Source organism: Pteronotus mesoamericanus, unplaced genomic scaffold (genome assembly GCF_021234165.1).
Source record: "Pteronotus mesoamericanus isolate MK-2021 breed Mesoamerican mustached bat unplaced genomic scaffold, CSHL_Meso_final scaffold_167, whole genome shotgun sequence".
Lineage (NCBI taxonomy): Eukaryota > Metazoa > Chordata > Mammalia > Chiroptera > Mormoopidae > Pteronotus > Pteronotus mesoamericanus.
This window is the reverse complement of record NW_026555308.1, coordinates 2,046,624-2,108,908: the sequence shown is the minus strand read 5'-3', so window position 1 is coordinate 2,108,908 and position 62,285 is coordinate 2,046,624. Positions and strand designations below refer to the sequence as shown.

General features: G+C 53.3%; 7 protein-coding genes across 17 annotated transcripts; 3 read left to right on the top strand and 4 right to left on the bottom strand.

Annotated features, from left to right (window-relative positions):
- Positions 1 to 1,154: 1,154 nt before the first annotated feature.
- On the bottom strand, positions 1,155 to 11,314 carry MMP25 (matrix metallopeptidase 25). The gene is made up of 10 exons (XM_054589215.1): positions 11,225 to 11,314; positions 10,703 to 10,835; positions 8,760 to 8,892; positions 8,375 to 8,667; positions 3,365 to 3,541; positions 3,180 to 3,276; positions 2,932 to 3,014; positions 2,194 to 2,346; positions 1,869 to 2,126; positions 1,155 to 1,707 (listed from the first exon to the last, which is right to left on the bottom strand). The coding sequence occupies exons 1-10, from the start codon at positions 11,312 to 11,314 to the stop codon at positions 1,424 to 1,426; spliced, it is 1,701 nt and encodes a 566-aa protein (XP_054445190.1). The 3' UTR covers positions 1,155 to 1,423.
- A 14,724-nt stretch (positions 11,315 to 26,038) lies between these two features.
- Positions 26,039 to 31,896, top strand: BICDL2 (BICD family like cargo adaptor 2). The gene is made up of 9 exons (XM_054589214.1): positions 26,039 to 26,334; positions 28,649 to 28,864; positions 29,012 to 29,128; positions 29,235 to 29,381; positions 30,251 to 30,448; positions 30,551 to 30,694; positions 31,137 to 31,267; positions 31,522 to 31,642; positions 31,735 to 31,896. The coding sequence occupies exons 1-9, from the start codon at positions 26,053 to 26,055 to the stop codon at positions 31,894 to 31,896; spliced, it is 1,518 nt and encodes a 505-aa protein (XP_054445189.1). The 5' UTR covers positions 26,039 to 26,052.
- Positions 31,897 to 32,282: 386 nt separating this feature from the next.
- Positions 32,283 to 35,226, bottom strand: THOC6 (THO complex subunit 6). 6 transcript variants are annotated; one of them, XM_054589479.1, is made up of 13 exons: positions 35,031 to 35,226; positions 34,215 to 34,330; positions 34,045 to 34,109; positions 33,854 to 33,957; positions 33,725 to 33,762; positions 33,593 to 33,641; positions 33,401 to 33,472; positions 33,219 to 33,321; positions 33,085 to 33,134; positions 32,939 to 33,001; positions 32,729 to 32,839; positions 32,510 to 32,644; positions 32,283 to 32,431 (listed from the first exon to the last, which is right to left on the bottom strand). In XM_054589479.1, exons 2-13 carry the CDS (start codon positions 34,328 to 34,330, stop codon positions 32,351 to 32,353), a joined length of 987 nt encoding a protein of 328 aa, XP_054445454.1. In that variant the 5' UTR covers positions 35,031 to 35,226; the 3' UTR covers positions 32,283 to 32,350. The 6 variants fall into 6 exon arrangements, with proteins under 6 accessions (XP_054445454.1, XP_054445450.1, XP_054445451.1 ...); XM_054589475.1 differs by lacking the exon at positions 35,031 to 35,226 and adding an exon at positions 34,915 to 35,006; XM_054589476.1 differs by lacking the exon at positions 35,031 to 35,226 and adding an exon at positions 34,915 to 35,006 and having other exon boundaries at positions 33,219 to 33,318.
- Positions 34,982 to 36,662, top strand: HCFC1R1 (host cell factor C1 regulator 1). Of its 6 annotated transcripts, none has more exons than XM_054589481.1 (4): positions 34,982 to 35,116; positions 35,350 to 35,459; positions 35,874 to 36,065; positions 36,300 to 36,662. In XM_054589481.1, exons 2-4 carry the CDS (start codon positions 35,365 to 35,367, stop codon positions 36,433 to 36,435), a joined length of 423 nt encoding a protein of 140 aa, XP_054445456.1. In that variant the 5' UTR covers positions 34,982 to 35,116; positions 35,350 to 35,364; the 3' UTR covers positions 36,436 to 36,662. The 6 variants fall into 6 exon arrangements, with proteins under 6 accessions (XP_054445456.1, XP_054445455.1, XP_054445457.1 ...); XM_054589480.1 differs by having other exon boundaries at positions 34,999 to 35,116; positions 35,329 to 35,459; XM_054589482.1 differs by lacking the exon at positions 34,982 to 35,116 and adding an exon at positions 35,767 to 35,823 and having other exon boundaries at positions 35,256 to 35,459; positions 35,937 to 36,065.
- A 293-nt stretch (positions 36,663 to 36,955) lies between these two features.
- On the bottom strand, positions 36,956 to 38,857 carry TNFRSF12A (TNF receptor superfamily member 12A). Its single transcript, XM_054589213.1, has 4 exons — positions 38,746 to 38,857; positions 37,936 to 38,040; positions 37,572 to 37,706; positions 36,956 to 37,489 (listed from the first exon to the last, which is right to left on the bottom strand). Exons 1-4 carry the CDS (start codon positions 38,837 to 38,839, stop codon positions 37,434 to 37,436), a joined length of 390 nt encoding a protein of 129 aa, XP_054445188.1. The 5' UTR covers positions 38,840 to 38,857; the 3' UTR covers positions 36,956 to 37,433.
- Positions 38,858 to 41,224: 2,367 nt separating this feature from the next.
- CLDN6 (claudin 6) lies at positions 41,225 to 41,890 on the top strand. The gene has a single exon (XM_054589212.1). The coding sequence runs from the start codon at positions 41,225 to 41,227 to the stop codon at positions 41,888 to 41,890; it is 666 nt and encodes a 221-aa protein (XP_054445187.1).
- A 1,362-nt stretch (positions 41,891 to 43,252) lies between these two features.
- Positions 43,253 to 43,906, bottom strand: CLDN9 (claudin 9). Its single transcript, XM_054589211.1, has one exon. It carries the CDS (start codon positions 43,904 to 43,906, stop codon positions 43,253 to 43,255), a length of 654 nt encoding a protein of 217 aa, XP_054445186.1.
- Positions 43,907 to 62,285: the final 18,379 nt, after the last annotated feature.

Genomic DNA, 62,285 nt, shown 5'->3' with positions numbered 1-62,285 from the left:
GTCATGGACTGGCCAAAGATGCCTGGCTGTTACCTTCATACTGGTCTGCCTGTTGTGACCAACAGCAGGCCCTGTGTCTGCTCACTGGGACTGCAGCCCATACCCTCAGCTCCAGGTAGCACTGTGGGGTCATAAGGCTGAATAGTAACCCGAGAAGAGACCACTAAGTGACTCCCTCCAGGGGGATAACCCCTCTCAACCAAGGCCATCAGCTTGGCTCTGTAAGAGACATGAAGAGACTGACTCCTGAGAGAATACGGCAGAGATACAGAAAAGCCACAAGACAGACAGGGGAACATCTCCCTTGCCCATCAGACCACCCCACCCTCACCCCAGCTTGTTCAACATAGACCCTTGACCCCACCCTGAGTGAAGGTCCAGGGTAAGGGAATGAGGTCTGCTGCTTTTTTGAAGTTCCCTGGGTGATTCTGGTAGGGAATATTGCAGAAACAGTTCCAGAGGCACTGATTTAGATCCTGTATCCAGTGGAGAATGGGGAGTAGACGAGACGGCCCAGGTTTCACGCACTCATCATCCAGGAGTGCTGAGGAATCAGTGACCCCAGATTAAGAGTTCTCTTTGAGGCAACAGCAGACACCCCAGTGTGGAGTCAGAAAGAGGTTTTTAAAAACAAGAGGGTGTCCTAATTGAATGGGAACAGTTCTGGGTCCAGGGTAGTGAACAGCAATGAGGTCCAGGGGCCAAATTGTGGAAGGTCACCCTTATGGCCACCGGTATCACCAGGGGTGGTCTCAGGACTGGGTCCCAGTTCCTCACCCATGTGGTGTGGACTGGGACCTGGTAGAAGCAGAAGAGGGTGAAAAAGGTCTGGAAAAAGAGGGGTGCTGGGGTTGAGTCTCCCAAACAGGCCTGTCCTCTAAAGCAGCGGTCCTCAATCTTTTGGGGACCAGAGACTGGTTTCATGGAGGGGGGGGCAGGAGGCAGAGCTCAGGTGAGGTGGGGAACAGGAGCCCAAGCGCAGGCGAGCTTTGTTTCATCTGCTCACCCCCACTGGGTGTGGGGGTGCCGGATGACAGGAGGTGGAGCTCAGACGGACTTCGCTCACGCCTGTCCTGACAGGTAGCCAGGGGGTTGGGGATCCCTGCTCTAAAGACCCCAACAGACGTGAGCAGCTGTTGCCCAGCAGGGCGAGGGCTATGGGGAGTCAGCCTGCTGCACTCTTGAGAAAAGCCAGTTATTCCAGAAAAAGGACAGACCTGAGTGGGCAATGAGCGGTGGGGCCGACCATTTCCTGTGTTAAGTCCCAGGGCCAGACTTTGTCTCCCTGTCCCCCATCTAAGCCCAGCTGAATCCATGCTGAGCCCACCCCTTGGAACAGAGAATAAGGCTTAGCAGCGATCACAACCCCCCACAGGCCCACTGTGGGAAACCCAGCCCTTTCAGTGTAGCATTCTGTCCCCACTCAGCAGAAGGTGACATCCTCCACAAGCAGGGGCAGAAGAGACAGCAGAAGGGGCGGCAGGAGGGGCACCAATGGCAGCCCCGAGGCGTGGTTGATCTCGCACTGACAATTGCATGTTCCGGGCTTGAGAGTCGCTTTGGGCAGCGTCGGGGAGGGAGGGCCAGCGCTGGGGGCCGGGCAGTCCAGCCACTGGGGGCCCATGGGTTTAGGGGAGTCCGGCTCGGCCTTGACGCTGCCCTTGGGAAAGCGCCAGTAGTAGGTGCCCTTGAAGAAGTAGGTGTCACCTGCAGAGCGGGCAGAAATGCTGCAGAGCTGATCCAGGCTGTCCCAAGCCCCACCCCTCTCAGGGCTCCCTGAAGTCCCCCAGGATGACCTCAAGCCCCAACCCCAAGGGCCAGTAGCGTGCAGTGCCGGCACCTCAGACACTCCCCGCAGGCTCTCCTACCGGTGTTGCTGACAGTGACATCGTCGGGGGAGTGAGGCGCCCCCTCCCAGAGACTCAGGTCGCGCGGGTATCCAGGGTCGGGGCGCTCAGCCGCTTCATCGTATCGCCAGTAGAACTGGCCCCGGACCAGGTAGGTCTTCCCGTTCAGTGGCCAGGAGAACACGGCATCCACCTCCTCCCCCGGGGGCAGCCCCAGCTCCTCCAGTGGCCGCGCGGCACGCTCTAGCTGCCGGTCCTGGAACACCCAGAACTGGGGGCCTGCAGGGAAGTGGCTTGTTGAGCAACTCTCCCGTGCCGCGCCTGTACCCGCCTGGACCTCACTCACCGCTGAAGAGGAGGATTCGGCCATCTCGGTGCCGGGCGTAGGCTGCCTGGATGGCCTTCACCTGGGAAGGCAGCCCCTCCCAGAAGCGGTGGAGCTGGGCAGGTCGGGGGGACACCAGCTGTCCTGAGGGTTGCAGGCGCCAGAACCAGGGGCCTGTGGGAGAAGAAGGGGTGGGTGTGGGTTATGAGAGAGCAAAAGGTCTTGTCCCCCAGACTGTGTTGCTGGGATTTAGTGCTGGGCGAGAAGTCCTTCTGGAAATCAAGGGTCCAGTGGCTCTAGGGTGACCAGCTGGCCCAGGACTTACCTTCTACCACCACCCCCAATCCCCACCCCCATGGGTTTTTTTCCTCCTAAACACAAGCAGAAGTTTATTCAGAAAGTCACACAAGTAGAAGAAGTGAGCCCTGGAAGAAGCGAGCCAGCTGGGCTGCATGAGCTCAGGAAGAAAGTTACAGAGGCAAAAGAAGGGCCATTGGAACTTAGGAAAAAGAAAGCAAGGATATAGGCCTTTGGGGGGAAGGAAAAAGGGGGAAAGCTCCTTGGGGCTTCAGAGGGACAGTGGGCACTGGGGAAAGAAAGGGAGTAGGAAAAGCAGGTGCGGGGTGCTCAGCAGAGAGAGTCACCCCACCCCCTAATTTGAAAGTCCCTCATTCTGGGAAACACCACTGGCCCAGTGAGTCACGCTAAGTGTGTAGGAAGCCAATTCTATGGGGTCAGGGGATATCCGAAGTGACTCGCCTTTAAAGAAGAAGGTTTCTCCACGGATGTTGGCTATGGCATCAAAATTGCCATCACATCGATCTGGGACAGGGAAGGAGGGCCTGAGGAGGAAAGGAAAGATCAGGAGAAAGGGGCCAGGGCTCCTCTCTTTACTTCACCTTAATGACAGTCCTATGGGGCAGGGACTCTTACCATGCCCACCTCACCAAGGAGGGCACCAACCATAGGGAGCTCACACAAGATCACAAAGCTGGAGGGGGACTCACCTGTCCGGGGGCAGGGCAGGGGGCAGGGCAGGGGGCAGGGGAGGAGGAGCCAGGGGTTTCCCTGTGGGCTCATCATTCGGGGTTTGGGACACTTTCCCTGTAAAGAGAGTTAGAGAGGCGTGGGTTGCCTGACCCTGCTGCAGAGCTCACATGGCAAGAACCACTCGTCCCCCAACTCCCTATACCATAGAGCTGCTGCAGGCCTTCACGGTCATCCTGGGACAGGCGGTACTTGGTGGGATGGTCCACAGGGCCCTGGTAAAAGGGCCTCATGATAGAGTTAGGCGCAGAGGAGTGGCCCAGGCCCAGGGCATGGCCAAACTCGTGAACAGCCACAGCAAACAGGTCCGTCCCCTCACTATCTGCAGAGGAAGGGAGAACAGGCCGGAGCTGTGGCAGCCAGGAAAGGGGCAGCAAGGAAGCCCCTGAGAGTGGGTCCTGCTGGCAGACAGCAACAGCCAGGAGACCCTCCAGAGATCGCCACAGCCTTTTCTGCCCAAAAACATCCCTGAGACCCTTCTCCCTCCCTGAATGAATTCACTTATTCAGCAAATATTTTTATTTGGCAGTGCTAGGCACTGGGGTACCAGACTTAAAAGATCTATAGAACAGGTTGGGGAAAGTACAGGAGACAGTTTGAACAGAGGAAGGGCAAGCTTAGAGTGATGTAGGTCATGACCACAGTAAAGGCAGGCTGTGCATAAAAACCATGGGGCAGGGGAAGCCGAAGCCTGAGGATGCATACAGCTCTCTAGAGGAAGCCCCAGCCCTTGGAGTTTCCCGGGTCCCAGCTCCAGCCTATGGTCAGAGGTCCCCACCCTTTCCACTCCCACCCACAAGGAATGTTGCTCCGTCCTCTTGGCCTCTGTTCCCAAGACCTTCAGAACCCCACTCCCACCCCCATGGTCTTTCCTTTCTCCCCCCTCCTTCCATCTGCACCCCTGTAGTGCCCACATCCTTCCTCTCTCTATTTGCCTTCCGCAGCTCTCCCTCTCAAAGCCTCCACCCCTCCCCGCCTCCCTGGGGTCCTGGCCTCTCCTTCCCACCACTGCGGCCTTCATCCATTTCCTCAGAGCCCAAAGCTTCAGCATGCACTCTCTGACCACAGCCTGCTGGCCTGCGGGGCCAGCCTCACTCTCAGCCTCTCTGAACACGGAGACCTCTTCCCTGGGGACCAAGCCCAGGCGCCAGAAGCAAGCCTCTTCACACTCCCCATTGCTGGCCAAATCCCAGCTCCTCATCCACCCATGAGCTGCCTGCTGGCTCCAGTTTAGCAGATGACAGGGCCAAAAGAGACAGAGGCAGCAAGAGGTGGGCCAGCCCCTAGGAAGCACAGATTTCCCTAAATGTTGATCTATTTCATGCAAATCTCTAATTAGGGTCAGCAGTGTTGAAAGTGGGTTTATTGGAAGTGACGTGGTGTACTGAGAAGCAACTCCTTCTTAGCCACTAAAGGCCACTAGATGAATTGAAGAATGAAACGTGTAAGTCATAAGAGGAGTAGCAAACACTTGTCCTCATTTACTTCTCGCAAAACCTCTACCTCCAAATCCACTTTACAGGCCAGGAAACTGAGGTGCAGAAAGATCAAGTTAAATGACAGAGCTGAAACGAAGGCTAAATACTCTGACTGTGCTGTCCTGCTTTCAGCAGTGACTCCAGGTGGTCTTAGTCACTCATATATATTGATGAATTCCCATGTTGACTGTGGGTTTTCTCATTGCTCCGAGTTTTTTTCTGAGAAATGGGAGAAAGTCTGGAGTCTTATTTAATCAGGTAGATCTCTCATCTCTCACCCCCACGCTTTCCCTGCCTTGCTTCCTTTGTGACAACCCTTCCTTGCACCATTCTCATGCAATGCAGCTGGGGGAGATTTTGGGCCTTTGCAGAAAGCTCCTTTGCTCTGTGCACTCAGCCCCTCAAGCTGCTGCCCAGGCCCAGCCCCCAACTATTAGATGACAAATGCTGACAAATGGATTTTCTATTCTATCAAGACAGGCCATCCTATGTAATCTGTAACTTCCTGTACACCCAGAACAGATAGCTTCATCTCCCCCATGCTCACCTCCTGCCTCCTGCCCTGTTCTATTCAAGGCCCTGCCTCACCTTCCCTAGGACAAGAAAAATGCCCCATCCATCTGTCTGTTCACCCATTCATGTGGCTATCCACCCGTCCCCAAACTCTTTCTATTAACTCATCCAGCATTCCTGAATGCTCAAGACTCCCTCATCTTAAGATACTCCCTGGACCAGTCTGCCACCCATCCACACCCCTCTTCTTCCCCAGCAAGTTCTTTGGTCAGTGGTCTAAATTCAGTCCCCTTCCTCAGCCCCTCCCACGCCCAACCCCACTTCGGCCTGGATTCTTCCCCCACTCACCAAACCAACAGGCATTAAGGTTACTTCATCCTCAGCTGACCAAATCCAAGCCTATGTAACTTACTGGACTGGTTTCCCATGTCACCCACTGCTAGCCACTTCTTTTGCTCAAACGTGATCACCTTTCAGATTGTTCTTTCTCTGTTTCTTTGATTCCTCCTCCCCCGACCCTTTCCCCTCTACTGTGGCGCTCTCCACAGCTCTGTACTTGACTTTCACATTCCATACTCTCCTCTTTACCCCAGTACCTCTGACTCTTAAACCTGCCACCAGGTCCAGCTCTGATAGCAGCTGGCAATGAATGGAGCTCTACTCTGTGTCAGGCCCTGTGCAGGGAGCTGGAAGTGAATTACTCATTTAATCTGCAAGTCCACACTTTCCCACAGGTGCTATTATTATCCCAACTTCTCAGGTGCCAAAACTAAGCACACTGAAGTCAAGTAACTTAGACTCATAGCAAGCAGAGGATCCCAGCCTTGAGTTCCACTTCAAGTTTGTGCGTGTGCGTGTTTTTAAAAGATTTTACTTATTTACCTTTAGAGGGGGGCAGGGAGGGAGAAAGAGGAAGAGAAACATCAATGTATGAGAGATACATCAATCTGTTGCCTCTCACACAACCCCAACTAGGGAATAACCCAGGCATGTGCTGACTGAGAATCAAACATGTGACCTTCTGGTTCGCAGGCCCGTGCTCAATCCACTGAGCCACACCAGCCAGGGTTAAGGTCATGCTCTAAAATGCTGTTACAGTCTCACTATTGTGGATGCTAGCTGCAGCTTGCCCAAATCTTCTGACCCTGTGTGCCCACCCCACTGGTTGTTCCCTTCCCCAGAAAATGGCTCTCCCTCCCAGGCCACCTCTGCCCAGCATGTTGCAGCTAATGGCTGATTTGGGACTAGGAGAGCTGGGCACCTCACCTCTGGGGCAGGGCCAACCCTGTAGCACCATTTGTGCTCCAGACCTTCTGGTGGGGTCAGGCACCTCTGGAGCTGAGACCATATCCTTGCTCAGCTTCTTTCCCTAACCTTTTTGTTTCCCTTTCCCTTGAGAACCTGTCCCTGAGAAACTGCTTGCATAAGAATTTCCACCTTGAGCTTCGCTTCTGGGGAAACTGATTTAAGTCAAAGGAGTTCAAGCTCCAGAACGACATACTGAACCACTGATGCACCAGCTGCACTGACTGCCCATAAACACTGTAAACACGCCCTCACCTGAACTCACTTCTGCCTTCCCCCAGCCTGGTCCTCCTCCTCCCACATTTTCCATCTGCATTAACAGGACTGTCCTCTAGGAGCCCACACCCCACCCTCCTGTACCCTTTTCCCCCAGGATCCAATCACACCCCGGTCTTGCCTGTCCTGACTAAACTTCCCTCAGCTACCCAGTGCTCTCTGTCACCACCCCCATCACCCGCCATCTCTCACCTTGACTCTGTAGCAACTTCCTGCCTTCCTGCCTCTATCTTGCACTGCAGTCCCTGGTCTCTCTAGAATGCAAAAGCTTCCACATCTATTGCCTTCAGAATCCTACAATCCAGACTCCTCCCCAAGCTCTCCAAGGCCCTTTGTGGTATACTTTCCATCCATCCTCTATGGTTTCCCTCCCGACACTGTATTTTTTGCCTTCCAGCCCAAATGTCCCAGGCCATTTCCCACCCCAGTGCTCCCGTCCCTGACCACTCCTGACTACTCTGGACTGAGCTAGCTCACTGGCTTGCCCTTTCATATTGTATGCCAGGAGAGTGTGATTTTGTGTGCTAGTCAGGATTCAGAGTGTGTGTGTGTGTAATGAACAAAGTCACTGCTTCCAGGAAGCCTCCTTCAGCTTAAAGCCCAGACCAGCCTTTCCTCTGAGCACCTGCCCACAGGCTTGAGGACTTTCCTGTTGTGATTTCGTAAAGCTGTGTTGTATCATCATCACCTGTAGCAACTGTCAACTACTCTTCTAACTCAGCCGCTACACAGAACTGTAGTTTTGCCTCTTTTTTTCTTCAAGATTTTGTTGATTTATTTTTAGAGAGAGGGGACAGGAGGGAGAAAGAGAAGGAGAGAAATATTGATGTGAGAGAGGAACATCAATCAGTTGCCCCTCATATGCACGCCCAGACCAGGGACAAAACCCGAAACCCAGGCATGTGTCCTAACCAGGAATCAAACTGGTGACCTCTCACTTTGAGAGGATGCCCAACCGAGCCACACTGGTCAGGACTGTTTTTACCTCTTTAGGTCCTCAGCCCCAGCTCAGAGCTGGGTACCTGACAGGCCTCTGTGATGGATAATTTTTTATGTCAATTTGGCCAGATTATGGTGAGAGGTTGCCTGGTCAAACACCAACCTAGATGTTGCTTTGGAGGTTATTTTGTAAATATGATTAACATATACAATCAGTTAATTTTAAGTAAAGCAGATCACTCGCCGTACTGTGGGTGGGCCTTGTCTAATCAGTTGAAGAGCTTAAGAGCCAAAAAGATTTCCTGGAAAAAGAATTCTGCTCCAAGACTGTGACATAGAAATCCTGCCTGGGCTTCCAGCCAGCTGTCTTGCCCTACAGATTTTGGACTCAAGTTTGCAACATCACTTTTCACCTGAACTTCCAACTTGTGGGCCTGCCATACAGATTTTAGACTTGCCAGTCCCACAATTCCGTGAGTCAATTCCTTAAAATAAATTATTTCATACATACACATATCCTATTGGTTCTGTTTCTCTGGAGAATCCCAACTGACACAGCCCCCATCGATAAATGTAATTTAAACCTAATTCTTAAGGACAGGCAGACCTGGGAAGGGGACCTCTCAGAAAAAGGGATATTGTACCTTTTGACCCAAATGTCCAGATTTCCTCATCGTCGAAGTGAGTGTCCCCAGAGATGGAAGCCTCCCCAGGGAAGAAGGCGTGGGCTAGGGTACCCCCCTGCCCATCGAAGGGGTAACTGTCCTTGTGGTAGGCCCGGGCAAAATCGATGAGGATGTCAGGCTCTGTTGGGCTCTGAGAATCCACCTCCTGGAATTTGAGGCCTGACTCAATACCCCAGGCGGTCAAGGCATGATGCATGAGAGTCCTCACAGTCTGCTCACTCAGTGCAGAGCTCTGGGGGAAGGACTGTACCCTGGGGAAAGAGTAAGGGAATAAGGATGGCCAGGGAGACAGAGACCAGGGCCCGGCAGGCAGGCCCAGGGTAGAGTGGGCATCAAGACCTACCTCCATGTCAGAGTTCGCTTCTTCCAAACACTGCCACTCAGAGCATAGCGGCGGCGTCTAACCAGCCCAGCCACCCCCAGCACATCGGGCAGGGAGCAGCGGGGCTTATGCATGGTGGCCATTGTCGCTGGGTCTGTAGGAAAGGTTGGGGGAGCAGGATCAGCAGGATAACCTGCCCTAAGCATGGTACCAGCTAACTTTCTACATGGGGAAACTGAGGTTCAGAGAGGTTAAGAAACTTGCCCCACTTGGATTTGAATTCAGGAAGTCTGATTCCGGAAGCCAACTCATGCGAAATTGTGACACTGTCTTTCTCGGCAGTGTCACCCTCTGCACCCGGCCCTAGAGGAACTGGTTGCCTCCAGGTGGTGCTCTGAACCTCAGGCAGGAATCTTGGGGTCCTGCCTCCCTGAGCCCTGGCAGTTAGACTCAAGAAAGGAGACCTTCAAGAAAGGAGACCTAAACTCCTTTCTTTGAGGCTAGAAACCCCTGGGAGGTTACCCGCACCCTACACCATAGCTCCCAAGACCCCATCACATCTAGGTAAAGTCTAAAGTCCCCATGCCAGCTGGGTCTGTGGCTAGCCACTCCCTCCTTGATTAAAGATGCCTGGAATCCCCTTTTCCAGCTGCGCTCAATTCACAGAAGTCTCTTCATCTTCAAAGAAAGATCAAACCTCACACCTCATGGTTGAGGGTCACAAATCAAAATTGAACACAGGTAGATGCCAAACACTGCTGGTCAGTGGACAGGACAGGGAAAGATGCTGCCTTCCCTCATAGCTAGCCAGGACCCCACCCATTCTCTCTTCTTCCCCATTCAACCCAGCAGATGAGCCTCTCAGCTCTGCCTCCAAAATGTGCACCCCTGAATTCAACCCTTCTCGCCACGCCTCCCACCCCAGACTAGGCCACCCTCACCCCTTGCCTGGACACTGCAACCCCTCCTTCCTGTCCTGTGTTCCCCACCCTCCATTCTCCATCAGCAACCAGAGGAAATGTAAAACTTCAAAACAGACCAAGTTGCCCCCTTCCTTCAAACCCACCCGTTTTTTTACTATGCTTTGGAATCAAACCCAAACACCTTTCAAGACTCCTCCCCACAGTCAGCCATTTGCTTAGCTCCTCACACCTCTCTCATCACAGATGCACAGCCTGTGCCTGCCACAGGGCCTTTGCACTGGCCTGGTGCACTGTTCTTCCACATCTTCCCAAGTCTGGCTCCTCCCCTTCGTGTTCTATGAGTTATTGGTGTTATAGGAGTTCCTATTGACTCATAGGACACCATTCAAAGGACCCTGATCTGACCAGAACAGCCCCTCAATATCCTTGTCATTTTATCTTCTTCCAAACACCACTATCTGCCCAGCAAGGTGGCTCAGTTGGTTGGAGCATCATCTTGTACACTACAAGGTTGCGGGTTCAATCCCTGATCAGGGTACGTACCTAGGTTGTGGTTTGATCCCAGATTGGAGTGCATACGAGAGGCAACAGATCCATATTTCTCTCTCACATCGATGTTTCTCTTCCTCTCCCTCTCTCCCCACCCCTTTCTCGCTCTTAAAAAAATCAATAAACATATCCTTGGGGTGAGGATTTTTTAAAAGAATTTTTTAATCACTATCTGAAATTATCTTGCTTATTTCTGTTCCTGATCTCTAGAATGTATCTCTCTCTCTCTAAAAGGTCAGCTCCATGAGAGCAGGGACCTTATCTTTCTTTGTTCACTGCTGTACCAGTGGAGATTGAAATGGTCTCTCATTTAAGAGATTCTCAACAAATATTTATTGAAAGAGAAATGCTTGAGAACCTCTCGGTTTATCAACTGAGGTCGGCACTTTCATCTCTCCCATGATTCAGGTGCATGCTGAGGTTTAGGAACAGCTGGATAATGCTCAAGCTGGGTGCAGAGGCAGGTCTGGGAAGGGTCTGGGGGCCACCTACCCAGGAGGCCACTCTCAGGCAGCCCTGCAAACCTCTGCATCACCTTGATGGCATCCCGAAGCTTTGCAGGGTTCTGCAGCTGGGCCTGGGCTGGGTGGGGTGGTGGAAGGTAGCCGTAGCGTGTCAGCCAGTCCTGGATCATAGAAGTGAACGGGTGAGTCGGTCAGGCAGAGAGGGATGCGGCGCTGCCTTCCCAAGCTATCCTAGAAGCCTCACCTCTCACTGGTAGGAAACCCAGGGCTTCCAGCCCCAGGTACCTGACGGCTCCCCTCTCAAGGTCCTGGCCCTCCAGCCGTGGGTTTGCCATTCTTCATCTAGTCCCCACGTCCTCACCCAAGTCCCATTCCAGATCTTTAAATCGAGGCCCCAAACCTGACTGATCCAAAAATCCTGGTCCCCTGACACCATCCCCAATCAGTCACTCTTTGGACATTTGAATCAGCGGTCACGTAGGTGTCCGACACTGGCTTCCCTCTCCTCGCCCATCTGCAAATCCCAGGAGCCGGGAGACCCAGCACTCACCACGCCCAGACTCACGTCCTGCGCCTTGGGCTGCGGGGCGAGCACGGGCAGCGGCAGCAGCTGGAGCAGCAGCGCCAAGACCCGGAGCATGGCGCGCTCTAGCCTGGGCAGCCTCGGGGCTCGAGGGGGCCTAACCAGAGCCGCCCTGGGAACCTGGGGGAGGAGCCCGGAGAGGCTAGGGTGGGGACACCGGGTGCAAGGTAGGAGGGGAAGGCAGGACTGGAGCTTGCACTGAGGTCGGAGGCCCTGGGGAGCACGGAGCAGGGGTACGTGGTGTCCAGCAGAGGTCCAGGGACGCTGGGGTCTCGCGAAGGTTGAGAGAACGCGGGAGGAGTGGAAGTCCAGACTCCGGGTCCCCTGCGACAGCCTCTCGGGGTCCTGGGCGGTCCTGTCCCGGAGCATCTTAAGAAAGTGACCGCACCTCTCAGAAATGGCTCTACCTTCGAAGTTCAGCGAGAAGGAGAAGGAGGGCCTGGTGGGGCCCCATCTCCAGTCCGGACACAGTTATCCACCCCCGACCCCGCCCCTGCGGCTTCGAGCTCGGGGCGGGGTCGGGTTGAGGGCGGCGGCAGGGTGCCTCAGTCACAGTCGCAAGTTTCTCTTCCCAGATCCCAGACTCCGGAGGCAAGGCTCGATTCTGTTTTCTCAGACTGCGCAGCCCCGCTGGGGGAGGTGTGGCTCGGAGCCCTCTCCGCCCCCAGCGGCCGTTCCCAAAGACCTTACGCAGGGAGGCTGGCGAAGCGCAGGCGGGCGATGTTCGGGGCGCAAGACCGTAGGACGCTTCCCCTCTCCGCGGGATCCCGAAATGTCCCACGCGGGTCGCTGCCAGTGCTCACTGTGTGTCCGGGGTTGGCGCCTGTGGTCCCTGTCGCAGGGTGGGCATTCCCCCAACCGCTTGTGCTGCGTCGGTCTTAGCCTCTGCACACTGCGGTCCTGGCATCTCCGGATCCCAGATCCAGGGGCTGCCCCGAACTGTTACCGAACAGAAGGACCCGTGGGAGGGGGGCGGGGATGCCCAGATGCTATTACCGAAACAACGACACTCTCTTTCCCCGGGACCCCTCGGTTGGGGGTCCTTTGCCCGCCGCCCTTGGAATTATGGCTCTGAATGGCAGAGTTTGGTGAAAAGGAAAGGAACTAATTATTCAAAAATTTTACAGGTTTGATTAATGACTAAATGTCACCCTTAAACCTCAAAATCCCTTCAAAACCACCACCAGCACACACACAGTCCTGCCTTCCCCCCTTTGCGCAGTCAGGCCAGTCAGGGGTACCTTCCTTCAGAAGAAAAAGAACAGAAGTCCGGGGCTCAGCTAGGCAGGCCTCTTGCGGGTCTCAGCACCATCCACTGCGTCGCCGCGCGATCTCCATCACTTAATCCATAACCCTGTGGCACCTTCTCCTGGCCCACTAGCAAGAGTCCTTTCTCCCCTCTTTCTTCCCGCGTGGTCTTCACACCCTTCCCCAGAGTCTGTGTCCCTCCGTCTCTCCTGCAGGACCCCCCGCCCCCCCCCCCCCCCGCCCCCGTCGCTTCTCCTCTTTCTCTCTCAGTTACCTTCTATATTGTCTTAAACCTTCCTGATTAGCTTTGGTGATGTGCAAAATAATCTTCTTTGCAAATGAGGAACGAAGCTATCCTGTTAGTGACATGAAAAATGACTTCTCAATGGCCCTGCTCAAGGTTCCCATCCCCCATGGCAGCCCACCCTGGGTTGGGGAGAATATATTTTTCTTGGACACCCCAATTTCTGGACCCCGTTACAAAATACCCTTTGGCGGGGGGAGGGGTCCTGGCTGTGCTCCGTTACATGACTGTGCCCCTCCTCCACAGGTACGAGACATTTACAGTCTAGTAACATTCACGAAAGAGCTTGGGCGCCTACTTCTTGCCAGGAGCGCAAGGGAAGTAGATCCTGGAGACAGATTTAGGGACTTCCAAAGAGCCGCGCCTTGCCTGGACATGCTCCCCGCAGGGCTAGGAGGCTGGGCAGCTGGAGAAGTAACACTGGCAAGGGACTGGTGTGAGTGGTACAGCTCTGTCTCTGGAGCAGGACAGCCAGGGGACCCCAGGTGTGTTTTAGACAAAATAATGAGCAAGCAGGATAGCGAGCTAGAGATGCAAATTAAAACACTTGAGATCAAGCATTATTCCTCTAGGCTACCAGAACAAACTACCACAGACTGGGCGACATAAAAAGCAGAAATTATTTTCTCACAGGTCTGGAAGCTGGAAGTCCAAGATCAAGGAGCATGCAAAGTTGGTTTCTCCTGCCATTTCAAGACTGCTCTCCTCAGCTTGCAGGTGGCTGCCTTCTCCCTGTGTCCTCACATGGTGTTTCCTCTGTGCCCATGCAGCCCAAGTGCCTCTGTATGTGTCAACATGTTCTCTTCTTTAAAAGACACTAGTTAATCCCTGACAGGCATGGTTCAGTGGGTTGGGCATTGTGCCGCAAATCAGAAGGTTGCCAGTTCAGTTCCCAATCAGGGCACATGCCTGGGTTGTAGGCCAGGTCCCCTGCTGGGGGCATGTGAGAGGCAACCAGTCACTGTATCTCTCATGCATCAACGTCTCTCTCCCTCCTTCCCTCTCCTCATCTCTCTAAAATAAATAAATAAAATCTTAAAAATTAAATAAATTAATTAAAGTAAAATAAAATTAATATGAAATCTTAAGGAACCCCAAATAAACAAAACAATCTTGGAAAAGAAAAACAAAAACTAGAGGACTCATACTTCCTGATTTCAAAACTTACCACAAAGCTACAGTAGTCAAAACAGTGTGGGATTTTTCTGACATCTGGCCAAGAATGGAGATGTAGGTAGATACACTTTGCCTCCTCATACAACCAAAAGACAGACAACAACAAATTTAAAAGCAAAACACAACCAGAACTGCCAGAGTATCAAACTGTAAAGAAGTCCAACAACCAAGGAGTTAATGAAGAAATATTCATCCAGACCACATCATAACTCAGCAACCTGAGTTGCCCTGCCCTGGTGAATACCTAAGGCTCCACCCCTTCCAATGTAACAGGTACACCGAGACAAAGAAATATGGCCCAAATGAACGAGCAGATCAAAGCTCCAAAAATTGAACTAAGCAATGAACAGATAGCCAACCTATCAGATGCGCCATTCAAAACACTGGTAATCTGGATGCTCACTGAATTGGTTGAATATGGTCATAAAATGGAGGAAAAAGTGAAAGCTACACAAAGTGAAATAAAGAAAAATATACAGGGAACCAACAGCAGAGGGGAGGAAACTGGGACTCAAATAAATGATTTGGAGCAGAAGGAAGAAACAAACATTCAACCAGAAATTACAAAGTTTGATGATGCCAAGTACTGACCATGTGTGAGCAGGGTGAAATTCATGCACTGCTCATAGGAGTATATTTTGTTGCTTTACAATGGGATCAACACTCCCCACAAAAATTTGATTCAGATGAGGAGACTAATGAGGCCACTCCCACCCAGAGAGTATGAGTTGGATTACTTATATGATGAGGCTTTTAGTGGGGAGCAAGGCACATCTGAAATGATTTGAAAGAGCAAAAAGGGGTTTTTATTGTGGTTTTGGATGAGGCTTGGCTGAGGGGTCCTGCACATTGCCAGGCCTTTCCTGATTTCCGTTTCCCTCCAGTGTGAGGGAGAGAGCATCTGGGCCTTGTCAGCCTGCCTAGTTGTGGAGCACAAGGGGAAGAGGGAGGCATGGGGCTTTAATCCTGTAAGCAAACATAAAAATGAAGTCAGACTTTTTATTACAAGAGTGTAAATTAAAACCTACACTTTGGAAACCAGTTTTGTGATATTTAATCAAGCATAACTTCTGTATTGGATAAAAGATGGTTGCAAATTTTTTTACTATACCTCCCATTAAGATGAGAAATTTAACCCTCTCTCCTTGAGCCCTGACTGTACTCAGTGACTTGCTTAACCAGTGGAATGCAATGGTGATAGTTCTGGGACCTCAAGGCTGCATCTTAAGGAGCTTCGCAGCTTCTGCCAAGGCCTCTTAAAAGTTCCCTTTGGAGGAAGTCAGCTGCCATTTCAGAAGTCTGGGATAGTCAAACTGCGAGGAAATCCATGCAGGCCACAGGCAGAGGTTGTGTGGAGAGAGAAATGTTGTCTGACCCCAGCTGATGTAGCCATGCAGCCTAGGCGCCAAACATGAGAGTAAAGAAGGCTTCAGATGACTCCAGCCTGGCCACTGTTTACCAGCAACTATATGAAGTCCCAGCAACGAGATCCTCCAACAGAGCCAACCAACCCTCAGAATTGTGAGAGAAAATCAAATTGTTTTAAGACTCTAAGTTGTGGGATAGTTATTATACAGCAAGAGATCATGGGAACACCTCTCCCCACTGACTTCACTTCGATATGGATGGTAGCATGAAACTCCCACCAATGTGTCTCCATAGAGATATGTGTACAAAGATGTGCATTACAGTGTTGTTTATAAGATTGGAAAAGCACCAACAAACTAAGTGTTCATTGATAGGAGAGTGGAGAAATAAAATAAGGCATAAACATTGGATGAAATGCCATATAATTATTAGGAACAAATGAAATCCAAATGCATAATTTTGGATAAATCTCAGAAACCTTCTGGAAAACAGTGACCTGGATTCTAAATAAATAAATAAATAAATAAATAAATAAATAAATAAATAAAATGAAATTTAAAAGTCAGTATCCTGGAAGACATGTAAGAAGTCACGGGGGCGACTCTAAGGTTTCTTGATCAAGATGGAGGTATAGGTAAACATACCTTACCTCCTTGTGCAACCATAGAAAAAATTAGAACCAGATCTCAAGAACAAATAGCAGCCTACAGCCATACCACCCTGAACATGCCCGAGCTCGTCTCAAAAGCAAATAACACCCAAAACCGTCAGAAAATCGAGCTGTATTGAAGTCCGAAAATCAAGGATTTAAAGAAGCCACATTCAGCCAGGTGGATAGGAGGGGCAGAGACAAAGAGATTGGATGGAAAGGCAGTGTGATGCAGAGAGGCAACTGTGGCTGCAGAGGTGGAATGGTAGGTCCTACATTCACATGTGGTGCATAAAAATCGGAAGAGATACCTTAGGAGCCAGCGATCCCAGCCTCAGGCCAGACTGCACTGCCCAAAGTTCCAGTACGGGGAAGAAAAACCCCCATTACCTCTGGCTGTAAAAACCAGTGGGGGTTGAGCAGTGAAAGAAACTGCCAGATTTTTGCAGCTTAAAGGGCCTACACGGGCTGAGAACAAACACAAACCCCATTGCAGCAGCTGGAATGGTGCCAATTGCATATGGGTGATGGGTGAGATGACTGGAAGCAGGATGAGTGCCGAGAAGACCTCCAGAAGCCAGGCAGTGGCATTGTCCCCTCTCTGAGCTGCCCCCCACACACATACACACAGAGCTACAAAGCCATGAAGCAGGTTGCTGCACCCTGGCAATTACCTAAGTCTCTGCCCCACACAATTTACAGGTGCCTTTTCTACATAGGCCATGCTACTAAGACAGGGAGTAAAAGCAGTTCTACCTAATACACAAAAACAAATACAGAGAGGCGGCCAAATTGCGGAGGTAAAAAAAAGAAAATATGGCCCACATGAAAGAACAGAACAAAACCCCAGGAAAAGAACTATACAAAATGGAGATAACCAACCTATCAGATGCAGAGTTCAAAACACTGGTGATCGGGATGCTCAGAGAACTCATTGATTATGGCCACAAAATAAAGGAAGAAATGAAGGATATGCTAAGTGAAATAAAGAAAAATATACAGGGAACCAACAGTGAAGGGAAGGAAGCCAGGATTCATATCAATAATTTGGAATAAAACGAAGAAATAAACATTCAACCAGAACAGAAAGAAGAAACAGGAATTCAAAAAAACCAAGGAGAGGTTTAGGAACCTCTGGGACAACTTTAAACGTACCAACGTACAAATCACAGGGCTGCCAGAAGGGGAATAAGAAGAGCAAGAAATTGAAAACGTACTTGAAAAAATAATGAAAGAAAACATCCCTAATTTGGTGAAGAAAATAGACATACAAGTCCAAGAAGCACAGAGAATCCCAAACAAGTTGGACCCAAAGAGGACCACTCCAGCACACATCATAATGAAAAAGCCAAAGGTTAAAGATAAAGAGAGAATCTTAAAAGCAGCAACAGAAAAGCAGAGAGTTACCTACAAAGGAGTTCCCATAAGACTATCAGCTGATTTCTCAAAAGAAACCTGACGGGCAAGAAGGAACTGGAAAGAAGTATTCAAAGTCATGAAAGGCAAGGACCTACATTCAAGATTACTCTATCCAGCAAAGCTCTCATTTAGAATGGAAGGGCAGATAAAGCGCTTCCCAGACAAGGTAAAGTTAAAGGAAGTCATCATCATCAAGCCATTATTACATGAAATGTTACAAGGACTTATTTAAGAAAAAGAAGACCGAAACTATGAACATTAAAATGACAACTATCGACAACTGAATCTAAAAAACAAAAATAAAAACAAAAGCAAACAACCAGAATGGGAACAGAATCATAGATATGGAGATCATTTGGAGGGTTATCAGCTGGGAGGGGGAAGGGGGAGAATGGGGAGGGTGGAAGGGTGCAGAGATTAAGAAGCATAATTGGTAGGTACAAAGTAGACAGGGAGATGTTAAGAATAGTAAAGGAAATGGAGAAGCTAAAGAACTTATATGCACAACCCATGGACATGAACTAAGGGGTGATTGCTGGAGGGAATGGGGTACCAGGTGGAGGGGGGGAAAGGGAGAAAAATTGGGACAACTGTAGTAGGATAATCAATAAAATATACTAAAAAAGAAAAAGAAGGCACAGGGACTATTTCAGATTAAAAGAGTCTAAAGAGAAATATAGCTATATGCAACATGTGACTCTTGATGGGATCCTGGATCAAAAAAAATAATTTAAAAAGGGCATTACTGTAATAAACAGTAATAAAAGATTATTGTATGTCATATTTTATTAATGTTCAACTTATCACATGTGATAATGGTATATGTTTATGTACGACAATATCTGTGTCCTCAGGAGATGCTAAGTAAGAAACTGACGTAGCCTGTGGTTTAGCAAAATGTGTGCTGGTACATGTAGCATAGCAGAGAAAGAAAGCAAATGTGGCAAAATGTTCACAATTGTGAGCCTATGGGGAGGCTATTCATTATATTATTCCTGCAATTTTTCTTTCTTTTTTTTTTTTAAGATTTTATTTATTTATTCTCAGAGAAAGGGGAAGGGAGGAAGAAAGAGAGGGCAATAGCGATGTTGAGAAACATCAATGTGCAGTTGTCTCCCGCGCGCCTCCTAGTAGGGACCTGGCCCACAACCCAGGCATGTGCCCTGATTGGGAACTGAACCAGTGACCCTTTGGTTCACAGGACAGCACTCAGTCCACTGAGCCACACCAGCTGGGGATATTCCTGCAACTTTTCTTTACATTTGAAGTTTTTCAAACCTATGCATTCCACTGATACACACAATGTAGATGAATCTCAGAAGCATTATGCTAGACTTATCAAAGAAGCCAGGCACAAAAACTACATACCACATATGATTCCATTTAGAGAGAGCATTATGGTAAAGACATTACAGTAACAGAAAACAGGTCAGTGATTGCCAGAGGCTAGGGGTGGGGAAGAGATTGACTGCAGAGTGATTAAACTGTTTTCTCACTTCATTGACAAAGTTGTAGTTACACAGAGCTCTGTTCCACCCACTCCTGTTCCTGACTCACCTCTGTTCTCTCACAGAGGAATAAGCGGTTCAGGAAGCCACACAGCAGCCATGGCTTTTGTAGATACTGAAAAGACACCCATGGAACCAGAGGTGGAGATTCACTGAATTGCTCTAACTAGCCTCAATGTAAAAATCTTTGGAGAAGGTGTGTGCTGATTTGGTCAGAGGCACAAGGAAAAGAATCTCAAAGTGAAAGAATCAGTTGGGATGCCTACCAAGATGGAGAATCACTAAAAGAAAAACTCCCTTTGGGGAAGGTTCTAGGGCTTGGGGTCATTTTCAGATGAGGAGCCACAAGTGACCCATTGACTTGCACAGTCCTGATATTGTTAAGCAGATTATTCCCACCAGATTTGGCTCGGAATCAAGATTAACTCACCATTGCACATGTTTAAATCAATCTTTTTAATAAATTGACTATCAGTTCCTTTTTAAAAATGTGTTCTATATCATGATTGTGGTGGCAGTTATGCTATTGCACATACTTCTCAAAAACTCATCAAATGAAACACTTAAAATGGATGAATTTATTATATAAAAATTATTCCTTATAGTGGGTTGAATTGTGTCTCCAAAAAAGTTAAGTCCAAGTCCTAACTTCCAGGCGATGAGAAAGTGATGTTATTTAAAAATAGGACCCTGGCTGGTGTGGCTCAGTGGACTGAGTGCTGGCCTACGAACCAAAGTGTCGCTGGTTTGATTCCCAGTCAGAGCATATGCCCAGGTTGTGGCCCAGGACCCCAGTAGGGGGCATGCAAGAGGCAACCGTACATTGATGTTTCTCTCCCTCTCTTTCTCCTTCCCTTCCCCTTTCTCTAAAAGTACATTTTAAAAATCTTTAAAAATAGGGTCTTTGTAGATGTAAGATAAAGGTCTGAAGATGACATCATCCTGGATTTAGGATGGGACCTAAATCTAAACACTGGTCTACTTATAAAAAAAAAGTAGAGAGCAATATGAGACCAATGGACACAGAGAAGACCCAGAGGGGAAGGCCATGTGAAAACAGAGGCAGAGATTGGAGTGATGTGTCTACAAACCAAGGAATGTCAGGGACTGCTGGCAGCACCAGAAATGGGGAGAGATATCGAATAGATTTCATCCTAGGAGCGTCCATAAGGAACTAACCCTGCCCACACCTTAATTTTGGACTTCTTGGCCTCCAGAACTATGAGGCAACAGATTTTTGTTGTTTAGTAATTTGTTATAGCAGCTCTAGAAAACAAATACCTACCTCAATAAAGCTGATTTTTTTAAGTTGGGAAAAAACTTGGAAATATCAGGTTAAATGTATAAAGCAAGCTGCAGAACAATGCATTCAGTGGGAAAGTAGTATTTTATTTTATTTTATTATTATTATTATTTTTATCCTCACCTGAGGACATTTTTCCAAGGGGAGAGGTTTTAGAGAGGAAGGGAGGGAGAAAGAGAGAGAGAGAAACATGGATGCAAGAGAGAAACATTGATTGGTTACCTTTTTGTACCCTCCAAAAGATGCCCCAACCAGGGACCAAACCCCAGCTGCTCCCTGACCAGGAATGGAACCAGAGACCTCTTGGTCTATAGGACCATGCGCAACCAACTGAGCCACACCAGCCAGGGTTCATTGTGAAATATTTTACATAAAAGTTTTAAATGCTTCCAACAATACTACTTATGGTTCACAGACTTTGTATATGTCGTAAATGCTGAAGGCATCTCAGTCTGGAAGTGGGCCATTCCCATTGGGTCCCCTTGATAGCGGGGGCAGGGTGGGCAGTGGGGCATTCTGTGGCCTCTGGATGCCCCACATAGGCTGCACAAGGCATGTGAGGTCTCAGAAAGCTTCCCCAGAGAGGAGACCACAAGCTAAGGCTTGGAACACTAGAGGCCCAGCAGGGGCTGGGAAGGCGAGGTGAGCATTCCAGTATGGGCCTGGAAGCTCCAGGAAGCAAGCCTGTGTGGGTGCCCGCTGGAGAGCATATGATGGCTGGGTTGATATCACCTCCCTTATCTAGACATACCCCAGCCTCCACAGGACTTCTCTGAGGTCACTCTGTCCTTTCCTATCCATCTTCTTCCTGGAATCAGCAGGGAGCCTGAGGGTCAGATTCAAATGTCCAAAGTGTAACCTAGGCTAGGAGCCAGGCAAGGGTCTACCATGTATGCACAGGCCAATCACTTCATCTCCCTCAGCTGAAGGGCATGACCTCATGAAAATGCTATGAGGATAAAACACATCATAACATGGGTGGCGAGATACCTGTTGTGGCCAAGCTGGGGATCACATAGCATGATCTAAACTTCACCCTCATTTAATCCTCACAATCCTATGAGCTAAGAGCTGTTACCTTTATTTTACAGATGGGGAACTGAGGCCTGCAGAGGTTACTCAGCTGAACGATACAGGCACGCATAGCTGATAAGTGGCCAAACTGGGATCTGAACTGAGGCTATAAGATGTAGTGCCCATGAGCCAAGCTCCTTTGCTCTACTACTTTATTGGTACATTTCTGGTTTATGGGTTGACACCCAACCCAGGTCCTGGGTGGACTGTGAACCTCTTGGGAGCGAGGCCTTGACAACTTCATCTCCAGATGAGCCCAGCCCCCTGCCTGACAGGGGAAGGACTCAGGGAAGGTGTGGAGAGTGTGCATGAGTTTGGGGGGGCCCAGGGTGACCCTGGCATTTGGAGTGGTTCAGGGGGCAGCACTAAAGGGAAGGTGGGGTGACTCTAGCCCTGCAAAATCCACCAGGCTGTTGCCACAGATGCCACGGGAGAACATGGAGGCCTTGCTAGGCAATGTAGCCCCCTCAGACCCTTGAGCAAACAAATTGGCCTCTCTACTCTGTAATGGCAGGAGACTGGTCTCAGCCCCAGCAATTCAGGAGTCCCAGCCCCTGAAACGCCTCTCCAAGGAGTCCTTGCACTCATTTTCCTGCAAATCAGTAGTCCCAGCTCCCATCTTCCTCCTATTTTTCTAGGATCCAGCCAAATAGGCCCCTGTTCCTCCAGACTCAGGCATCCTGAACCCCAACCAGAGGGGTATGGGGTCCACTGGTACTGGCTGGGAAAGCTGGTTGTACACATCTCCACCCTCCTCACCTTCAACGATGCCATGCTGGTAGCCTAGCCTGAAATCAGCTGTGGAGGGGAACTGAACACAGAAACTGGCAGATGCAACAAATCCAGGTTCCTCCTCCCTCAACCACCCCCAACAGCCTATTGTTAAATAGTTACCAGCAGACCACTGCTTCCAGCTCTTCATTCGTCCCTACTCACTAGGCCAGGAGCCCCTGTCACAGGGACCCAAGGGAACTCTGGAAGTCTGAGGAGACTTGTGATAAGCCACAAGGCCATGGCTGGGGCATCACCCGCATGCTCAGGCTGCACTGGGCTGGGCCCTGGTACCCAGCCCTGGATCCTCCAGTCTCCATTCCAAGACTCCTGTCCCTGACTGGAACACAGCACCCAGCTCTGTGCAGCCTGGGAACTGAAAACCCCAAGCTGGGAGCCACACGGGCAAGTCACTCTAGCTGTCTTCTTCAGCAGCATGGGAATCAGTACAAGAGCACACACCCTAAGGTCACACTTCTGCAGGTCACATTTGAGTTCTGTCCATGTGACCTCAAGCAAGTTAGACCCTCCCTGAGTCTCGGCATCCTCATCTGTAAGATTGAGATAATAGTTTGTTTCATTAGGATGTCATAAAAGCAAACAAGTTGTCTTTATAAAAGAGCTGGCTTAGCAGAGTGCTTAATATGTGTTATTATCATTGTTAAAATTTTCTATCCCAAACCACAATGAGATACCACCTCAAACCTGTCAGAATGGCCATCATCAATAAATAACAAAGAATAAGTGCTGGCAAGGATGTGGAGCAAATGGAATCCTTGTACACTACTGGTGGAACTGCAAATTTGTGCAGCCACTGTGCAAAACAGGACGGAGTTCCTCAAAAAAATTAGAAATAGGAGTGCTGTATGACCCAGCAATTCTACCTCTGGGTATACATCTAAATAAACCCAAAACACTAATTTGAAAAGATATATTCCTATATGTTCATTGAAGCATTATTAACAATAGGCAAAATATGGAAGCAACCTAAGTGTCCATTAATAGACAAATGGATGAGGAAGTGGTAGAACTTACATACCTTTTATATACAACGTAATATTATTCAGCCATTTAAAAAAGTGAAATCTTACCATTTGCAATAATGTGGATGGACCTAGAGGGTATTATGCTAAGTGAAATAAGTCAGTCAGGGAAAGACAAATACCATGTGATTTTACTGATATGTAGAATCTAAAAAACAAAATAAATGAACAAAAATAGAAACACATTCATCGATACAGAGAACCAACTGATGGTTGCCAGATGAAAGGGAGATTGGGAATCAGAGAAAAAAGTGAAAGAGACTAAGAAGTACAAATTGCCACTTATAAAAATAGTCATGGAGATGTAAAGTACAGCATAGGGAACACAGCCACTAATATTGTAACTACAATGAATGGTGCCATGTGGGTACTGGACTTGTGGTGAACACTTCATAAGGTATATAAATGTCTAATCACTATGTTGTACACCTGAAACTAATATACGAGGAGGGACCCCAAAAAACAGAATTTATTCATAAAGAAGTGTATTTATTCTTACATGTTTAAACTTCAGTCATCTTTAAAGTACCCCTCGCTTGATGCAGTATACCTATTGAGACATTTTTTCCACTCCTTGGAACAGTTTTTGAACTCATCGATTGTGATGCGTTTTAGTGCTTCTGCCATTTTTTGAAAAGATTTTATTTATTTTTAGACAGAGGGGAAAGGAGGGAGAAAGGGAGGGAGAGAAAGATGAAAGTGTGGTTGCCTCTTACATGTCCCTTACTGGGGACCTGGCCCACAACCCAGGCATGTGCCCTAACCAGGAATTGAACTGGCAGCGTTTTGGTTCTCAGGCTAGCACTCAATCCACTGAGCCACACCAGCCAGGGCGCTTCTGCCATTTTTTGTTTCATTTCTTCCACATACGCAAAACGTTTCCCATTGAGGACTTTTTTCATTCAGGAAAACAAACAAACAAAAAAAAAAGTTGCTCAGGGCAAGATCGGGTGACTAGATAGGGTAGGGGCTGAGGGTCAGGCCGTTTTTGGTCCAAAAACTGCTAAACACAGTGCTGTGTGGGCAGGTGCACCTGTAAATCAACCATCGTGAAATGGGCAAATGCTGAAAGAGTCTCCAAAAAAATTCACTGAAGCCCAGGGCACCCTCTCATAACAACATCAGCAGGCACACTGATACAGATGGGTTCCTAGGACACTCACCTAGCAGGGGAAGCCTGTACTACAATGGGCCCACCCTCCAGAAGATAATTCCAATTTTTTGGGGGGGGCGGTCTTCCCTCCTAACAGCGTATGTCAACTGTAATTGAAAAATATATAAACAAATGAAAATAATTTTCTATCCCATAGAGCAGCTGTGAGGGGAAAGGAGCTGACATCAATACTCAGTGCAGAGTCTGCACACAGTAGGTGCCCAGTTAATGGGCCCAGTTCCTGATGGCAGCAAGATGGGTCAGTGCCTCTGACCAGGGTTGAGGTGACTTTCCTTGGGCTCCTCCTGGCCATTCCGGTCACCAGGGGGCGCCACAGCCCCGCCCACAGCACCGCCCCTTACCTGTGGACAGCGCACCTGGCGCCACCTCCGGAAGAAGGGATCAGAGACCGCAGAGATCTCGGGATCTCGGCAGGAGTCAGGCGTCGGCAGGTGAGAGCCTAGAGGGCGCTGAGGACGAGAGCCCTACAAGCTTCAGGCGGGATAGAGCCGGGGGGAGCTGGTGCGGTTGCTGGGGAGTGGAGGCACCAGGCTGGACTCCTGGAGCCGAATAGCATAGAACACCGGCAGGAAGGAAGGCGGTGGCTGGGTTCCAGACGCCTGGATTGAGGGTTCGACGGACTGGGGGGCCCTGAAACCTGGGTTGACGGCAACTCGGTGTGGGGAGGGGGAAGAAGGAAGGACGCTCCTGGGTCCCCAGAGTGAGTTTGACCCTAGGGGCCACCTCAGGGAGACCCCTGTCCAGCCTGAGGGCAAATGGGCTGGGACTGCTGGGACACCTGGGTCCTACTGGTAGGGCTGGGCTTGGACACCTGGAGAGGGGAGAAAAGGGAGAGACAGGTGTATGTGTTGGGAGGTACCCAGGGGACCAGGGTGGGAGGGTACCCCAGAGGACCAGGAGGGCAGGAGTGTGCCAGGGAAGCCCCATGTGTCCCCTCCCTCTGGAGTCCCTGAACTGCCAGGCCCTGGGAGGTCCTAGGGGAGTGCCACCAGGCTCCTCTCCCCAGGGGCGGGCCTGGGAGTAAACAGAAACCTGGATTGGTGGGGCAGCAGTGGCTGGCACAACCTGTTACCTCGCCCTGCTTGAGCCCTGGGAAACCAGAGGGAACAGCTGAGTGTCTGGGCACCTGAGTTCTGACGCGTGGAAAACAAAACCCTTGGGTCCTGAGAAAGTAGGAGAACAGGGCCAGGGTACCTAGAAGGGTATCTGAGTCCTGAGGAGATGGGGGCTTGGGCTTCTGGAAGAGAGGGGGGCTGGATTGCTGGGGGCTAAAGGGTCAGGACACCTACATTCCCAAGGCCCTGTATTCTTGGAAGGAGAAGGGTCTGGACTAGTCCCTGAGTCCTTAGTGCCTCAGAATCTGGGTTCTGGGTTCTCACAGCTGGTGAGGGGCTGGGAACTGGATTCTAAAATAGAAAGAAGGAGGCAGGGACTGTCAGCAGAGTGGCCTGTGTCCCGGAGCACTGCAACAAGGTTCTCTGGGGGCAGAGACTATCTGCCAGAGGGAGAAGGCAGGGCAGCCCATTTCCTGCTGCCCCCTGCCTCAGTTTACCCTGGGGACATTGAGCTGAATAGCCAAGACACAGATTGTTAACCCTTCATGGCCCAGGGAGGCCTTGGCTGAAGGACTGGGAGGGCCAGTGGGCAGGTGAAGAATTGAGGGATGGACCGGTTAGACCCCAGACTGCAGAGCAGAGCACCCTGCAGCTAGCTACCCGTCACACAGACTTGCCTGTCCCCACAGACGCTGCAGGAACCATGAGCTCCACGGAAGGGCCAAGCTTCCAGTCAGGGCTGCTTTCAGGTGGCGCCTCCCCAAGCTGTGATGAGGGCTTCTTTCCCTTTGTGCTGGAGCGGCGGGATTCATTCCTGGGAGGGGGCCCAGGGCCCCAGGAACACGAGGACCTGGCCCTGCAGCTGCAGCAGAAGGAGAAAGACTTACTATTGGCTGCAGAGCTTGGCAAGATGCTTCTGGAGCGCAATGAGGAGCTGCAACAGCAGCTGGAAATGCTGAGCACCGAGCACTCTGAGCGGGAGGAAGTGAGTTGGCAGCAGGAGTGGCAGGAAGGGTACAGGGGTGGGCAGGTGGAAGACAGGTGAGCAGGGGACAGAAAACCAAAGGGGGATGCTTCCGGAATAATTTAGGCCTGGCAATATTGTTTGGTGGTTAAGAACATGGGCTCTGAGGACAATCAAGACCTAGATTCAGACCCCTGCCTGGCTGTGTGATCCTGAGCAAGCTGCTGGCCCTCTCTGGATCTTGGGTCCACCTCCTCAGCAGTATAATGCAACCCTAGCCAACAGTTACTGGGCATCCCCTCCCCACCTGGCTCTGGGCTAAGTACTTTCCATGCATCATCTTGGTCAGTTCTCACCCAACCTTTGAGGTAGGAAAAATTCTTTCCTCTCCCCAGGTTCTGTTGTCAGCCACACTGGGGTCACATCTGGCCCCTAATCACCCTGAATACCACTGAGTCCTGGGTCCACGTCATCGGCCCTAAGCACTGCCCTGAGCCCAACCTGGGCTCACCACCCTGTACCACCCTGTACCTCTCCAAGAGAGCATCATGGGCAACTCAACATAAGTGGCATTCTTCGTTATGACCCTATCACCCACTCTCCCCATCTCAGTTTCTCACCTCAGCACCAGACCCTGAGCATCTCCATGACCTCTTCTCCCACACTCGTAAGCCCTATTGATTCTTCTAAACCAGATTCCGAAGCTACCCACTTAGTATTTCTGTAGCCTCCAATCTGGTCATAGCCTCTGTCATCTCTGTCCCAGACACTGCAGTGCCTTCCTCACTGGTCCCCCACTTTCTACTCTTGCTCCCTGGAGTCCATTGTCTATGGAGCAGCCAGAAGGATCTTCAAAAATTGCAAATCAGATTGTTTCAGATCTTGCTCAGAATCTCCCAATGGTTCTTTGTCACATTTAGAATGAAACCGAAACTTCTAACCAGAGCCTGAAAGTCCCTGACCTCAGCCCAGCTTCCCACCACTGCTATCAGGGGAGGGCTCTCTTCTCAGTTCTCTGAGTAACCTAAATTTGTTCCCTCTGGGCCTTTGCATTTACTGTTCCTTGCATTTAGCCCTATTCCTTCTTGCCCTGCAGGAGTCATTTCAGACATCACTTCCTCCTGAGGGAGCCTCCACCCCGCCCCCTCTCCATCACTTTCTGGGGATTTTTTACAGCCCTAGCTGTCCTTCCAAAACTACCTAGTTGAAGCATGTGTCTATTTGCCTAAAACCCCTGGACTCTAAGTTGTTTGAGGCAGGGAACTTGGTGGTCTCACTGACTGTTGACATCCAGGCCCCAGAACAGGAGGAGCTCAGGAAATATTGGATGGATGGATGGATGGATGGATGGATGGATGGATGGATGGATGGATGGGCAGGCCATGGCAATATTAAGTGACTTTCCTGACCACAAAGCAGCAGCAGAGCTGGGCAATAGGCAGGACAATTGGACCCCAATCCTGTAGGCTTAATCCTAAAGATGTCTTGTGTTCACAGTATTTGGTTAAGAGCTTGGCTGCCTGGGTTGGGATCCCTGCTTCACTAATTCACTGTGTGTTCTTGGGCAAGGTATTTCACGTCTCTGAGCCCATTTCCTCATCTGTAAAATGAGGACATTCATGATTCTAACTCTAGTGAGTTAAATGAAAAGGTAAAGCACTAGCTAGCACAGGGCCTGGCAGCAGTACTGCTAATAACTGTTAGCACCACCTTCCAACTTTGAGGGAAAAAAAAGAGTGACAGCCAGAGGCTTGCCCCCAATTTGCCTGCTTCCCCAAGCTGGACACTTGGGTGTGCCAGCCTCTTCCTCATACTAGTTCAACAGGTTTTGGGGAGGGAAGGCAAAGGCATGGGGCGCAGGTGGGGCTGGCCCGGGTTAATTAGAGGGAGCTGGGGTGGAGGAGCTCAGGGAGAAGGACTGAGCAGTGGATGGGCAGAAGCTGAACCTCCAGAGCCCCTAGTTGTGTGAGGCCATGGGTCGGGGCTTAAATTCTGCCAGATTAAGGCACCAGAAACGGCACCTGCAACGTCGGGTCCAGAAGCCCAGGCAGCAGCAAGAGGTGAGTGGGCATTAGGGAGCCCACCCCGTGGCCGGGAGTCAGACCCTCCTGTCGGGCCTGGAAACTTCTTTCTTCTGTGCCACCCCGCTTTCCTTTTCTCTGAGTCTCTGCCTCTTGCTCTCTGCCTGCTTCCTCTGTTGTCTCTCACTTTCATGCCTGTCTCAGACTCCATCAAACTCTACTTAGGTCTCTGTCTCTCCATCTGGGTCTCTCTGTCTCTGTTCCAGTCTCATCTCTCCCTCTCTGTCTCTAACCTTCTATCTTGGCCACCATAGCGGCTGCAGCAGGAAAACCATGAGCTCCGCCAGCGCCTGGCAGCACGAGGAGCTGAGTGGGAGGCCAGGGCTGTGGAACTGGAGGGAGACATGGAGGCTCTGCGGGCCCAACTTGGGGAACAGCGCTCAGAGCATCAGGACAGCGGGCGAGAGCGTGCACAGGCCCTCAGTGAACTCAGCGAGCAGAACCTACGACTCAGCCAGCAACTGGCCCAGGTGGGACAGCCTTAACCCACCCAGTATCCTTGGTCCCAGTTGGGGGGATGCCCTGGGCTTGGTATTGAGTTTTACACCAGCTGAGGGCCCCACTGCTTTGCCCCTTGCACCGCCCCACCCCGCACCCCCAACCCCACTTGCCTCCAGGCCTCTCAGACTGAGCAGGAGCTTCAGAAGGAACTAGATGGCCTTCGGGAGCAGTGCCACACCCAGACCCTGGCCAGGGCAGAACTGAGGACACGCCTGGAGAGTCTACAGGGGGAGGTGAGTGCTGGCTAGGGCTGGGGGCCTGTTGAGCCAGGAAGGCTGTGCTGGGGGCTGCCTGGAGCTGGCCCAGCACCTTTCCTCCAGCTCTGAGGCCTTTCCCCAGAACCAGATGCTGCAGAGTCGCCGGCAGGACTTGGAAGCCCAGATCCGAAGCCTGCGTGAGGAGGTGGAGAAGGGCCAGGGCAGGCTACAGGCAACCCATGAGGAGTTGTTGCTACTGCGGCGTGAGAAGAGGGAGCATAGCTTGGAGGTGACCAGGGGGATCGGGGTGCATGGGTACATCCAGCTGGGGCCTTAGCCACTGCCTCAGGTCTTCCCGGGGGACGAGGCCAGAGTTGTGTCCTTGGGATCCCCATCAGCTGGGCCACAAGAGCATAGGCATTAGCCCAGATGCAAGCGGGAGCCATGGAAGAGTATTAAGTAGGTGTGGTACACTCTCAGAATGCATTAGAACAAAACAGCTAGATCAGAAAGGGGCTAAGGCTAGAGCTCAGGCCAGAGATGACGGGGACCTGGACCAGATCTGAGGCAGTAGAGACAGAGAAAAGGGAATGAAAAGAGTCAGCACTTTGTGGTCAAATTTTCTGGGTTCTGATTCCTGCATCTTTCCTTATACTGTGGAACACCCGGCCTCAGTTTCACTATCTTTGAGTTGGCATAATAATGGTATAAAGCTTTGGTGAGGGTAAGGTATTGGGCACAGCGCTGGGTTAGAAGGAAGGCTCAATAAATGCTGGATGACAGCAATTAGTGAGTTAGAAGGTTGACTGGTGGGGTTGAGGCCAGGCTCTCTGAGAAGTTACCTGATGGGGTGCGGCTGGAGGGAGGATGATGGAAGACTTTAAAGCCGGGACGCTCACCCTCGCCCTGCTTTATAGGCAAGGAAATTGGTGTAGGCCACAGGGAAGTGCCCAGCCCAAGCCACGCAGCCATCCGGGAATGGGGGAGCAGGCACCTGTAGCTGGGGTGCACAGACTGGAGGGTTGCCCGGCTTTCCACGGCGCGCCAGCGCCCCCCTGTGGGCTCACCACGGGGTGTCAGCAGCGGGCTTATCTGGCTGACCACGCCAGCTTGTCTGTCTGCCCGCCCATGCTTGACTGTCTATCCGGGCTAGCACAGCTGGAATGTGCACGCTCCGAGGCCAGGGAGGCACTGAGCACACTGCGGAGGCTGCAGCAGCGAGTCTCAGAGCTGGAGGAGGAGTCGCGCCTCCAGGAAGCTGACACATCCGGGGCCTCGCTGCAGTCAGAGCTCGCCCATAGCCTTGACAGCGACGAGGACCAGAACCAGAACGCAGATGGCCACAAAGACGCCCTGGTGAGCTCAAGGCCCAACAGTCATCCAGGAGGGCTGCAGACTACACTTCTTTTCCTTTTTCCAAGGTTCAACACCTCACTGACCAATTCCTTTGATGAACAGACCATTCTGTCCCCGAAGACCCAGGAGGCATCCAGTCACCAGCCTTCACAACAGGAGAGCCTGGAGCCTCCCAAGAAGAGAGCTTCCCTGAGCCCAGGGGAGATACTGGAAAAGGAGATGGAAGTGGCCCAGCTGCAGGAGGAGGTGGGCAGCAGGAACATAGTGTGGGATGCAGAGCCCTTCTCAATGTCAGTTTCTCTTTTTCATCTACAACTCTGAGCTTTTTTCCACTAATTCCCCTCTACCTGGATCACCCTTCATCCCAACAAACTTGCTGTCATGCTTCAAGAGCCAGCCTATATGCCCCCTCCTTCAGGAAGACTTCGTGGAGTGCATTTTCCCCTTAATCTCACCTCCCAATGCTTCTCCAGGCACCCTTACTGCAGGCTTGTACCACCCATCTAGCCCCGCACCAGGCTAGGAGCTCAGAAGATTCAACTCCAGCACAGGGCGGCTGCTGCCTGGGGTGTTTGTGGAGCACACAAGGAACGGGTGGTCAGAGAGCTGAAGCTCAAGCTGCCCGGAAAAGCAAGGGCATGGAGACCCAGAGGCCTACTTGCCTCTCTGCCCCCTCCTCCGCCTGCAGGTCGAGTTGCAGCGGACAGAGCTACAGTCCTTGCGGGAGGAGCTGCAAAGGCAGAAGGAGTTGCGGGAGCTGGAGGACCCCAAGGAGGCCTTAAGTTGCGCCCTCTCAGACCGGGAGGAGGCTGTGAACAAGTGAGCCTGCCTCTGACACTATCCACTACCTGCTCAGCAGGGCTAAAGACCCCCGGGGCACTCTGGTCATTCTAAGCCTCGCTGGTGATATAGGTTATAATTATCCCCACTCTGACTCAGGAACCCTCTGACCTCCTTGGTTTCTGTGTTAGCGGTCCCACTCCTGCCCGAGCAGAGCTCCCACCTGCTCGCGTCCCCCTGCTCGAGGAGGTCCCAGAGCCCTCTAACCAGCTCTCTTCCCCTGTCCCTTGCAGGGCCCTGGAACTGTCCCTGGAGCTCAGCCGCGTCTCTCTGGAGCGGGACTCCCTCTCCCAGGAGTTGCTCCGCACCATACGCCAGAAGGTGGCGCTGACCCAAGAGCTGGAGGCCTGGCAGGTGAAGGACCGGTCCGTGGGGTGGGCCTGAGGGGATGGCACCAGTGGGCTGACCGGCTTCTCGCTTCTCCCACCCTGCTGACCTTACCGCAGGACGACATGCAGGTGGTGATTGGGCAGCAGCTGCGCTCCCAACGCCAGAAAGAACTGCTGGAAGCGGAATCCACCCCGCAACGCCACATGCCCCGCTTCTTGCTGCGCAGGGGCCCTGGGCCTGACAGTGGCTTCTTCAGCAACCTCTTCCGAAAGACCTGAGGGCCGGGCGAAGGGGCCCACATTTGCCCTCTCTGGCTTACTTTCCTCTTCTGGCCAATGGAGCGACAGGGCCCTAACTGTTCTCCAAATGGGGCTGGAACCCTCCTGTACCCCAAGAGACTGGGCAGGGGCTTAGTGGGAGCAGGCCCCAGTTTTGGGAATCAGGAGGCCCCAGGTTGGTGGAGGGAGCAGGTGGGGGCAGAGCTATTTATTTTCTGAATCTATACAGGTCTTTTCTAAGTACTAGGACACTAGGCCCCCTGGCCCTGGCACCCCTGGCAAGAGGTGGGGATGGTTATTTATGTATCAAGATCAGAGTAATATATAAATCATTATACCAACTTAGTCTCCCTTCTAGGGAATAAAGCACATAAAAAAAAAGCCTGAAATTTTATTTGTAAAAAGAAAAACCAGTCCAGACCCCTGGACTGGAGGGAGAAGAGGTTGCTGGAGGTCAGAAAGACAGGGAGAAGGCACGGTAGCCCAGATTGGTGAACACATCCACCCGGCAGCTGCTACCTGCAGCTGTCAGCACCTGGAAGCAAGAGAAGAGTGACTGACTTGCCCACACGCTTGGCTTCCCAGGACGGCCATAGCTCCTTGTAAGACCCACCTTGCACTCAGGTGCTGCTGGCTGCTGGTTGAGGCTGAGGCTGAGCAGCCCTGGGGAGGAACCAGGCACCTGAGCCTTCAGCTCCCCACTCAGCTGCCACTGGTTGACACAGGGGCCCTGGCCAGCTGACAGAATCTGTGGAGAACAGTGAGGGGATTTAGGGGCCAGGGCTGGAGATGAGAACCGGCAGGAGTAGCAAATCAAGACAGAGAGCCTTACCAGGTCCTGGTAGAAGGTGACATGCTTTTGTGGTGCCCACATGGGGAAGATGGTGGTGGGCGTGGAGGATCGGAGGTGCCACAGGGTGAGTGCTGGGCCCCCTCCACAGACCTGGGCAGAGAGGTGGGGGTCCCCAGCCACCATAAGCCACAGGCCCTCAGCTAGTAGGGCCCGGAGCTGCCACCCCATCCTACACTTTGTGTGGCTCACCATCCAGTCTGAGTCAGTTGCCAAACATCCAATCCAGCGTCCATTGTGGGGCCTTGAGCACTCCTGAGAGGGAGGAGAAGAGAGGAGATGAAGACTTAGGAGATGCCCCGGGAGAGGGGAAGACAGAGTGTGGGGCATGCCCTTACCTCATGCTTGTAGACCTCGATTGTCTGGACCTCCTTGGCCATGCGGAGGTCTGTGGGGGAAGAACCATGAGAGGTACTCTACTCACCTAGCCTCCCTTACCCCCATCTTTCTTTCCAACCAGATACTCCCTTACCCCAAAGCCGCACAGCCCCGTCTTCACCACCTGACAGCACCTCAGGGTTCCGCTCCCGCAGTGCCAGGCAGTGGATGTAGTCTGTGTGGCCCCGGAGGGCCTGCTGCAAAGAGAGGGGCAGTTTCAGAATGAGATCCTGGAAGAATGCCTTCCCCCACCATCCAGCTCCAGGGCCCTCTCACCGTGAAGGTCCCCGTCTCTAGGTCCATTGTATGCAACTGGCAGTCTCCCCCTGCCAAGATGAGGGAATTCTCCTGCAGAGGAAGGCAGGATGGAGTTGGCAGTCAATGTCAAACCAGGACAGACACTGGGGGAAGGATCGGTTTGGGCCAAAAACAGGGCAGGGTAGAACCCTAGTAACAAAGGGCTCAGACCTTGGGGACGAGAAGCAAAGCATTGATCTCAGGCACTTCCAGGCTGGTCCTGGGGGAGGGAAAGCAGGGTCAGCTCTCGTGAGGCAGCACTTGCACCCCCATGTGCCCTCTGCCCATGTGGCCCTGGCTTACCTGTATGGGGGCTGACGACGCCATAGCTCCTTACATCCCTTCATGGAGGGGAACACTGAGTGACCTCAAAGGCTCTCTCTGGGGCTGGGTGCCCCAGTGCCCCCCGACCCCCAGCTCCACACTCCTTACCTTCTTGAGGATCTCCACCCAAAGCCAGGCCTTCACCTCCCCGTCTCCAGCACTGAACAGAAGTCGATCGGTGGAGACCATGCTGTAGACGGGCCCATCATGGGCTAAACGAAAATGCAGAACCTGAGTGACCCTGTCCTGCTCCCCTCCTCTAGCCTGGAGTCTAAGCCAAACTCAATGGCTGCACCCACCTTGGAAGGTCACTATGGGTTTCTTACTTTCCTCTTTGGCCTCGGAGCTCAAAGCAGCAGACAAGCTGAAGGGAAAGAGAAGAGGGTGCGTAAGCCACAAGCAAGGACATGAATCCTGTGAAGGCCAAATGCCAGAGCCAATGGGTGCTGGGGAGCAGAGACAAGGGTACCTGAAGATGGCTATCTGCCCATAATTGTTGCCAGATGCCAGGAACTTCCCGCAGGGTGAAACACTCTGGGAGAAAATGGTCATGTGCAGCCGCTGCAGGGCCTGAAACACTTCCATCTGTGGGGAGAGGCGTATATAAAGGCTGTCTGGGAACTCTAATCCATAGACTTCTTCCTGGTTCCCCTGCTGTCAATTCAGCCACTGCCCATACTTCTCAGACCTCCCTTGAGGCCCACCAAGCGGGCATCTGCCTATACAATCCGAGGGGTGGCTCCAAGAAGATGAGAACAGGGGTGGGGGGTGGGGGTTGATGCGAGGTGCTAGTAGGACCTTGAGCATGCACCCAGCCTCTCCTCCAAGTTTCCTCAACTGTTAAATAGAACTCACGGGAGACTCTGTCACCATCGTATGAACTACTGTACATAAAGAGCTTCACACAGGGATGCCTCGTTGCAAGACCATAAAACTTGGCTCCATCACCCCAATAAAGAAAAACGTACTACCTTCTAATCCCTATCCTCTGACTTTCATGTTAGGCTCAAGAGGTAGTTCTGGGTTACTCTTCCGCCCCGAGGTCAGAGTCCAAGTCCTACCAACAGCCCACGCAAAACAGGGTTCAGGGCATGACTCCTTGCCTGCCCCTTCTGAAAAGGGCATATACTACAAACCCCAGAAGACATCAAGCACCACGCCCGCCTCACCTGACCCAGAGGCACAGTGTGCGGCACAGCTCGTTCCATCTCGAAAACTACAAGTCCCAGAGCGCTCCGCGTGCGACGCAGCCTCACAAATCCGGACGTGCAGCCGAAAGGCTCACTTTCGCGGCGTCCCACCGGTCCAATACCGCCAGCTGGCTCGGCCGGAAGGCGGTCGCCGCGTACCACCAGAGCCCCAGGAACTAAGGTGAACGTCGCGAAGACCCCCGGCCCGACACTAAGTGGAGTCCCCCGCAGCCCTGCTACGCCAGATCCCTACCCCAAACCCGCCGAGCGGACCCGCCTTCCAGTGGCGCGCCGCCCATCTACCGCGCCTGCGCGGGATCTCGTCCCCGCTCGCGCCTAAAACCACACCTCTCGCGCGTGGCCACGCCCTGAGAGCTCCGCCCTTGCCTCCAGGATCCCACCCCTCTGCCGCAGGACCCCGAACCCCAAATGATCCTTCAGCAGCCCCTGGAGCGAGACCCGCCGAGTCCGGCCCAGGGTGACCCGCGAGCTGCCCCGGGGACGCCTCGAGGTCTGGACGCCAGGTGTGTGTGGGAGGTGGGGGACCCTGGGAGAACCTCCCAGAGCCAAAGGAGCTTTGGCTGGGGGCTCAGGGCTCTCTGCATAACGACACACGGTGGGGCGAATCAGCAGGGCTTGGGCATGAGCTGAGACAGGTTTGGAGACTTCCAAGGCAGGCTGCTGGATGGCCCGGGATAGTGAAGGTGATTTAGGCGTCAGCTGAGCGAGATGGGCTAGGGGGTTCCTGGCTGATGCCCCAGGCTCAAGGCTGGCAGGTCTTGGAGATGGGGCCAAGAGGGTAGAGTGCACCTAGCTCTCTTTTCTTCTCAGCTCCCCTCTCCAAGGAGCTGTGCCCATGAGCACCAAGCGGCGCCTGGAGGAGGAGCTGTGAGTTTGGGGGCAGGGAGGGACTCCCAACAAGATCTCTGTCACCTTAGGTCTCCATCACCCTGCCTCCCTTCTGAATATCCCAGTCTGCCTGCCTCCTGGTCTCTCCCCAGGGAGCCCCTTCGAAAACAGTTCCTGTCTGAGGAGAATATGGCCACCCACTTCTCTCGACTCAGTCTTCATAATGACCACCCTTACTGCAGCACCCGGCTGGCTTTCTCCCCAGCTCTGCCCCGACTCAGGTAGGCACCATCCACTATCCACTGACTGCAACTTGTGGAGGATCACACCCTGTCCTGGGAGCCAAACTCCAGGCCCTGCCTCATCCTGCTATTTTTAACAGACAGCCAACCACTGTTTTTTCTCATCTTGGCTCCTTAGAAGGTGGAGGCAGCCCAGAAGCCTCTGGGGACCTGAACCTGAGGTGGCTCTGTCAGGCCAGCCTTAGCCCTGTGTCCTGTCCTTTCCTCTTCCAGGAGTCCTTGCTCTGAGCTGCTTCTCTGGCGCTACCCTGGAAACCTGATCCCTGAGGCCCTCCGGCTGCTGAGGCTAGGGGACACTCCTGCCTCCCACTACCCTGCAACCCAAGCTGAGGAAATAATGGAGCTCTGAATGCTGGCAGGCAGTGCACCTGCCCACCCGTCTTCTCCCCCACAATGGGAGAACACCCCCATGAAGGGGACAGGTGCCCTGCTTTTCCTCCAGACCATGCCTTTGGGCACCAAGACCTTCCCCCAACAGAGCAGGACAGTGAGCCTGGGGTAGGAGGGACAAGCGGGACAGCAGCATGGAAAGGGAGGCATTCCCCTCCTCCAGAACTGAATAAAGATTGCTGAACAGATGATGGTTTCAGTTTGGAACCTGGGGCCTTTGGGAAGAGATGACAGGGTTGGGGCACTAAATGCTGGGATTTCTCCTCAAGATCTTCCCTGAAAAACGGTCAGGGCCTGCCCAGGTCCTGGCAGGCTGGACTCAGGCATTGAGAATGTGTGAGTCAGAGCCTCACCCCCGCCCCCGCGGCTGACTCACTCCTCCCTCCAGCTCTGGGAAGTCAGGCTGGAGAATCATGCCACTCTCCAATCCATTTAAAGTTAAAGATTCTTTTATTAATAAATTCTCCCATCCCTCCAAACTTTCTCCCCAAAATAAATATCTCCCCCCTCTGTGAGAGTTGGGAGTGCAGTGTCTCAGGCCCAGCCCCCCTAGAGGGCCAGCCCCCTAGTGTTAGGAACAGATCCCTAAACCACCCCCGGCTGAGACCCCAGTGCTGAGATTTCAGCACATCTGAATGGGCAGGGAATGGTGTTCTGTCTGTCCCTCACTTCAGCCTGACCCCCAGACCATGAGGGTAGGGGACCCTTATGCAAATGTTGCACTTCTTAATGTCAGCTATCTGATGTGAGCAGGCCTGGATCTCCTTTTCTGTCCTGGAGCCAGAACTCTGGATCCAGGCCTCAGAGAAGTGATTCACCCGTCTCCCATGTCTGCACACCCCCGTGATTGGAGCAGCCTGGCTCTGGTTGTGTCTGGGCGGCAGTAGCTGGCTATGAATGAATGAATGAATGAGTGAAGAGTAGGCACCACTTCCTGCTGACCAGGGACACTCTTTGTCACTGGATCAGCGCCACGCCAGGACAGCCCTCCCCTCCGGTCTCCTCGATGGGAGCTGCAAGATAAGAAGAGGGGTTGTCAAGAGCTGGGGAGATATTGAGGAATATTGGGGGGCGGGCAGGCCAGGGCACACTTACTGGTAAACTTTTCTCTCCTGCGGCACTGTCTCCAGACCAGGAAGCCAGAAAGCAGCCCCAGCACGAGAGCCAGGCTCATGGCGCCCCCCAAAATGGGCCACAGCAGCCCAAAGGAGGCTGAAGGGGCCCCAGCGCCTAGGGGCGGGACTTCAAGTCAGACCTGGACCCTCCCTGGACCAGTCCCACCCCCTAGATCTGACCCTCAAGATTGTCCCCTACCATGGCCCCTACCCTAATTGGAGTCCTGCCCCACTTCTGCTTCCCACTCAATTCCCCAGATCTGAAGTCACCTGCTCCCTCCTCTACCCCAGCAACTCTCCCCCAGTCTGGGGTCCGTTCGCCTCTGGCCCCGCCCACCACTCACAGCCCAGGCAGAAGTCGCTGTGCGGTCGGGCTGGACACGACGCGCAGTCCATGCACTTGTCGAGGTCCGCGCTCCAAGAACTTCCACGAGAGCACGGAGTGGTGCCTGAGGAAGGGGCCGTGGGTCAGAGGCTGGGGTTGGGACGCGGCTATTCTGGGGACTGAAGTCAGGGTCGGCCGGATCGTATAACGTGAGTCACCGGCGCCCTCCCGCATTCCTCGCAGGTGACCCTCACGGCCTGATCGGGACGTGGCAGGACAGGGTGAAGAGGGGCGTAGCGCAGGAGGCTGGGGGAGGGGTGAGGTCCCCACAACCCTCCCCCCCGCCGCCGGCGGGTGACTCATTCCTGGGCACCGGGCCCGACCCCCGTCCCTCCCCTCCCCCCGCATAGCTGGGCACTGAAGTCACCGGATGGAAGGGGGCACCACACATGGTATGGGGGTATAGAGAGACCCCCGTGCCTCTCTAGACACCGTCCCCCGAATCCGGTCACTGGGACTAGGCAGACCCGGTATTGACCAGGCTGGGGGCACGCTCCGTCACCGGACGAGACATCCGGCTTTCAAACTTTCTCCACTTCCGAGTTGGACAGGCGGGAAACTGAGGCCCAGACTGGGGATGAAGCTCGGAACAAGATGAGACTTCTCCTGGCCAGAGAGCGCGGTGTCTACAAAGTACCTGACTCCCAATTCCATGCAACCCTAGTTCCGCACCCTCCTCGAAGTCCCCAAAGCTGGCTCCCCGATCCCCGGTCGGGGATCCCCGGCCCTCCCGCCCTGCGACCCAGCCCCAGCCTGGCACCCGGCGTACCTGACACCGGCTCCCCAGCCGCGGCGCACAGCAGCGCCAGCCCGAGCCCCAGTACAAGGAACCGCAGCAGCGGGCACAGCAGGCTGAGAGCCATGGTGCGCGTCCCGCGGCCGCTGCCATCTGAGACCGCCGCGAGTCGCGGGGACAGACAGCATCAGCCCGATCCCCGCCCCCGCCTTCCGGGGCGGGCCGAGTCTAGGGGCCCGCCCATTGACGCCCCGCCCCGCCCAGCTCGGCCCGCTAAATTCAGTCACTAGCTCTACAAACAACTACGGCGTGCGCGAGCTGTGGGGACCTCGCGGGGACGCAGACTTAGCTGCCCTCTCGGTGCTCAGGTCCGAGAGGTGTGTGGGGGCGGGCAAGGGGAATCAGACATGAAACCGCCGAAGGCAGAGGTAACTGCAGCTTTCTTAAGGACCCCGGGGGTAAAACATGAAATAATCATTTATCTTTTAATTTCTACCTTAGGACATAGTTACCCAGTAAAATGGGTGCTTGTCTCCATTTTCAGAATTTGAAGCTGAGGCTCAGGAAGGTGGTGGTGCCTACCCAAGTTCCGTTTGGCTCCATGCCCTGCGCCCCGACCCTGTGGGCCCCGACGTCAGCCGCTGATGTCCCCACACTCATACCCAGTCTCGAGAGCTCCGGACGAAGGAGGTTGGGATTCGCGCACCCTCAGTGGTCTGGACTGGGGTCTCTGCCCCTCCCCGGGGCGGTGGTCCAGTGACGTCACTGGACCTCTTTAAGATCCCGCCTCCGCCCCATCCTCACACTCGAAGCTCCTAGGAATCTCCGCGTACTTCTTCCTTCTCAGGTGAGCTTGGGGGCAGTGTACATATTGGGAAGGAGAAGGTGGATACCTAGAGCAACGGGGTGCAGGGTGCCGGCTACATGGACAACCTGCACTGATCTGGCGGCGGCTACCGGGGTCGGCGAGGTCCCAGAGGGGGACAAATCGGGTCCTTTTGCTGCTCGAAAAGAGTTAAACTCCCCTCTTCTCCTCCCCTGGGACAAAGGCACCGAAACCCGAGCGCCCTTCCCCCACCTGCGCTGCTTCAGGGTCGGTCGCCCCTCCCCCTCACCTGCGGGAGCGGACCCTAGGCGGTCGCCGCCATTAAACTTTACCTCGCGCCCGGCTCCCAGGCTGGTGGGGGACTGAGGACACCCACTTTCGGGCAAGACCTCCGAAGGGAAGTAGGGATCGGGAGCTGGGAGAAGCACTCTCGGACAGAGTCGAGCCCACAGACAAGAGGCGCAGGGTGCCTAGGCTGGCGTGGTCTCAGCTTTAACTCGGCCAGACCCCTGGAGGGGTAGACAGGGGACTGGGACAAGCGAAGGCTGGCCCACCCCATCTGATCTCCCCCGAGCTCCTCAGCTCAAGCTCAGTTGAAAAAGTGAATGGAGAACCTACCCCCTGGCCATACTGCTGGGCTAGTGCTAGGTTTATGTCCAAGCCATTCGCCGGAACTTTGGGCAATGGAGAGCCACAACAGGAATCCGAACAGAGCTGATCTGGGTGGAGATTAACATTAAGTGGGATGTGAGAGGAGACAGGTGGGGGGAGGCTGCTGTAGAGGAGCTGGTTCACTGGGTAGACCCCAGTGATTTTAGCTACTTTTGGGGAAGTTGTATCCTGAGAGGATGGCATCTGGGGCAACAATACACAAGAAAAATGTCCCTGAACTTGGGGTTATGTTTTGAGACCCCAAAGAGAGGGCAGAAGAGTGGGCCCCAGGGAGACCTAGGGAAGGAAGTGCTTTTGGGTGGGAGTCTTTTTTTTTTTTTTTTTCCTCATCTCCCCTGCCCCTTCAAGAGCTGGCTGGGGCTGGGCTGGGTTAAGCTAGGGCAGGCCAAGTGGGGACTGTGAGCCCCCCAGAACACAACACCTCTAAGATCAAACTGGTAACCATGTGCCTGACGTACGGAACCTTGTTGGGGTAAGGGGTTTGGACACTCCTTTTGGGTGGTGGGAGAAAGCTTGGATCTCTGATCTTGGTGGTTTTGGGATTGAAACTCAATAGCTAGAGCCAACCTTCCATCTGTGTACCCTGTGGAAAATACCTGCAGATTTTGCTCTGTCACTTCATCCCCTTTTTGTCACTTTCCTGTTTGATAAAATATACCTATCGTGGCTGAACCAAGGACAAACACTTGCTTAGGCTTTATATTCCATTTGTACTCAAAACAGCTATGACTAGGTGGCTTATTTATTCACTATTGTAAGACAGTGTATGTCACATAACTAGGGAAAAAGAAATAAATGGTAAAGCATTAATGCTCATTTTGCCCATGCGAAAATGAGGCTTGGGGACAGGACATGGAATCCCAACTCCCAGGGTTTATACTCTTGGTGCTCTGTGTGGCCATGGCACGTGGCATTGGGGTTAGCACTTGTTGAGAATGAGGGATATGGACCAGCTAGTCTTAAAATTACTCTGTTCTGTCCCTCAGTACAGCTCCTTTCAACCTCAGCCTCGTCATGGCCTCTGCTGGTCTGCAAATACTGGGGATTGTCCTGACACTGCTTGGCTGGGTGAATGCTCTGGTGTCCTGCGCCCTGCCCCTGTGGAAGGTGACCGCCTTCATCGGCAACAGCATCGTGGTGGCCCAGGTGGTGTGGGAGGGACTGTGGATGTCCTGCGTGGTGCAGAGCACGGGCCAGATGCAGTGCAAGGTGTACGACTCAATGCTGGCGCTGCCCCAGGACCTGCAGGCTGCCCGAGCCCTCTGTGTCATCACCCTCCTCGTTGTCCTGGTGGGTCTGCTGATCTACCTTGGTGGGGCCAAGTGCACCACCTGTGTGGAAGATAAGGACTCCAAGGCCCGTCTGGTGCTTACCTCTGGGATCATCTTTGTCATTTCGGGTGTCCTGACCCTCATCCCCATCTGCTGGACCGCCCATGCCATCATTCAGGACTTCTACAACCCCCTGGTGGCAGAGGCCCAAAAGCGGGAGCTGGGGGCCTCCCTCTACCTGGGCTGGGCGGCTTCTGGCCTTTTGTTGCTGGGTGGAGGGCTCCTGTGCTACACCTGCCCTTCTGGGGGGTCTCGGGGCTCCAGCCATTACCTGGCCCAATACTCAGCATCTGCCCCACATGCCAACTCTCAAGGGCCCTCCGAATACCCCACCAAGAATTACGTCTGATGTGGGTAGGAGAATGTGGGCTCTCTTGACAATGGAGCCTGCCTCTGAGCTGGAGTCATCAAAATACAGCTTCAGGGTTGCTTTTGTTCTTCCTTTTTCTTGGGGGAGGGGGGTATTTTTCTTTTAATCCATTTGATAAACACTGAACCAAGAAGAAACTCAGACTCCCACCTGGGCTCTGCTACTGGCATGTCTTTGGATGATGAAACCAAGGAGGCAACACTAGAGAGTTTCTGGATCTTTCTCCACATTGGACATCCCCAGCTGGGAGTCTGGCCTGGAGCTGTGTGCCCTTGGGTGAAGGCTGCTTGCTGGCCAGGTGCTTTGTGACAACAAGATGCTTTGATGGTCTGCCCCCAAGAGTTGCTGCTGCTTTTGGGGCAGGGCCTCCTTGGATTTGCAGGGATGAGCCCCGCCTTGCTGGTTAGGCCTCTGGAAGTCCAGGGGCTCTTGAGCCTCAAAGTAGCCTTGAGAAGAGCAGGTGATAAGTTACCAAAAACTGTCTACCTCCAAAGATTCTGGCCTCTGGCTCTTTCGTCCTTGGTTTGGAGTTGCTTCCCAGCCATGCTGTAGGACCCTGGCCCTCTCACCTCTAGGCCCTGTGCCCTTCTGCCATGCCACACCTACACTCAGCAATTCTTACTAAATAAAGTATATTTTGTTTTGCTTTGTTATGTGCCATTGATGTTGCTGGAAGGCTATTGAGTTTCAGCCTGTTGTGAGGGGAACCTGAGCGACTGGCCTCCTTTGTTGCTCCCTGCCTAGTATGGCCTGAGTGAGGTTACCCATACGGCAGGACCTGGATCCAGACCTTGGTCTGAAGGCCCTAGGGAGGCCGCCTGGTCTTCCCTGCCCAATCACAGATCAAGGCAGCCAGAGGTACAAATACTCTTTATTCTGGGAACTCCTGTTGGGGCAGGGGAGTGGGCTGGGTCTTCGGGCCTGGAGGAGACTGGCTTCTCCCAGAGGGCCTGGCCTGGGTCTCTGAATGCAAGTATGTGGTGGCCAGGCTGGAGCAGACCAGCGCCAGGGCAGGCAGAGAGCACGGTCCTCTGCTTGTTTGAGCCAAGGAGCTACTGCCCTTTGGGTGAGGCCCAGGTTCCAGGGGTGGGGAGGCCTCAGGAAGGGGAGGAGGGCCAACCTAGGACTTGGACATGAGAAGAAAGCAGCTGGTTTTGTGAGGCAGGCCAGGAGGTAGGGGACCCCATTGAGGAGGGTATGGGCTCAACCAGCCCTGCCTGGAGGTCCTGGAAAATGGGTTTCACCTAGAAAAGGGGTCGATGAGAGAAGGCGGGGGTTAGAGAAGGCATCCAGCACAAAGGCAAGGCTCTGAGCGGCGGGCTTCCGGAGACATCCTTCGCCTCACACGTAGTCCCTCTTGTCCATCCCAGAGGTGCCTGAGCGGGAGGGGATGGAGTAGCCCAGCCTGGGTCCTCGGGGCCGGTCGATCTGGGGCGGGGGGCATGTGCAGCAGAGGAGGCCCCCGCCCAGCATGAGCAGGGCAGCTGCTGCCCAACCCAGGTAAAGGGAGGCCCCCAGCTCCCGCTTGAGGGCCTCTGCCACCAGGGGGTTGTAGAAGTCCTGGATGATGGCGTGGGCTGTCCAGCAGATGGGGATGAGAACCAGGATGCCTGAGAGGAGGAGGATGACCCCCGCAGTGAGCACGATGCGGGCTTTGGCACCTTCATCCTCCACACAGGTGGTGCACTGGGCGCCGGTAATGGCCACCAACAGGCCGAGCAGGGCCAGCAGGAGGGCGACAACACAGAGGGCTCGGGCAGCTTGCAGGTCCTGGGGCAGCGCCAGAATTGAGTCGTACACCTTGCACTGCATCTGGCCCGTGCTCTGCACCACGCAGGACATCCACAGTCCCTCCCACACCACCTGGGCCACCACGATGCTGTTGCCGATGAAGGCGGTCACCTTCCACAGGGGCAGAGTGCAGGACACCAGGGTCCCCAGCCAGCCCAGTACAGCCAGGGTAATGCCCAGAAGTTCTAGGCCAGCTGTAGCCATCTGCCCCCTCAGTTAAGTCTTCTCAACGCTTGACAGTCCGGTTCACTGAGGAGTGGGTCCTCAGAAGCTGCTAGGTAGCGGTCTTGCTGCCAGTCAGGGATTGGTAGTCAGTGTCCTCAGGCCAGGAGAGTCTTCACATCCGTGGGCCTCTTGTAGGGCACCTCCTCACTCCGCGCGCCTCACAAGTGTGCCTCTGGCCCCCAGCAAACACAAAGTCTCACAGTCCTGATCAGCTGAGTGACTGGTATCCCCTCAAGATGCCTGTCTCCCATCAGTTGCCCAGGGGCTGCTTCTCCTGCCACCCTGCAGTCACGTCCCAAGCACTGCCTGTCTGACCAGCTATACAGAACCTATCCTCCAACCCACCTTCAGGTTGGGGGGAGCCTCCTCTCCTCTGGCTGCCGCAGGTTCACGCTGAGCAGTATACCCTTGCCGGATGCCACCTGGGGACTGCCAGCTCTTGGCAGCAGGCATGGGGGTTTTAAGGCTGAGGCAGGGGAGGAGCAGCCAGGCCAAGACTGGGGAGGCCAGCATTGTGCGGAGGAGGCGGGGCTGGGAGGGGAGGGGGGAACTCAAGGTTGGCGGGCAGGGCATACCGTAACCAGGAAGGTACAGGGGAGGAAAGAAGAACATCTATGCCTGTGGGAACCCAGGGACAAAGGAACGGTGAGACTGAGGATCAGCTTGGGAGAAGAAATGTAACTGGTTCAGGACAAAGAAGTGGGGGAGTTGGGGAGCTCAGCCCCCCTTCCTGAGACTCCACCCAACCTCCCGCCCCGCAGTCCTTGCTGTCCTGGGCCTGGTTCATTTCTTGATGATGCAAACGTACCCCAGCTTTCCCAGTATCGTGCACCCCCACCCACCGATACCCTGCCCGCCAGGACTCTCCGGAATTCGATCCGTCTCCTGTCTCAGCCCAGCAGCCCTAGCGGCTCCCTAGGGAGGGGCCCCGCCCGCATTGTTTCCTAGGCGACAGGTGCCTGGCGCCTAGCTCAGGTGGCATCGTCCAGGCAACGGCCTAGAAAACCACCCCCTCAGTTATACCTCAGCTCAGGTATGTCCTCTCCACCCCCTCCACTGAAACTGGGGGCCAAGCTGAGTTGCTGTAAGTCTCTAGAGGCCAGGGGATAAAGAGCCTGTTGTGGAAGTGGGGGAGGAGCACTAGGGGCAGTGAGTGGAAGGGGAAGAGTAGCAGGGGCCAGGAGCTACTCTTGCTCATGGGGAGTGAGTGGCCACTCTAGGTGCGGCACCACAGAGGAAGGCAACAGGAGTTAGGCCCAGGTGACTCAGGTTACCCTGAGCCCTGCCTCACAGTCCCCAGGAAAGACCCTCTCCTCAAGACCCCTCCGAGCCCCATGACTCCCAACTGTGGGAGGCAGCCTGGGAGTTACACAGACCATAACTGACATCCTGCTCCCTCTCACCTGGGACAGATAATAAAAGGTCAAGTTCCTTAACCTCCTTGGTCAAAGGCCTCTTTGAGAAACCTGAGACCCAAAAACATGAGTCCTTCATTTTAGGGGATGGGTAATGAACTCCCTCAAGCCTCTCCCTGGGTGCTAAGAACTGAGAACCATTGTATGAAAAGGGAGAGGGCTGATGAAAATTCCACTTTCTAGGGTGGTTGCGAGGACTCTCAAAGGCAGCTCTCACTTGAGAGATCCTCTCACCTCCATCCCTCCTGAGAAAGACCAGAGGCCTGACTGCCCTGGGAGGAAGTGTCCCTCAACATGTGTCCAGGAGGGCTGGGGAGACCCCATACACACATCTGGTCACAGCACCACCCCTACAACCCTGGGGGAGGGGAGGGTGCTTTGTGCTTCCTCACCTACCACAGTGGGGCTCTATTTAGAAATGATTCTAACTTCAGATTGGTGCATTGCTCTGGAAATGGGTTTTAGGATACTTTTGTAAGATGGGTTTATATTTTCAGCAAATTTGCAGAGGGGTGGTTGACCCAAAAAAGCTTGAGAACCCATCCCCATAAAATTGGGAGACTGAGACCAGAGCTAATCAGTGGGGGTCCTATGATTGGGACTTCCTCTATACCTGGTGCCTCCCCACAGGGCCATGGGGCAGTGCTGTCCAGTATGAGGGGGTGACCTGGTGGCCTCTGGACAACTGAGGACTGTTGAGGGGAATGCTGATGACAGCACGCTGTGATGGGCATGGAATATCTTGGAGTGGGTTTGTCCAGTTCCTCCAGCCCCCAAGGCCTCACATTGCATGGGGAAACAATGGCTGAGAAGAAGGGCAAATAGAATCAAGCCATCAGTGTGTTCTCTCTATGGTCTGCAGAGCTGCCAGGAATCCAGCTCCACAGGTTTGGGCAGGTGCCAGGCATATTCAGCCAGCCCAGGTCTCTGGAAGGACCCACTGACCTGCCACGAGGCCTCCCATCCTAGGCAGCCCCAGCACAGGGCCTTTTGTGGTCCCCAGGCCCAGAGCAGTCTGCCTCCTACCTTGGCCATAAGGTGACCAACTTGTCCTGATCTGCCTGGGACATTGTGGTTTGAGAACTGGGTCCTGCGGCCTAGGGAAACTAGGATAGTTGGTCAGCCTGCAGCCAGGCCTTACTTTCAGGGCCCGCCAGTTCCACAGGCAGCCCTGCAGCTCTAAACCCCCAACATTGTCATGGGGCCTTGTCTGGTGCTGCACACACCAAGTCATCCTAGTGTCCAAGAAGGCACTAAGAGGACCTTAATTTTTTTTTTAGATCTCAGTTATTTGGCCCAAAATATCTACACTCAAGAAGGGGAATACCCTACACTGTTATGGGCTGGCAAGCCACATGGGAGGTGGGTGCCCAAAGGCTGGACACTCTCCCTTTTACCCTCTACCTCCAGAGACCAATCCCTGCCTGAGGTGCCTCCAGGGTGGCCTGGTGGCTTCAGCTTCCTCCTACCTGTCACCCATTCTTTCCCCACTTGGATAAGGTGCTGCCTAGAGAGAGAATAAAAGTGAAGAAATTTGTTGGAAAACTAAGAGAAGCCAGAAGGGGTTGGTTGGAGGAGTTGCCGGGGTGGGGGTGGGGGAGGGGACGGGGACGGGGCGGGGGGGGGGGGGGATAGGGGGATTCGTTGGCAGAGGATAGTGTCCCAGGGCACCTAGGCAAGGATGCACTTCCTGCCCTCAGCCCTTCTTGGAAAGAGGCCAGGAGGCCTCAAGCCCTCTTTGAGTTCCCCTGATACGCCTGGATTCAGTTGGATCTCGAAACTGAAGAGTTACATTTGGAGCCTGAAGCTGAGACTGTGATGGGGCTAGAATGCCATTAATATGGAGGGTCCAGACCCCGCACTGAGGTTAGCAACTCAAGGGCACTTTATCCTTTCGAATCCCTACCCCCTTCTGCCTCTGCCCTGGAAAGAGGTGGGATAGGAGAGCATTCCCCACCAAGCTACCTAGGGAGGAATGCCAGGCAGGGGTCAGCCTTGCCCTCCACCAGCCCCTTCTGGGAGTGGATCTGGAAGTAGGTTTGGAGGCTACACAACCCCATGGGCATCACCTAGTGGGGAGGTACCTGAGGACCCGGTGTTACAGGTAGAAGAGCCGGTCCAGGTTCCTGAACCCAAAGGTGCAGATCAAACCTTGAGGTCCCATAAGAATTCTCACCGGTTTTACAACCCCCATTTTACAGACATGGAAACACGCTAAGGAAATGTGGTCTAAGTGTACATGCATGAAACAGGACAAACCTGATGCCACTCCAGACCTTGACTTCAAAGCCGGCTCTTTGCCCAGACTATGAGGGTGCTGGGTAAGTTGGGCCTTCCAGTGCCTTTTTCTGAAGGCAGCACAGCAGTGCAGCCCAATGGCTAAGCCTCACACATGCCACCCCACCTGCATCCCACCCCAGTGCCGGCCACACCTTTCTTCCCCCCAACTTCTAGAAGCTTCCTGTGCTGGGAAGTCTCTGCAGAGAGCCGCATCTGGATCCAATTCCACAAGCAACCACACTCCACCCTGGTTCACGTTCACCATGTCTGTGTCCCTGATGCAGAGAGTACTGGTGTTTGCTCATCACCTGCAGCAGGCAGCTTACTGGGCTCTGGGTCAGACCTGGTGCCAGCCCCACCCCAGGGCCTCACTGAGCAAGTCACAGCTGCCCTAATCTCAGGTGCCTTCTGGCTGTAAAATAAGGGAGATGTCTGCCCTGCTTATCTCCAGTCACCAAAGGCTTTGGCCCAGGCTGCCAATCCCTCATACACCTTTAGGATCACTATAGGTATTGACAAGCTATTTTGTCAAGTATAATGGCAATTTCACTTGTAAATGTGGGCAGACTCCGTTGATTGGTAGCAATTAACTTAACAGTCGAAATTGTCAGCTTTCAACCAGCAGTAGTTATCCAGGTAGTTTTGAGGGTGGGGTTGTTCTCTCGATGTTGATCTTTTTTAATTTTTAAAAATATGTTTACTGACTTTAGGGGGAGAGAGAAACAGTTGGTTGCCTTCCATATGTGCCCCAACCGGGGATTGAATCCACAACATAGGCATGTGTCCTGATCAGGAATTGAACCCCCAACCCTTTGGTATACAGAACAGTATACAGGTGTGGCTCAACACTGTCTTCCTGAAAGATACATTGTTTTGCCCTTCCTATTTGCTGTCTGATCCTTAGCTGAGAGGCAAGGAGGGCTGCAGGACCTAGAGAGGATAAAGGAAGCAATGGGCCAGCAGGAATGAGAATTTGGCCATAATCTGGAAAAGAGGAAAAGACCATCACTCTATTTTTCCCCCCTGTACCAGTAAAAGCTTTCTCAAGGTACTAATACCTTAGGCTCCTGTCTGGGGACCCAAGGGCACCCAGGGCTCCAGGTCAGGGAGGGACAGAGTCTAAAACACAGGAATGGAAGCTAGGAAGACAAGCTCAGGATGTGGGCTAACCCCAAAAGGGAGAGGTTACTACCTATACGGATTGCATGGAGGCCCCCAACGCTGGGTGGCCTCAAGCCCTGGAACCTGTGAGTGCGGCCTTATTTGAACAAAGGGTCTTTGCCGATATGAGGTTAAAAATCTCAAGATGAGATCATTCTGGATTTAGATTGGACCCTATATCTCATTACAGGTGTCATCAGGAAAAGAACAAGATTTGACACACACACACAGGAGAAGGCCATGTGAAGATGAGGCAGAGAGAGACTAGAGAGATTTTGCCACAAGCCAAGGAATGCCAGGAGCCACCAGAAGCTGGACAAGGCAAGGAAGAATCCTCTCCTAGAGCCTTGGCAGGGAGTTTCCTATGATAGCTTGATTTTGTACTTTTGTCTTCCAGAGCTAGGAAATAATAAATTTCTGTTGGTGATTTGCCACAGTACGCACAGGAAACTCAGACACTGCCTTTCTTGTTGATAGGTCCCAGGATCTCAGAGGTCCCCCAAGGTCAAGTTGGCTTCCCGATACTGCTCCTGAGCTGCTACAGAAGAGCCTATTGAGATAGGGCGTCTGCCTGGTTACCTGAGCCCAAGCCGCCTAAATAACAAAGAGAACTTTATTCTGAGTTGTACATGCTGGGGAGAAACTGGGAGGGCAGGTGAAGATGGGCAAAGAACAGGGGCTTCCTCTCATGACTCACCGTGGGAGCTTTCCTGTCCTGTGGAGATGACTTCACAGCCCTCATTCCAGGGCCTAGTATCAATTGTTCAACACTGCGCCAGTGCACCCAGGCCCTCAGTACACCTGAATCTATTTCAGTTCAAAGTATGACTTAAGACTTGGAAGGCAGGGTCAAGTTTCCAAGAAGCCACACAAACCTAAGTGGAGGAGGGCCTCAGCGATGACATCCAAACCCTTTATAAGAGAAAATGAGGTAGTGTGTTCAGTGGTCCCCTCGATCTGTCTCTTGCTTCATAGTGTTTGGATGAAACAGACCCAGGGACTCCCCTTCTTCCAGCCGTAACCACCCTCCAACCTGTTGGGGTTTTTTTTTCCCCTCCAAGTTTTTAAAAATTGATTTGAGGGGATAGGGGGGAGAGGGAGAGAAACATGGATTTGTTGTTCCACTTATTTATAAATTCACTGGCTGATTCTTGTATGAGCCCTGATGGAGGCTCAAACCCACAACCTTGGTATATTGGGATAATGCTATAACCATCTGAGCAACCCGGCCACAGTCCCTCAAATCTCTTTTCCAGTCACTACCTTCAGAACCAACTCAGCCATCCTCAGCCTCCTGGAACAGCCAACAGCTTTTTCACCTTAACTCGTTATTGCCGAACAACCTTGAACTCCCAAATTCATCGGCATTATTCCATCCAGGTGGAGGCTGCCGTGAACTGCTTGGTAAAGGTGCATCTGTAGGCCTCCCACAGCTACCTCTCTCTGGGCTTCTATTTCTACCTCAAAGACGTGGCTCTCGAGGGCACGGGCCACTTCGTCTACAAGTTGGCCAAGAAGAAGCTCGAGGGTGCTGAGTGTCTATTAAAGATGCAAAACTAGTGCGGTGGCCAAGTACTCTTCCAGGAAATGCTAAAACCTTCCCAAGATGAGTAGCGTAAAGCCTGAGATGCCATGGTCATGGAGAAGGATCTGAACCAGGACGTTTTGGATATGCATGACCTGGGTTCTACCCACAGACTGTCATTTCTGTGACTTCCTGGAGAACCACTTCTTGGATGAGTAGGTGAAACCCATCAAGCAGATGGGTGACCACCTAACTAACCTCTGCAGGCTGGCCAGCCCCCAAGCTGGGCTGGGCAAGGATCCTTTCGGCTCACTCTCAAGCACCTAGGGGCCTTTGGAGCCCTGAGGTCTTTGAGTGGGTCCCTCTGCATTCCCCTGGTGTCTGGTTTTTGCCTATCATCTCCCTGAAACCACTAGGCACCCAACTTTTTAACCACCCTAGAGCCCTCTCCCATGCATTGGACCAAATGAAAACAAGAAAGCTTTTTTGTAGCAAAAAGAAGAGAGAGAGAAAATAAAATATTTGGGGTATTTTAGTTAAAATATTTTAAGCTTTTGTTTTCACTTCCTCAAGCCACATGCTGTGGGCTCTGGAGCCCCACCTGCCTTGATCACCAGCCAGCTTATCAGCACAGGGGATGAGTTACATTCTCAAATAACCAGACAAGAGGCTCGCTATAGGGTAGGAGAAAAAAAATAAAATAAATGAGTTTATTTTCAGACTTACTGCTTTCTCCCCCCAAACTGGGCTTCTCCCCTGGCAGCCCCCTCCTCCCCAGGCCGGGTTCTGACCCACGCCTTCTAGAGATGCCTCTGGGGAATGCGGCGAGAAGCACAGCCTCTGTCCAGGGTGGGCTGCCTACCCACTTGTCCGCAGGAGAACCGGGCTATCAACAGGGCGGCGATAGGAAGAACTGAGGTGGTGGCAGCGGCGGTGGCGGCAGAGGAGGTGAGAATGGGGGCAGTGGCCAGGGGTCGCAAGGCGCAGGCGGCGCCAGTAAGCTGAAAGACGAGGGCCGTGCGGGCAGCGGCGGCAGCGGTTGTGGGGGCAGCTCGGCTACGAGCGGCGGACGGCCACGCGCGCCCACAGGCCCAGGAGTGGCAGCGATCGCGGTCTCCGGTAGCGGTGGCAGCGGCAGGTGCGCGGGCGGCGGCGCAGGCGCAGGCAAGCGCGGCAGGTCCTGCAGGGCCAGAGAGCCTGCGGGAGGCGCGGGCGCGCAAGCCTCGGGCGGTAGCTCGGGAAGCGCCAGGTAGGCGCCAGGGCTCCAGGGTGCCAGTGGCTCGGGTCGCAGCGGAAGCGCGGGCAGAGGAGGCAGCTCGGCCAGGGCGAGCGCCGAAGACGGCGGCGGCTCGGGTCTCAGACCGGGAGGCAAGCCGGGTAACGGCGGGTGCGGCAGGGTCGGCGTGGGCGGCCGGGTCAGAGATAGCGACGCGCGGGCCCGGCCCAGCCGCGAGTGGGCGCGGGCGCGGACGACCCGCGGGTGCGAGCGGGAGCGGGGAAGCCGCGCTGCCAGCTTGGTCGTTCTCGTCGCCGCCGTCACTGCAGTTCCCACTGCTCCTGACTTAAGCTCGCGCGGTTCGTCGCTGCCTCAGCCGCCACGCAGCGTACAGCGCAAGGTCCGGCCAATCGGAACTGCACCCCTTGGCGTTCTAGCCAATCAAGAGCAAGTGCGCTGACGCCCTACGCGTCTCTAGCGCCGGCTGGCACTAGCTACCCCTAGCAACCAATCAGAGGCAAGAGCGCTTTTGGTCCTCGGTCCCAGCCAATCACTGAGTACTCCGGGGGCCGCAGCCGCCACTGCCTGCTATCCCGGAGGCCAAGCGCTGCAAGCGCGCGGTGGGTGCCCCCACCTGGCATGAGGGTACACTGAGCCGCTGCAACTCCCTCGGCCACCCTGCCCCCCCTCCCCGCGGTGGCCAATGAGAGTGACTCTCCCCTTTTTGGGTTTTCCCTTAGTGATTCCTGACTGAAGTGCCTGCATGTGGGTCAGGATCTACGCAGATTTCCGTTGAGTTATCTTATAGAAAAGATAAAACGATATTAACTCAAAAACAAAGCTGGACATGTAGCATGTGTTAATGATGCTACGATGGGTAAAATCATTTAAAATATGGTCAATCTATTTAAAATCGGAATATAGAAACCTGTATTATAATATTAGAACATTTCTAGGTGTGTTAGGAAGGTATCATCCACCACCCTCACTGAGAGTCTGCTCAGTGGCCCCTGTGCCCAGATGTTGGCTCCTAACCCTTTCCAGGTTGTAGGTTTGGTCCCTCCTCTGGGCGTATACTATCCCTGGTCTGGGCACTTAATGGGAAGCAACCAGTAGGTGCTTCTCTCTTGCACGAATGTTTCTCTCTCTTCCTCTCTCTCTAAAAGCAATGAAAAAATGTCTTCGGGTGAGGATTTAAAGAAAAAACAAAAAACTCACCAGGTTGCAAGAGGTGTGAGTTTGGAAGGACTTAGAACACAGAGGCTCATAGAGACTGATCCTGGGACTGGCCAGGCTCTGGGTCAAAGTTCAGAACAGCAGATCGATACCCAATTATGCAACCTCCATTCCAGGCCCAGCCTCGCAGAGTAATTTGCTTCTGCATTTCTGGTGAGTAAATTTTTAATCAAGAGATGAGAAAATAAAGTAATTCACCAACACTGTTACTGATACTGGATTAGTAATTTGGTTTTTAAGATGGTTATAAACATTCATTAATCTGAGATATCAAATGTCTGATTTATTCATTTCCAGAAGTGCTTAGGAAGATGTTACTGGTTGGATTCCCCCCAACCCTCCATTAAGAGATCAAGTAGATTTTGTGTCTAATTGTTTGAAATGCCTAAGGGAATTGAATTAATCAGGTTTGTAAGGAATGTAAAATATTGGGGGAGGGGGAGTGCGTCAATCTGCCAAATTTATAATCTAATTGAACATTAATCAAAGAATGTGAAAGTGAGTTTTACATCCAAATTATAAGAGTAATCAGTACAATAATGTCCAGAAGAAAATGTAAAGGCTTAAGAAAAATGAGATTTTAGTTTAGTAACTTTAATAAATTGATTATAAATTAATACACAAATAATGCACAAGTCCCCTAACTTGGATGTATTCCCCCACTAGATTGTTACCAAGTGATGCCCCCTCTCCAAGGGCAGGCCTGGATCTGTTCTGTTCTCATGATCTCTCATATCAGAGCTAAGCCCCTGGCACACCACCACACTGTTTGTAGAATGCATGAATGAATGAATGAGGTGCGGGGTGGAGACTGTAGGCCCAGGTGGCCCTAACCCCAGGCAGCCAACGCCCACCCCTCACCCCCACCTCTACCACAGCACACAGAGGCAAACAGAAGCATATCGCTTTTATTAATACTTTCAGCCCCCAGAAGACCCCAGGCCAGAGACCAAGGCCAAGGTCTGGCTATCCTTGCCAAGCAGACCAGGCTCTGGTACAGAGGAGTTCAGGATGGGCAGTGATCAGCTCAGGTGCTCAGCATTTCCCAAAAGGACAATGGCCTGGGAAGAGGCAGAGCAGGGACCTGCTGAGGTACCCCCTCCTCACCTCCTGGGGGAAACTGAGCCCTCTCCCTCCTCTAGTCTCTGAGGTTAGTCACTCAGCAGAAACCTACAAGTGGTCTGAGAGCCTGCCATTCCTCCCAAGGACATCCCCAAGTGCAGCATGAAGGGGTGATAATGGTGGCACTGGGAGAGTGGGGGACAGGGCCACTGTGCTTCCTCTCACCTCCATAGCTATTTTCCAGCAGGCCATTGCTGCCTCTCTTCACCTCAGGGCCCCCTAAAATAGAGACAGACAAGTCAGGGGACCCAGGTCACAGAACTTCGTAGTGCTCCTGCTCCCCCCAGCTTCACCCTAGGCCTTGAGAGACCCCCACTCACCGAAAGGCCTGGGGCCCAGCTCTGACCTCAGCTGCCCATAGGGCCCTGGAAAGGATGGAAGGTAAGAACACTGAAACCCCAATAGCCCTTGCTCTTATCTGCCACCTCCCCATCTTAGTCTAGGTTCCAGGCTCATGCTTAGGGCCCACTGCTCTACCTGTCCCTCTTCCAATCCCATCCATTCCTGTTCCCCTCACATTCCCTCCACCATGAATTTTCTTTCCATCTCTGCAGGGCTGTGGGGTGTTCCTGGGCCTAGGACCCAGCTCCCCAAAGCCACCCCTCATCCCCCGACACTGTTCTACCACACACCCCATTAATTGGCTGGTTTGCAACCCCTGTATATGTGCTTCTGGTCCCATATCAGGCTTCAAGATGGCTCCCCAAGGCTGGAGGGAGGGCCAAGAAGAGTCCCTCATAGCCTCAGGCTGATCTGCAGAAGGAGAGCTGGCATGGGAATCCCTGCGCATAGGCTCTGGACATCCAGGGTACCTCCAATTCTCTCTGGGCCTCAGGACCCTCCCACCCCCCGGCCCAGTCCACTTGGCCTGGTCCCAACAGCCCTTGCCAGAGTTGATTCTGCTACCTGAACTCTTACTTCATACCATTTCCTTCAGAGGCTGGAGCTGTGGCTTTGGGGTACACCAGGGCTTCTTCGTCATACCCTGCCAGAGGTCCATGGGATTCATTACTGCCCAGCCTCTGGATGTCCCTTCCCCTCACCCCCTGCACTTTGCCCCTGGGTCCAACTCACCGTTCCTAAACCCATTGGCCCCAGGGAACCCTGGAGGAGGAAAGAGATCAGGCATGAGCAGCTACTGAGCCTGGAGCCCCCCAACCCTCCACAACCCCAACCCCAGGCACCTGGCTGCAGGAGGACCTCAGGGAAAACCCCAGCTCCCAGGTCACCATTCCCGTAACTTAAACCTGCAGGAGAAAGATTGGAGAGGGGCTGGGGCAGGGGGTGGTAGACAGCATTGGGGAAGCCAGGGTGACCAGCTCATGGGGAGAGAGACAGATTAACTCAGAGACCATCCAGAGAGGGCCTCGCACATTCCCCCACCCTCAGCAAGCTAACCCTGCACAGCCTCCTGGAAGCCTTCCCTAATTTCTCTCTGGGCAGCTTCCTTTTCCACCTCACCTCAGTCTGCCACTCTACCCTCACCTGAGATAATGGCCACCATTGTAGCCCAGTGCATAGTAAATATGCACTAGGTGAATAAGGAAAGAGACGGACATGACAAAGATAGCAACAAGGAGGGCTTGTCATGAGGGAAGTGCTAGCTAATGCCCAAGATGAGTGCCCTGGGGGCTCACCAACTTTCTGAGGTTTGAGGCCATCACCGAAGCCTGTGGTAGAAGAAACAGGGGTCAGAGATTGGGGGAGGGGGGATCAGAAATGGCCACAACAGGGAATATGGGATGGGAGGAAGAAGAATTCAGACAAAGGGCCTCCTCACCTAGTTCTGCTCCTGGTCCATAGCCATTCAAAGGGTGGTACCCTATGAGGAGAATAGTGATCAGTGGGCAGGACCCAGACTTTCCCAAGAAGGGTCTTAGGGACTCTGAGGAGGAAAAAGGGATTCTCCCTACCTACAGGGAAAGGAATCAAAAGAAATGAGTTTAGAAAGCAGCAAGAGAGAGGGAGGGTAGGTTCAGGAGGGACATTCCAGGCCTGAACAGCTGAGGCAGCCTGGGAATAAGGGTGATGGGGGAGTGACCCTGATCCTGAGGGAGTGGGGACAGAGGCAGACAGAGTCACACCTGCTTTCTGAGGTTTCAGTCCCCACTGGATGGCTGGAGTTGGTGCTAGGAAGAAAACCAGGGGACGGGGTGAATCCAGGGCCAGGCAGGTTGGGACTGCCACAGCCTGCCATGGGGACAGGGACTTGGGGGAACTGCCGTACTGGGGGCACATGGGGTTCAAAGCCAGAGTTCAGGCTTTTCTTCAACTGGCTCACAACAATCCTCAGTCTCAGCTGAAGGACAGGCATGGGAGCTTCTGAGCAGCCCAGCCAGACCCAGCCCCTTCTGGGTCCAGGTACACCACCACCCCTGAATTGCCCCACACTCTACACTAACCTGGGAACTTGCCATTCTGCACTGGAGGAGGGGGCTGGGATTTCAGACCCCAGCCACCTGCTTTTCCAGAAGGGCCTCCTGGAGTGGGAAGCCTGGGGAGAGGCAATGAAGGGACCTTCCCATTGCAGGGACCTAGATTGGAGAAGAAAGGAGAGAGCAGAGAACCCTGACCAGTGCCTACCGCAGCTACCCTCCTGGACTTGGCCTGGCCAATCCACTATCCTACAGTAGCTTCTAGGGCAGACAGAGCTTCCAAGGGGGGACACTAGCCAGGTCAGAAAATGTCCAGTTCTTGTGGGTCATAACCTGCTCTGGGGACCCGGTGACCTAGCCACCTGACATGGTCCCTGCTATTTGCCCACCCAGCCCCACGGCCTTCCAACAACATCCCTCCCATCTCCCTTCTCCCCACCCTCCAGCCCCTGGGGCCTCACCTGGCTGGGCCCCCAGCCCATTTCCATTGCCGTATCCTGGATAGAAAAAGCAGGGATGTGAGGGGTATTTTTGGGGGGAGAGGAGGGGTCTTGGAAGGGGAGGCAGGGGGTCAGAACAGAAATAGGTGGTTCCGCCACTTGCCTGGCTTCTGAGGTTTCACTTCCCCTTCCAAACCTGTAGAAGAAACAGAAACAGCTTCAGAAGGAACCAGCTCCTACCTAGGAATGAGCCCTCTCTCCTGGATATTGAAACCCTCATTGTACTCACCTGGTGGGAGCCCATTCCCTGGTGTGTATCCTGGGAGGGAAAGCAGGAATGAGGACTGGGGCGGAGGTTGGGGAGACTTCAGGTGGAGGCGGGAGACAGGCAGGGATGGGCTCACCTGGCTTTGGAGGGCCCATGCCCCCTCCTAGTCCTGGGGAGAGATGGATGGAGGCTGAGTGACAGGTAGACTCAACTCTGCCCCTTCTCTTTCTCAGGACCCAACTCTGCCCCATGGGTCCCTGTGTCCCCTCTTTCCCTCCCCTCACTTCCCAGAACTCCATGCCTGCCCTACCTCCCTCAGCCTGGCTAGGCCCCTTCACTGAGGAAGGCTCCAGCTCCCAGCCCATTCCTGTAAACTGGGCAGACAGGCTGGTGGTTGTGAGGGGAAAAGAGGTGGAGAGAGGAGAAAGTTTCTAGGAGTAGAGAGGAGTGGCAGGGGGGTCCAATTCTGACACCAGTTTCAGTTCTGAGGGTTTTCCAATACCACCAAGCAATTTTCAGATACCAGCTGGGTGTCCTACAATTGAATTTAACTCTGACGCTAGCTACCTGGAGACAGCATCAGATTCCACAGGTTAAGGGCTCAGTCCCACAAGAGTGTGCCCTCCTCCCACTTCAGGTGCTAATTGCCAGTCCAGGTTGTCACTTGTGCTTCTGACCAACCATCTGAATAAATCAGAGTTTCCCATGAACCCCATGTTGGGTTCAACTAATTTTCTAGAGTTGCTCCCAGAATTGAGGAAAACAGTTCACTTGCTACTACATCACAGGCTTATTACAAAATGATACAACTCAGAAACAGCCAGATGAACATGTCTAGGATGAGGTATGTGGGAAGGCCTGCGGAGCTCCCTTGCTCCAGCCCACCACTCTCCCTGCACCTCCCCCGTTCACTGTTCACCGACCTGAGAGGAAGCTCTCCCAACCCTGTCCTTTGGGTGTTTATGGAGGCTTCATTACACAAGCAAGTCATTGGCCACCGGTGACTGAACTCTACCTCCAGCATCACCTCGTCCCAGAGGTTGCAACCCTCCAGTCATAAGGTGGGTTCCCCTGGCAACCAGCCCCCACCCTTAGGTGACTTAGGGGCTTTCCAAAAGTCACCTCATTAACACAACAAAAGAACTTTTATCTCTCCCAGCACTTAGGAAATTCCAAGGCTTTTAGGAGCCAGCTCTGTACCAGGAATGGGAGGAAGACCAAATATATATTAATTATAAATCACAATATCACAGTGGAGGTAGAGAGAAAAGGTTTACCTGGCTTCTGAGGTTTCATGCCCTCACCAATGCCTAGAGAAGAGATGGGAGCAGATGAGGGACCCATTACCCACCCACTGGGGCTCTCCTCCGGAACCTGGCATCTTGCTCCCTAGGACTCACTCCACCACCTGCCCACTCCACTACCTGATCCATGGTCGATGGGAACTTCAGGGTCTATGGGGACAGGAGACTGTAAGGCAGAAGGAGGCTGGATGCAGGGTTGCCTTTTTTCCCAGTTTAGGAACTAGATGCCCTGGGGTCTCCTCTGCCTTATGCCAACTCCAAGTTCTCCAAGTCTGGCAGGAGCCCATGAGAGGACCATCAGAACAGGGTCTGGGCGAAGACCACCCCTCCCCAAGGGCCCCCTACATCCTCCTTTCCAGCTTCTCTCAAGCCCACAGTACCTACCTACTCTGTAGCCATTCTGAGCTGGGGGCCCGTGGGGGTGGGAAGGATAAAAAGGAGCTTTGGGACCCTAGCTAAGGTAGGGTGAAGGCAGGCAGCCTGTGTTCCTTCAAAACTGAGCCAGAACCAGGGATCATGGAGGCTGCCCCCAGCCTCTTTTTTGTTTTCCTTTTTTTTAAAAAATTTTATTCATTTTTTAGAGAGAGTGGAAGGGAGAAAGAAGGAGAGGTAGAGAAACATCAATGTGTGAGAGAAACATTGATGAGTTGCCTCTCAGCCCGCAACCTAGGCATGTGCCCTGACTGGCAATCGAACCAGTGAACTTTTGGTTTGCAGGCCGGTGCTCAATCCACTGAGCCACACCAGCCAGGGCTCCCCACCTTTTTTTAATCATTCAACAGTTCTTCCCCTCAAAAGCCTGGAGCGAGATGGGAAAGGACACCCAGATGCAAACCCCCACCCCAGACCTCACCAGTCGCACCTGGCTGGGCTCCCAACCCGTTTCCATTCCAAAATCCTGCAGGGACATATGGAAGTAGGGTGTGAATGGGGTGCTGGGAGCTCCAAGTTTTGGAGAGGTGGAGAGAGACAGGAAGGGGTGAAGCTCACCTGGTTTCTGGGGTTTCACACCGGCTCCAAAGCCTGGTGGAGACACAGACAGCAGATCAAGGATCCTGACCCCATCCCTGCACCTCCCCAGAGCCCTGGCTTACTCCTATCTGGTCCATGGCCATTTTTAGCTGCAGGGCCCGTGGGGAGAAGGTCGGGGAGTGATAAAGCTGGCCGTGGGGCTTAGGGACTGAGGCCAGCACTGGGAGTCCCTTGGTCTTGCCCCCACTACTCTCCCCGTGGTCCATGGTGCCCCTGACACCCTTCACTCCTGAGGCAGATAGTGCCTTGCTTCTTGGAGTCATGCACAGATCCCCACACACTGTACTTAGCTTGGAGGGAGGTGATAAAAGAGAGAGGCCTGAGAGAAACGAGGAGGGAGAGAGTGGCTGTCCTCTCACCTGGCCCAGGGGTTTCATATCCCTTTCTAGGCCTGAGAGGGCAGAGAGGCTAACAGACTCCACCAGGTTTCTCCCAAAACTCCCACCCCCAGGCAAGGAGCCTCTGTCTGCCTGGTTCCCTGTGCCTCCCAGCTCTTGCTTCTCTCCTCCCTGCCAATCTCTCAGGACCCAGACCCAGACCCAGCTGCTCTCACCTAGCCGGGTTCCCAGTCCATTTCCATTACCATATCCTGGGGAGGAAAAACAGGGGTGGGCATGAGGGGCAGTATGTAGAAGCAGTACAGAGAGTCAGGAAGCCTCAGAGATGAGGTGGGGTGCATTGCAAGGTCGTCTCTCCCCTTAAATGGTTCCTTTTTCTTTTTTTTTCTTTTTTTTAAGTTTTACTTACTAATTTTTTAGCGAGAGGGAGATAGGCAAATAGACAGACATGGATTTGTTGTTCCACTTATTTATGCATTGTTTGGTTGCTTCTTCTATGTGCCCTGATTGGGGTTCAAATCTGCAACCTTGGTGTATCAAAATCATGCTCTAACCAGCTGAGCCACCTGGCCAGGGCCTCTCGTGACCTGGTTTCTGAGATTTCTTTTTTTCTTTTCTTTTCCTTTCCTTTTCTTCCCCCATTATCATTTATCCCTTCCATACTCTTTTACCTCCACCAACCCCTCTCCCCCTGCTATCACTACACTGAAGTTTCACTCCCCTCGCAGGGCACAGGCCAATGCTCCAGCTCCTCACTACTGGGCACCTAGCTCTCTGCCCCCACCTCCGCTCCCTGCCCCAGTTCCTAACCCTCCCCTCTCCCCCTAAGAAGCCTGGGTTCCTGCCCCATAGAAGGCCCAGCCCTCTGCAGATCCTGGAGAGATAGGGAAGTGTGAGTAGGGGGTACTATGGCTTCAGAGCGTACATGAATAAAGGCAAGACTACAGCAGGACTCACCTGGCTTCTGGGGCTTCATGACCCCCACAAAGCCTGAAGAAGATTTGGGAGCAGGTGAGGGACTTGGGAGCCCCCTCTCCGGGCGTCCCCAGGTTCCTACCCGCTCCACTCCTACCTGCTCCATATCCATTCTGGGTTGCTGGACCTGGGGGAAAGGGAGGATGAGCTGAAGGGACTGGGCTGAGGTGGAGGTAAAGTTCCCTGCTCTTGGACCAAGCCAGAAAGCTGGTATCCTAAAGGCTTCCACCCAGTACCCCCTCAATTATTGACCAGTCCTGCCCCTCCAAGGCCTGGGAGGGAGGCAGAAGACACCCAGACACAGACCTCATCCCCTAGCCTCACCTGGCTGGGCTCCAAGCCTGTGCCCATTCCCGTTCCCATTCCCCAGTCCTGGGGTACGGGTCCAGGTTGGGGGGTGAATAAGGGGAGGGGAGCTTAGGGTTTGGGAGAGGTTGAGAGAAACAGTCTAGGGTGAGGCTCACCTGGCTTCTGGGGTTTCACATGCATTCCAAAGCCTGGTGGAGAGATAGGGAGCAGGTGAGGGACCCGAGCCCTATCCCTGTGCCTCCCCAGAACCCCAGGATGCCCCTACCTGGTCCATAGCCATTTTGAGCTGCAGGGCCTGGTGGAGGGAGAGAGGGGGCTCTAGGTACTAGCCTCTCTCTGAGGCTCCACCCTAAGCTTGGCCCCTTTAGCTCACACCCCAGACCTGGACCTACCCAGCTGGGTCCTGGGCTTCCCCCTGGCGTCCAGCCTCCCTTCTAGAGCCTGAATGTCATATCTCATTGCCCGTGTCCACCTAGTTGAGTGTCTCTGTCATTAGCCATGTCCACTAGCCAAGAAGGTGAACTCCCTGATGCCTCTGTCCCCTTGCCAGCCACCTGCGATCATCATTAGCTCCAGCCCCTGTGACCTCCCAGTCATTTTTTTTTCCTGTGGGCCGCGCCCTCTAGTGGGCAGTCTGGCGCCTGGTTGCATTCATAGTCCTGTCCTGTCTGCCTCTGCCGGCCCACATGCCCCAGGCTCTGGGAGAGCCTGTCTCCAATACTTGGCTGGCCCCTGGGTGTTTGCTGAATGACTGTTTCTTGTGGGACACCCAGTGGAAGATACAGAGTGCGGATCTCACCTGGCTTCTGAGGTTTTAGTCCTCCGAGACCTGGAAAAGAAAAGGCGCTGTCCATGAATACACCTCATTCCTCTTCTTCCTCAAGAACTTGGGTCAGGCACCCTTATCATTTAACCCCTCAGTGATACCCATACTCCTGAGCTTTAGGGCCTTGCCTGGCTGGGCTCCTGCTCCCGCGAAGGCCCCATTCCCAAATCCTGGGGAGGCAGAGCAAGAGGGAGTAAGGAGCAATCTGAGACTTAGGGGAAACAGACAGATAAGGAGATACTGGACAGAGTGGGCTCACCTGGCTTCAGGGGTTTTCCCTCCCTGCCATAGCCTGGGGAAGAGGTGAGCAGATGAGGGACCCAGAATCCCCGTCTCTGGACCTGCCCCAGAAACTTGGCGTCTACCCTCATATACCAGCTGTCCCTTCTTTACCTGGTCCAAAGCCACTCGGTGCTGCAAGGCCTGTTGGGAGACCTGTTTGGAAATCTGGGAGCTGCTGAAGTGGAAACGGCTCCTAGCCTTACCCACCCTGCCCCACAGACCTCTGGCCTTCCCTCACACATCCCTCCATTTAT

What these genes read in the sequence shown, in the direction of transcription:
- MMP25 (XM_054589215.1), bottom strand. Translation starts at nt 11,314, where the DNA reads ATGCTCCGGGTCTTGGCGCTGCTGCTCCAGCTGCTGCCGCTGCCCGTG. An exon ending in AAGCGAACTCTGACATGGAG is followed by an intron (nt 8,668 to 8,759) that starts GTAGGTCTTGAT and finishes CTCTTTCCCCAG; the next exon opens with GGTACAGTCCTTCCCCCAGA. An exon ending in AGGCCTGCAGCAGCTCTATG is followed by an intron (nt 3,277 to 3,364) that starts GTATAGGGAGTT and finishes CTCTCTTTACAG; the next exon opens with GGAAAGTGTCCCAAACCCCG.
- BICDL2 (XM_054589214.1), top strand. Translation starts at nt 26,053, where the DNA reads ATGAGCTCCACGGAAGGGCCAAGCTTCCAGTCAGGGCTGCTTTCAGGT. An exon ending in AGCACTCTGAGCGGGAGGAA is followed by an intron (nt 26,335 to 28,648) that starts GTGAGTTGGCAG and finishes TGGCCACCATAG; the next exon opens with CGGCTGCAGCAGGAAAACCA. An exon ending in AAGAGCTGGAGGCCTGGCAG is followed by an intron (nt 31,643 to 31,734) that starts GTGAAGGACCGG and finishes ACCTTACCGCAG; the next exon opens with GACGACATGCAGGTGGTGAT.
- THOC6 (XM_054589473.1), bottom strand. Translation starts at nt 34,953, where the DNA reads ATGGAACGAGCTGTGCCGCACACTGTGCCTCTGGGTCAG. An exon ending in CGTCGTCAGCCCCCATACAG is followed by an intron (nt 33,642 to 33,724) that starts GTAAGCCAGGGC and finishes TCCCTCCCCCAG; the next exon opens with GACCAGCCTGGAAGTGCCTG. An exon ending in CTTTGCTTCTCGTCCCCAAG is followed by an intron (nt 33,473 to 33,592) that starts GTCTGAGCCCTT and finishes CTTCCTCTGCAG; the next exon opens with GAGAATTCCCTCATCTTGGC.
- HCFC1R1 (XM_054589481.1), top strand. Translation starts at nt 35,365, where the DNA reads ATGATCCTTCAGCAGCCCCTGGAGCGAGACCCGCCGAGTCCGGCCCAG. An exon ending in CCTCGAGGTCTGGACGCCAG is followed by an intron (nt 35,460 to 35,873) that starts GTGTGTGTGGGA and finishes CTGTCACCTTAG; the next exon opens with GTCTCCATCACCCTGCCTCC. An exon ending in CCAGCTCTGCCCCGACTCAG is followed by an intron (nt 36,066 to 36,299) that starts GTAGGCACCATC and finishes TTCCTCTTCCAG; the next exon opens with GAGTCCTTGCTCTGAGCTGC.
- TNFRSF12A (XM_054589213.1), bottom strand. Translation starts at nt 38,839, where the DNA reads ATGGCTCTCAGCCTGCTGTGCCCGCTGCTGCGGTTCCTTGTACTGGGG. An exon ending in GGCTGGGGAGCCGGTGTCAG is followed by an intron (nt 38,041 to 38,745) that starts GTACGCCGGGTG and finishes CCCCTTCCTCAG; the next exon opens with GCACCACTCCGTGCTCTCGT. An exon ending in CAGCGACTTCTGCCTGGGCT is followed by an intron (nt 37,707 to 37,935) that starts GTGAGTGGTGGG and finishes TCCCGCCCCTAG; the next exon opens with GCGCTGGGGCCCCTTCAGCC.
- CLDN6 (XM_054589212.1), top strand. Translation starts at nt 41,225, where the DNA reads ATGGCCTCTGCTGGTCTGCAAATACTGGGGATTGTCCTGACACTGCTT.
- CLDN9 (XM_054589211.1), bottom strand. Translation starts at nt 43,906, where the DNA reads ATGGCTACAGCTGGCCTAGAACTTCTGGGCATTACCCTGGCTGTACTG.